The sequence below is a fragment of the Aquarana catesbeiana genome, linkage group LG11, assembly GCF_042186555.1.
Source record: "Aquarana catesbeiana isolate 2022-GZ linkage group LG11, ASM4218655v1, whole genome shotgun sequence".
Classification (NCBI taxonomy): Eukaryota; Metazoa; Chordata; class Amphibia; order Anura; family Ranidae; genus Aquarana; species Aquarana catesbeiana.
The window spans coordinates 247,164,087-247,236,175 of record NC_133334.1 but is presented as its reverse complement, the minus strand read 5'-3'; the positions used below and the strand labels follow the sequence as shown (position 1 = coordinate 247,236,175).

The 72,089-nt window shown below is 42.1% G+C and overlaps 1 long non-coding RNA gene across 1 annotated transcript; it reads right to left on the bottom strand.

Annotated features, from left to right (window-relative positions):
• Positions 1–19,347: 19,347 nt before the first annotated feature.
• Positions 19,348–61,441, bottom strand: LOC141111720 (uncharacterized). Its single transcript, XR_012236472.1, has 3 exons — positions 61,325–61,441; positions 28,721–28,807; positions 19,348–19,532 (listed from the first exon to the last, which is right to left on the bottom strand). It is a non-coding gene; the product is annotated as an uncharacterized lncRNA (long non-coding RNA).
• Between the last annotated feature and the right edge of the window lie 10,648 nt (positions 61,442–72,089).

The window sequence follows — 72,089 nt, the reverse complement described above, 5'->3', positions numbered from 1 at the left end:
GGATAAGCCAAACACCCCCCTGTTTGGTTCGCACCAGAACATGCGAACAGGCAAAAAATTTGTTTGAACACGTGAACACTGTTAAAATCTATGGGATACGAACATGAATAATCAAAAGTGCTAATTTTAAAGGCTTATATGCAGGGTATTGTCATAAAAAGTGCTTGGGGACCTGGGTCAATGCAAAAAAAAGTTTTAAAAACGGCTGTTTTTTTCAGGAGCAGTGATTTTAATAATGCTTAAAGTAAAACAATAAAAGTGTAATATCCCTTTAAATTTTGTACCTGGGGAGTGTCCATAGTATGCCTGTAAAGGGGCGCATGTTTCCCGTGTTTAGAACAGTCTGACAGCAAAATGACATTTCAAAGGAAAAAAAGTAATTTAAAACTACTCGCGGTTATTAATGATTATTGATAAAAACGGCATGGGAATTCCCCACAGGGGAACCCCGAACCAAAGTTTTTTTAAAAATGACGTGGGGGTCCCCCTAAATTCCATACCAGTCCCTTCAGGTCTGGTATGGATATTAAGGGGAACCCCGGCCAAAATAAAAAAAAATGGCATGGGGTCCCCCTCAAAATCTATACCAGACCCTTCAGGTCTGGTATGGATTTTAAGGGGAACCCCGCGCCAAAATTAAAAAAAAAAATGGCGTGGGGTCTCCCCAAAAATCCATACCAGACCCTTATCCGAGCACGCAACCTGGCAGGCCGCAGGAAAAGAGGGGGTATGAGAGAGCACCCCCCCTCCTGAACCGTACCAAGCCACATGCCCTCAACATTGGGAGGGTGCTTTGGGGTAGCCCCCCAAAACATCTTGTCCCCATGTTGATGGGGTCAAGGGCCTCATCCCCACAACCCTTGCCCGGTGGTTGGTGGGGTCTGCGGGCGGGGGGCTTATCGAAATCTGGAAGCCCCCTTTAACAAGAGGACCCCCAGATCCCAGCCCTCCCCCCTGTGTGAAATGGTAAGGGGGTACTCTACCATTTAGTGTATAAAGTGGGTGTAGCGCTATAGATTCAAAGTGATGTAAAGTAAATATTAATAATAATAAATAATATTACATGAACAATTTTAATAAATATATAGATAATAAGTGTCCATCGTGGATAAGTCAAAATAGTCCACAAATAATCACCACGTGAGTTTTATAATGAACACCAAAAGAGCTAAATAGTCCACCAAATAATGGAAATAGAAGATGAATGTTGGGTTTCTAGATGGTGGATGCTGTATAGGCTTTACAGTCTGGTAGCAACCATGCCAACCTTGGTGACCTTCTCCGGAAATGTAATAAAACGGATAAGGATGTGCAGATACCACCACCCATATAAATGGAGGCTTACCGGAAAGCTAGGACCCAAACCAGCATACGCTGTATGAGTCGGAAAAGCTTGAAAAGTTGCCCCCAGGCAGATGGTAGGGAGATCCCACCGGTATGTTGGAGTCCTAGGGATGCCTCACCGGGGAGTCTGAAAAGCTGCACAGTAAAGCACCCTATTCCCTGGTCAGCCCAGGCTGACTGCCCAAATAAGAAGAACCAGAAGAACCCAGAAGAACCAGAAGAAGAAGAAGATGGAGGAAGAAACAGAAGGAAGATAGAAGATAAAAGAAAGAAGATAGAAGAAAGAAGAAGCATTTAAAAAAGGAATTGTCGAAAAAACTGTCTCTTGTCATTTTTAACATTTTTGACACTTTTTTTGTGAAATGGTAGGGGTACTTTTTTACCCCCTTACTATTTCACACAGGGGGGAGGGCCAGGATCTGGGGGGTCCCCTTGTTAAAGGGGGCTTCCAGATTCCGATAAGCCCCCCGCCCGCAGACCCCCACAACCACCGGGCAAGGGTTGTGGGGATGAGGCCCTTGTCTCCATCAAAATGGGGACAAGGTGTTTTGGGGGGCTACCCCAAAGCACCCTCTCAATGTTGAGGGCATGTGGTCTGGTACGGTTCAGGGGGGGTGCTCTCTTGTCCCCCCCTTTTTTCCTGCGGCCTGCCAGGTTGCATGCTCGGATAAGGGTCTGGTATGGATTTTTGGCGAGACCCCACACCATTTTTTTTTTAAATTTTGGCGCGGGGTTCCCCTTAAAATCCATACCAGACCTGAAGGGTCTGGTACAGATTTTGAGGGGGACCCCATGCCATTTTTTATTTTTTTTTTATTTTGGCCGGGGTTCCCCTTAATATCCATACCAGACCTGAAGGGCCTGGTATGGAATTTAGGGGGACCCCCACGTCATTTTTTTTTGAAATTTTGGTTCGGGGTTCCTCTGTGGGGAATTCCCTTGCCGTTTTTATCAATGAACTTTTATGTGAATTGTCGGACCGGCAATTCATTAACCACTTCAGCCCCGGAAGGATTTACCCCCTTCCTGACCAGAGCACTTTTTACAAATTGGCACTGCGTCGCTTTAACTGCTAATTGCGCGGTCATGCAATGCTGTAACCAAACGAAATTTGCGTCCTTTTCTTCCCACAAATAGAGCTTTCTTTTGATGGTATTTGATCACCTCTGCCGTTTTTATTTTTTGCGCTATACACGGAAAAAGACCGAAAATTTTGAAAAAAAATGATATTTTCTACTTTTTGTTCTAAAAAAAATCCAATAAACTCAATTTTAGTCATACATTTAGGCCAAAATGTATTTGGCCACATGTCTTTGGTAAAAAAAATGTCAATAAGTGTATATTTATTGGTTTGCGCAAAAGTTATAGCGCCTACAATCTAGGGTACATTTTCTGGAATTTACACAGCCTTTAATTTATGACTGCCTATGTCGTTTCTTGAGGTGCTAAAATGGCAGGGCAGTACAAAACCCCCACAAATGACCCCATTTTGGAAAGTAGACACCCCAAGGAAATTGCTGATAGGCATGTTGAGCCCATTGAATATTCATTTTTTTTGTCCCAAGTGATTGAATAATGACAAAAAAAAAAAAAAAAATTACAAAAAGTTGTCACTAAATGATATATTGCTCACACAGGCCATGGGCATATGTGGAATTGCACCCCAAAATACATTCTGCTGCTTCTCCTGAGTATGGGGATACCACATGTGTGGGACTTTTTGGGAGCCTAGCCGCATACGGGGCCCCGAAAACCAATCACCGCCTTCAGGATTTCTAAGGGCGTACATTTTTGATTTTACTCCTCACTACCTATCACAGTTTTGAAGGCCATAAAATGCCCAGATGGCACAAACCCCCCCCAAATGACCCCATTTTGGAAAGTAGACACCCCAAGCTATTTGCTGAGAGGCATGTTGAGTCCATGGAATATTTTATATTTTGACACAAGTTGCGGGAAAGTGACAATTTATTTATTTATTTTTTTTTTTTTGCACAAAGTTGTCACTAAATGATATATTGCTCACACAGGTCATGGGCATATGTGGAATTGCACCCCAAAATACATTCTGCTGCTTCTCCTGAGTATGGGGATACCACATGTGTGGGACTTTTTAGGAGCCTAGCCGCGTACGGGACCCCGAAAACCAATCACCGCCTTCAGGATTTCTAAGGGTGTACATTTTTGATTTCACTCTTCACTGCCTATCACAGTTTCGGAGGTCATGGAATGCCCAGGTGGCACAAACCCCCCCCAAATGACCCCATTTTGGAAAGTAGACACCCCAAGCTATTTGCTGAGAGGCATGGTGAGTATTTTGCAGCTCTCATTTGTTTTTGAAAATGAAGAAAGACAAAAAAAAAAATTTTTTTTTTCTTTTTTTAATTTTCAAAACTTTGTGACAAAAAGTGAGGTCTGCAAAATACTCACTATACCGCTCAGCAAATAGCTTTGGGTGTCTACTTTCCAAAATGGGGTCATTTGGGGGGGGTTTGTGCCACCTGGGCATTCCATGGCCTCCGAGACTGTGATAGGCAGTGAAGAGTGAAATCAAAAATTTACGCCCTTAGAAAGCCTGAAGGCGGTGCTTGGTTTTCGGGGTCCCATACGCGGCTAGGCTCCCAAAAAGTCTCACACATGTGGTATCCCCGTACTCAGGAGAAGCAGCAGAATGTATTTTGGGGTGTAATTTCACATATTCCCATGGCATGTTTGAGCAATATATAATTTAGTGACAACTTTGTGCAAAAAAAAAAAAAAAAAAAAAAAAATTTGTCTCTTTCCCGCAACTTGTGTCACAATATAAAATATTCCATGGACTCGACATGCCTCTCAGCAAATAGCTTGGGGTGTCTACTTTCCAAAATGGGGTCATTTGGGGGGGGTTTGAACTGTCCTGGCATTTTATGCACAACATTTAGAAGCTTATGTCACACATCACCCACTCTTCTAACCACTTGAAGACAATGCCCTTTCTGACACTTTTTGATTACATGAAAAAATTATTTTTTTTTGCAAGAAAATTACTTTGAACCCCCACACATTATATATTTTTTTAAAGCAAATGCCCTACAGATTAAAATGGTGGGTGTTTAATTTTTTTTTTTCACACAGTATTTGCGCAGCGATTTTTCAAACGCATTTTTTGGTGAAAAAACACACTTTTTTACATTTTAATGCACTAAAACACACTATATTGCCCAAATGTTTGATGAAATAAAAAAGATGATCTTAGGCCGAGTACATGGATACCAAACATGACATGCTTTACAATTGCGCACAAACGTGCAGTGGCAACAAAATAAATACATTTTTAAAAGCCTTTAAAAGCCTTTACAGGTTACCACTTTAGATTTACAGAGGAGGTCTACTGCTAAAATTACTGCCCTCGATCTAACCGTCGCGGTGATACCTCACATGCATGGTGCAATTGCTGTTTACATTTGACGCCAGACCGACGCTTGCGTTCGCCTTAGCGCGAGAGCAGGGGGGACAGGGGTGCTTTTTTTTTTTTTTTTTTTTTTTTTTCTTTATTATTTTTTTGCTTTTTTATCTTATTTTAAAACTGTTCCTTTCATTTTTTTTTTTTTTATCATTTTTACTGTTATCTCAGGGAATGTAAATATCCCCTATGATAGCAATAGGTAGTGACAGGTACTCTTTTTTGAAAAAATTGGGGTCTATTAGACCCTAGATTTCTCCTCTGCCCTCAAAGCATCTGACCACACCAAGATCGGTGTGATAAAATGCTTCCCCAATTTCCCAATGGCGCTATTTACATCCGGCGAAATCTAAGTCATAAAATGCTCGTAGCTTCCGGTTTCTTAGGCCATAGAGATGTTTGGAGCCACTCTGGTCTCTGATCAGCTCTATGGTCAGCTGGCTGAATCACCGGCTGCATTCTCAGGTTCCCTGTTGAGACAGGAGAGCCAGAGAAAAACACGGAAGACGATGGGGGGGGGGCATTCTCTCCCACTGCTTGTAAAAGCAGTCTAGAGGCTAATTAGCCGCTAGGATTGCTTTTACATGAAAGCCGACCGCTGGCTGAAAAGAATGATACCAAGATGATACCTAAACCTGCAAGCATCATTTTGGTATAACCACTCAAAGTCGTGAATGCTGTACCTGAAGACAAAAATATGGCTAACAATAAAGCACAGTAAATGGTAAAGTATAAAAAATTGCATACCTGAAAAGCAAACATGATAAAACATAATAACAATAAAACATTGCAGAATAGAATACAGTAAAAAAGAGCAGAACAATAGAGAGAATAGAGAGAGAGAGAATAGAGAGAGAACAATAAAACGACAACTATTACTTTTTATTTTATATTTTTGTTTGTGTTTTTTTTTTTTTTTTTTACAGTTTTTTTGTAACTGTAACTTTTATAACTGTAACCGGTTCCAGGTTCGGGTCTCTCAAAATGCGATGGCATCTTGGGAGACCCTGTGAAAGTGTGTCCTAGTCTGTGCAATGCTGTACCCTACGCTAATACTCAGCTAGTGAATGGTAGCATTCAAAACATTCACCAATGCAAAGACCAGGATTGTCAGGACAGGAGGGACAATAATAGCGGGTGTCACGCCTATATCCGCGCTTACTGCAGACACGACATCTTTTTTGGGGGGGTTCGTTGGGTAGGGGTACTCGGGAGGACATAAAGAAAATGCCTCTCATGCAGCCGACTGCATTTGGTTGGGGATGTGAATGGGGGAAGTACGGGCGCTGCAGAAGCGGTGGGTTCCCAATTAGGATTGGCGAATGCAGCAGGAAGGGCATTATGGGCACGACGGGCCTGTGTTTGTCTTCTTTGTGGCAGCGGGACACTACTTGTGCTTGCCACCTCACCAGCTTGAACTGCACTTATGGGACTCGCCACGTCACCAAGTGTTACTGCAGTGCTGGTTTGACTACGACCGGGGTGTACTAGGCCGCTGGCGCTTGCCAGTTCACCAAAACGCTACCAAAAAAACTGTTAACGATCGCAGGGATCAGGCCTGACTCTGCGAACGCTGCAGTTATGCGTTTAGTGTTTTGTAAGTGACAGTGATCGATCGATACTGCACTTGGGTGGGCTGGGCTGGGCCGGGCGGAGGGGCAAAACGCAGGTGCTAGCAGGTATCTGGGCTGATCCCACTAACACTGCGTTTTTGGGAACCCTAAACTGCTGGGGATGCCAGTATAGATCTGATCGGATCAGATCAGATATTGATCAGTTCAGATACTATACCACTAAGGGAGGTGTACGGTGCGTGCGTGGGTGTTAGCGGTACTGGCACTAACCTGACGCTGCCTGGGGCTGGTGCTTGCCATTTCACCAAAACGCTACCAAAAAAACTGTTAGCGATCGCAGGGATCAGGCCTGACTCTGCGAACGCTGCAGTTATGCGTTTAGTGTTTTGTAAGTGACAGTGATCGATCGATACTGCACTTGGGTGGGCTGGGCTGGGCCGGGCGGAGGGGCAAAACGCAGGTGCTAGCAGGTATCTGGGCTGATCCCGCTAACACTGCGTTTTTGGGAATCCTAAACTGTTGGGGACGCTAGTATAGATCTGATCGGATCAGATATTGATGCGTTCAGATACTATACCACTAAGGGAGGTGTACGGTGCGTGCGTGGGTGTTAGCGCTACTGGCACTAACCTGACGCTGCCTGGGGCTGGTGCTTGCCATTTCACCAAAACGCTACCAAAAAAACTGTTAGCGATCACAGGGATCAGGCCTGACTCTGCGAACGCTGCAGTTATGCGTTTAGTGTTTTGTAAGTGACCGTGATCGATCGATACTGCACTTGGGTGGGCTGGGCCGAGCCGGGCGGAGGGGCAAAACGCAGGTGCTAGCAGGTATCTGGGCTGATCCCGCTAACACTGTGTTTTTGGGAACCCTAAACTGCTGGGGACGCTAGTATAGATCTGATCGGATCAGATATTGATCCGTACAGATACTATACCACTAAGGGAGGCGTATGCTGCGTGCGTGGGTGTTAGCGTTACTGGCGCTAATCTGACGCTGCCTGGGGCGACGCATATCACCGCCGGGCGATCAGGGGGCTAAATCTTTATTCGGCGGGTGCCCTGACACTATAAAAAATAAACAAACTAACCAGCGTCACCCGTAACGGTTATACAGTGATCAGTGGTGAAAGGGTTAACTAGGGGGCAATCAAGGGGTTAAAACATTTATTAGGTAGTATATGGGGGTCCCTGTCGCTATAAAACGCTGACGGCGAACCTAAATATTTACCTCACTAACTAGCGTCACCAGCGACACTAATACAGCGATCAGAAAAATGATCGCTTAGCGACACTGGTGACGGGGGGTGATCAAGGGGTTAAAACTTTATTAGGGGGGGTTAGGGGGGTACCCTAGACCTACAGGGGGCTAATACTCACTGTCCTAACACTGTAAATGTCACAAACTGACACCAATACAGTAATCAGAAAAAAAAAAAAAAAAAAAAACCTGCTGGTGTCAGTTTGTGACAGGGGGGGGGGGGGGGGGTGATTGGGGGGGGATCGGGGGGCGATCGGGGGGGGATCGGGGTGTTTTGTGTGCCTGGCATGTTCTACTGTGTGTGTGTGTGTTGTGCACTCACATTGCAGTCTTCTCTCCTCGGCCCGGAACGGAAAATACCGAGCCGAGGAGAGATGACATCATTTCCTCTGCCTCTGTGTACAATACAGAGGCAGGGAAATGATCCCATTGGCTGAGAGCGATCGCGAGGGGGGGGCCACGAATGGATGGCCTCCCCCTCACCTCCGATCGCCGGGGGAGATTTGCCGACCGCCGCTGGCACCGGGGGGGGGTCCGATCGGACCCCCCACCCGCGGGCAGGCAAGGACGTACATGTAAGTCCTTTTGCCTGCCCGTGCCATTCTGCCGACGTATATAGTCGTGCGGCGGTCGGCAAGTGGTTAATAGCTGCGAGTAGTTTTAAATTACTTTTTTCCTTTGAAATGTCATTTTGCTGTCAGACTGTTCTAAACACGGGAAACATGCACCCCTTTACAGGCATACTATAGACACCCCCCAGGTACGAAATTTAAAGGGATATTACACTTTTATTGTTTCACTTTAAGCATTATTAAAATCACTGCTCCTGCAAAAACGGCCTTTTTTAAAACTTTTTTTGCATTGATCCATGTCCCCTGGGGCAGGACCCAGGTCCCCAAACACTTTTTATGATAATAACTTGCATATAAGCCTTTAAAATTAGCACTTTTGATTTCTCCCATAGACTTTTAAAGGGTGTTTCGCGGCTTTCGAATTTGCCACGAACACCCCAAATTGTTCGCTGTTCAGCGAACTGGTGAACAGCCGATGTTCGGGTCGAACATGAGTTCGACTCGAACTCGAAGCTCGTCCCTACCCATGATATATCCTGGACTTCAGGTACAGAACATTGCATAGTGACTGGGAACCAAAGAGTATGTTGGCTCATATTAATGTGATGAGAAGAACATCCCTGAACATGTGAACAGTGGCACACACTTCTTACTAGCTGTTCAATACTACAAATGAAAGAATTCAGAGGATAGATGAAAAGCACTACACCCCCCCTCTCTCCCTGCCTGCTGCAGAGCCGCGCACACACACACACTACTAAAGTCTGTGCCCTCAACTCCCCCCTCACCAGCGACATTTCCTGAGTCCCGGCACATCCTTCTCACCTCAGGTTGTTGCATTGTTGGCACTGCAGGGTGGAAGCTGGGAGGCGGGGCACTCGGAGGCGGAGCAGGGAGGAAAAAGCTACCTCCTCCTCCTCTGCCTGGGACGGTCCTGGCAAATATTTTTCTCGGACAAAGGGCAGTGGTGGACTGGAAGCCTCGCGGTGGCAGCGGGCAGGTCTTGTGGAGTGATATTCAGCTGTCAGGGATGCAGTAGCTGGAACTATAGAAGTAGCATTGGAAAATGCGGCCGCTTGCCTGCTCACTCCGCGTTCAGTGTCTGCACTCACAGGAGTTATACAGCCAAATAAAAAACAGTCCCACTCGCATAGTCTCAGCGTTCCCATTGTCCATCAGCAGAGGTGCCAGAATGGAGATCCTGCCAGCAAAAAAGCCCTGGGGTGTGCCTGGGCATTAGGGTGTGCCCAGGCACGCCCGGCACACCCCGTGCGCATGCCTATGATGGAACCAGAATGCAACCAGTGAAGTACCAAGAGACAGTGTGTACACATAGTTGTTCCAGGTCTCTATTAGTTAGTGAATCTAGGTTAAAGATCACAGACCTAATGTATGTATCTACAAAACAAGTCAGCCATGACATTTGTTATATTTATATTCTGGCAAGAAAATTGCGTTAACTTTCTGACTTTAGAACAATTGCAATATGTCCAAGCATTAGCATAATTATAGCCATAGCAGCCCACGCAGTTGCTACAGTGCCATGAGTGGGAGGTGGGCCCCATTAGAAAGGCTATTGAGGCAAATTAAATATAGAAATTCTGTGTGCTTGTGAAGATAACACAGATCTGTACTGGATCATAAAGAGATGGAGAGGTTGCTAACCATGTTGGTGCTTAGAACTGGCTCCCTATGGTGGTGGAAAGGCTTGGAATGTACACCAAGGCCCCGAGATCTTATATGCTAAAAAAATAAGATGTTGCTGAAAAAACTGGGGAGTTACTGAGGGTAAAGCAGTTAGCCAAAAAAATGAAAGTTAATTCCCTGCACTGCTGCCAGTATCTCTTTTCTGGCAAATTACATTCACAGCACTGCTTCTTAGAAGTGTACTGACTATGCTGACATCTCTATTGCTGCTTGTCCCAGCTGACACTGCCAGGTTGCACAGAGAGATGTCACCAGGAGGATCTATAAAAAATTTACTGTGGGACCCCACCATCTTTAGTTATGTCTAGGGTAGAGATGGGAAGGTCTGATAAAAAAACGGAAAAATTGTGAGAAAAAAAAAAGAATTTATTATTTTTTTCAAAGCCGTTTTTCCTACAAAAAATAAATAAAAATAAGTGTGGAATATGTTCTTTTACAATGATAAGTAATATGTCTATGCCATGGTATTCAAACTATATAACATGACGACCTTAAAGGGTAACTTATAATAATGATATAATATAATAATATAATTTAGCTTATACAAATGTGACACATGTCATATTGTAATGTAATGTATTAAAAATTATCTTTCCTTGTCAATCTGCAGCGCTGTAATTTTCTGTAAATGCAATGCAATATGGCTGCCTGGATGTGTTCTGTACACAGATGGTGTACAGAACGCCCTGTGAAAATGTAATTTCTTGCTTGTGTGATTGACTTACTTATTTTCCCAGAAGATACCAGTCAGATTCTTGGCATTCCCTGCAACAAAAATTTCATTTTTGATGAGATACACCCAAACGGAAATCATGACTAAAGGGATAGAAACCATGCAGCTTTTCTCATTAGAGCCCTGCAGATGCAACAGCTGAGTGATAATTATAAAACCAATTCCCTACAGATTAACTCTGCACATGGATAACAGACAATCAAACAGCTATTCCTTCAGAAAAACAAAAGGTAGGAATCTGCAACAAAATTTTTTAAAATCCCTGCAATGTACATTGATCACCCAGAAGGGAATGCAGTGGAGTTACTCTTTAATGAAAAATTTCTGAGACTTTATGCAAAATCTTAAATTATTGCGAGTTCTCTCTGCTGAAGGCAAGCAAATCCTGAAATACAGTTCAAGTACCACTGTTCTTCTCCATGCAGTTCTGAAACAAGAGAAATATGCATTTCTGCAACTAAGGGGCACTGCGGGGGCTCCATCTTGTACTTTCTACAGTTGGGTGATTGTTGGAATACTGTAGATCAGGGATGTTAAACTCAATTTTATCGTGGGCCGCATCAGCATTATGATTGTCCTCAAAAGGACCGGTTGTATCTGTAAGATTAGATGTCCAGCGCATCCCCTCCCCTTACATTAGATGTCAAGAGCCACCCCACCATCAGAAGTTGAGTCCCCTACTCTCCCTAACATCACAGTGCACCCCCTTTCCTTATGCTGCTACTTGGAAGAAGCTGGATGCATTGCTTGAAAGCAGAAAGTAGGGGTCTGGAGGAGGACCAGAGGAGGGCTGGAGCTCTCCTGCAGCTGCAGAAGAGGTGTGAGGGCCACATGAAATGGCCTGGAGGGCTGGATTCGGCTCGTGGGCCTTGTGTTTGACACCTGTGCTGTAGATGATAGTTTCTTCCTTCCTTCCTTCCTTCCTTCCTTCCTTCCTTCCTTCCTTCCTTCCTTCCTTCCTTCCTTCCTTCCTTCCTTCCTGCCTTAATTGACAGGTAAGAAGGTACATATGTCCAACAAATTAGTTTATCTTTATAACCGTTAAATGATTCCTAATAATGTTCCCCACCATCACAGCATAATGTTTACCCATAGTCTGGTAAGTAAATAGAATTTTCTTTTCCTCCTCCCTGTAAAATGGTGAGACCAACATCTAGAGTTTTGAAACATTTCCACAGTGCAATTTCTGCTGGGAGCAAAGGTGATATTTGCAAATATTGTGAGAAGAAATATTCTTTTCCAAATGCTACAATGATGAAAAAACACATCCTTGCATGCCACAGGTGCCCTAAAGATATTAAAAAAATACTTTATAGAATTAAATGCTAAGGACCATAGTGAAAGTACAAGTAGCTTTTCCCTCCAGAGTTCTCATTGCATAAACACCCTTTCTGCTGCATCTGGATCATCACCTGTTTCTTCACCAGCAGCATCTTGAACTACTCAACAATGATTTTTTTTTTTTTTCCTGAAAATTTCCTTTTTTTTCCAGAAAAAAGCAGGCTTCAAAAGTTCCGGAAATATTACATCCCTAGTCTAGGGATATGCATCACTGACCTAATATGGCCATGTTTGTCATGAGCATCCCCTTCTCTTTATTGCACGCGGATGCAGGGCAGGGAATACCCTGGCCACGGGTGTTGGGTGCTGATTTGGTGGGAATGACAACTTGATTCTCTGTTTTAGAGAAATGTGAAAAACAACCAAATGTTATTTATTTTCTTAATTTTCCAAAAAATTGAGACAAAAAAATACAACTTCAATAAACTCACCATGCCTATTATTAAATACCTTTGGGTGTCTACTTTCCAAAAAGGGGGTCATTTGGGGGGTGTAGACTCTATAACTTTCACACAGACTAAATAATATACACTGATTTGGGTTATTTTTTACCAAACAAATTTAGCAGAATGTTTTGAACAGGGGAATTGGCGCTGTCCGGCTATATGTGTATAAATGGTGATTCGTACAAGTGGAAAAAATATGAACATACGTGTAAAAAATTATATAATAAAGCTATTATTAATATTGTGCGTATGACCAATGTGTTGCGAGAGCTGAGGTATATCAAAGGCAATCAATACACCTGGCAGATGTAATAAAGTGCAACGTGCTCCTAAAATATATATATGTGCCAATATCTCAATATATACCAAATATCTATATGTGTATAGGGGAATGTGCCCACAAGCTGAGAAAGGGCAAAAAACAAAAAATCCAATATACAAACAATTATGGCACATCAAAACAATATTAGCAATACAAACAAACAGTTTTAGCAATAAAAACTAAAACTAAAAATAAAAGCAAAAATAAATAAAAATCCCCAGCATGTGTGCATAAAAAAGTCCGAAATTTGAAAAAAATGTGTATAAAGAAAACAAAAAACCTATGAAAAGTAAGTGTCCAAAATCAAAATCCTAAAAATGTGTCCTTCTGGTGAAGAAAACGTGATCTCAGCATTAACTGATGTTGTCCTCGTCCTTCACTGCACTCCCACTCGTGCTTGCACTCACCGGACTGCCTAACCCCTGCAGGGGTAAAAGGCATATGTAGAAAATCCTGCGATGGCGAATCCAGGAAGCGATCCTCCGTCCGGGGATATTTTATCCTTCTCCTTTCTTTTCAGTCTGCAGCGTTGTAACCTTCTGTAAAATATAATGCAATATGGCCACCTGGAGGCACTCTGCACACAGATGGTGCACAGAACACCCCCCCAAAAACGCCACCTCCTGCCTGTGTGATTGGCTTTGAATTCCCAGAAGTCTGCACTAAGATAGTTTTTTAGGTTATTTGTTTTCTCAGCTTGTGGGAACATTCCCCTATACACATATAGATATTTGGTATATATTGAGATATTGGAACATATATATATTTTAGGAGCACGTTGCACTTTATTACATCTGCCAGGTGTATTGATTGCCTTTGATATACCTCAGCTCTCGCAACACATTGGTCATACACACAATATTAACAATAGCTTTATTATATAATTTTTTACACGTATATAATTTTTTACACGTATGTTCATATTTTTTTCACTTGCACGAATCACCATTTATACACATATAGCCGGACAGCGCCAATTCCCCTGTTCAAAACATTTTCCATTTTGGATTTCACCTAGGTGATTTTCATTTTTAGGGGGGCAGCAGTCCTTCCTTGTCTCTATTCTCCTAAGCGCGGAATTACCGTCATACTTAAATTTAGCAGAATATATTTTGTCCCAAATTTCTGAAGAAAGATTGTTTATTTGCAAAATTTTATAACAGAAATTAGTTTTTTTTTCCAAAGAGAAATTTGTTTTTTTTTCCCAAATTTTTGGTATTTTTTTGTTTAAATAAAAAATGTAGTGGTTATTAAATTTGAAAATCTATCTGTCATAAGAGAATGATAAAAATTTGTATTTGTGTACAGAGTTGTATGACTGAGTAATTAGCATTCAAAGTGTGACAGCGATGAAAAATTAAAGTTGACCTGGACAGGAGAGGGGTAAAAGTGTCTGGAATTGAAGTTATTAATATAAATATATATATATATATATATATATATATATATATATATATATATATATATATATATATATATATATATATATACTTTACATTGATATTTTAAAATCATTTAGGGGCGCAAGTCTAAAAGTAGATGCATAGCTTCTACCAAAAATCTCATATCATTTTCAACATGTTAATGTAATTTCAAAAGTCATTTTTAACATTTTTAAATCTATTGCTTTCATTGAAATAATGCCTGGTTATCCTCATCATACTGTAAACGATGTAATCAATGATTTAAATATTGGATGTTTACATTACAGAGGCTGAATGATTTAGAGAAGGGATACACCCCCTCCCTGTCTATAACTCATAGTGCCCCTTATGGATTGCTCTTATTAAATATAATTGAAGCATCCTGTATTAAATGTTTTATTGTGAAATAAAGATTTTTTTACAAGTAACAAAAATAATTTTAACGATCTGTTCACCAAAAAAATAATAATCAGAAGACAATATAAAGCAAAACCATTATAGCTTCATTTAAATATATTGTTTAAGATCATATCTTGTAAAAAGGGATTAAATGTGGAATTTTCCTCTAAAGCAATTTTCTGTTCCTTGTCAGGTCTCCACGATGTCTTAGAAAAAATCAGCGTGAGTAAAGGACAGATGTTGAACACCATATGTCTTGAACAGTCTAGTTAAAGTACTTAGAGATTACTCACAGATATTAACATATGCAGATTTAAAGGGCAACCCATTTATGGTTTGTATGTTGGCTGGTTGAACCTCCCTGCGGTTTCCAGCTATATGACACAGAGATGTGTGGATGAAAAGAATTACTCATAAATAGTCTATGAATAGGTTGGATCATATCTTATTGACTAGCAGTTTTGTGGAGTTTAAATAAATAGGCCTGTTTGAAAGGGGTTCAAATTAAAATTTTTATGGGACATATTTACTCAATGCTTTATTTCAATAACCAGGAAGTCACTGTCAGCTTCCTAAACTCTAGATGGTGGTGACGGGAACCCTAAGACCAATGAAGAACTGGCCCAGGTGGTGACAGCGCTGGATCCCTGGATTGGTGAGTATTGGAGATCCTCTTCGGAGTACAGAATATTGCACTTATGCTGCTGCTGCAGTGTATCTAAAGCCAAGATCTTTTAATTTTTTGGTTTTGGATAATGAATGGAGGGGTTAGAAACTAACATTTAATGCTTTCCATGTTCCCATTGGGAAGATTATCCCCTACAATTTGTCCTGAGGACCATAATCACCAGGAAAGCTGTGATTGTAATTCCAAACCTTAAAGTGAAACTAAACCCTCCTATAATTTTCAGGCAAGGAAGCTGCCATCTTGACCTCTGTTTGATCTGAAACTGCCATGATACTGCACATGTGATCGGCGGCTCTCCCTGTCAGGCGGGGGGTCTGCGCTGATAATCAGCACATTGATTATCAGCGCAGCCCCCATGGGAGGTGCCACAACAATGCCAATCATTGCCCATCAGCTGCCAGTCAGTGCCCATCATGAACGCCTGTCAGTGCCCCTAACAGTGCCAATCAGTGCCCACCACAGTGCCAATCAGTGCCCATCACAGTGCCAATCAGTTCCCATCACAGTGCCAATCAGTGCCCATCAGTAACACCTGTCAGTACCTCATCATCAGTGCTGCCCATCAGTGCCATCTATTAGTGTCCATCATTGCCACCTGTCGGTGCCAATCAGTGCCATCTATAAGTGCTCCTCAGTGTCGCCTGTCAGTGCCCTTCAGTTCCGCCTGTCAGTGCCTATAAGTGCCGCTTGTCAGTGCCCATCAGTGCCACCTATCAGTGCCCATCAGTGCCACCTATCAGTGCCCATCAGTGCTGCCTATCAGTGCTGCCTATCAGTGCCACATATCGGTGCCCATTAGTGCTGCATATCAGTGCCGCCTATCAGTGCGCATCAATTCTACATATCAGTGCCTCCTCATCAGTGCCCATCAGTTCCACTTTATCAGTGCCTCCTCATCAGTGCCCATCAGTGCCACTTTATCAGTGCCCATCAGTCTTGCCTCATCAGTGCCCGTCAGTGAAGGAGAAAACAAAATTTTATAACCGTAACGAAGAAAAACTTTTTTTTTTTCTTAAATGTTGGTCTTAGTTTGTTTAGCAAAAAATAAAAACCCCAGACGTGATCAAATACCACCAAAGGAAAGCTCTATTATAAAAATGTAGTTTGGGTACAGTGTTGCATGACTGCGCAATTCAATTGTCATTCAAAGTGCGACAGCGCTGAAAGATGAAAATTGTCCTGGGCAGGAAGGGGCGAAAATATCTGGTATTGAAGTGGTTAACTAACAATTGCACGATCGGGCGACACTGTACCCAAATAAAATTGATGTCCTTTTTTTCTCACAGAGTTTTCTTTTGGTGGTATTTGATCACCTCTGCGGTTTTTATTTTTTGCGTTATAAACAAAAACAGAGCGACAATTTTGAAAAAAAAAAAACAATTATTTTTTACTTTCTGCTCTAAAACATATCCAATAAATAAATGTAGAAAATCAAATTTCTTCATCAGTTTAGGCCAATATGTATTCTGCTACATATTTTTGGTAAAATAATCCCAAAAAGTGTATATTGATTGGTTTGTGCAAAAGTTATTTCGTCTACAAACTATGGGATATTTATTTGGAATTTTGTATTTATTTAATTTTTACTAGTAATGGCGGCGATCAGCGATTTTTAGCAGTGATCAGTGCTAAAAATATGCACTTCCTGATGATGACTTTGTGATAGGCCGAAACATCGAAGGTTACACCGCGTCATCGTGTCTCTTCCGCCCATATGAAACTACCCGGGAATCGAGCAGAATGCCGCAAACGACGGCTTTCCTTATCAGGGTCGATTACCCTTAACCCTTTTTTTTTTTTAAATTAAAAAAAATTTTTTTTTGCGTGTTCTGCAAACTGTTTTTACATTCCTACCTTGCTTCTTTGCCATTTGCTTACTAGCGAGTTTTTTACTGCAGCTGGAGTTTGATGATCAGTTCTTTTATCCAAAGGCGCTAAGGTTTATATTTCTCTGTTATGCCGCGTACACACGATCGCACATTCCGACAACAAAATCCATTTTTTTTTTCTGACGGATGTTGGCTTAAACTTGTCTTGCATACAAATGGTCACACAAATCTTGTTGGAAATTCCGAACGTCAAGAACGCGGTGATGTACAACACATACAACGAGCCGAGAAAAATGAAGTTCAATAGCTAGTGTGGCTCTTCTACCTGATTCCGAGCATGCGTGGAACTTTGTGCATCGGAATTGTGTGCACACTATCGGAATTTACGACAACAGATTTTGTTGTCGGAAAATTTGAGATCCAGACCTTAAATTTTGTTTGTCAGAAATTCCGACGGAAAATGTCCAATGGAGCCTACACACGGTCGGAATTTCCGACAACAAGCTCCCTTTGAACATTTCCCGTTGGAAAATCCGACTGTGTGTACGCAGCATTACTGTACTAATGACACTGGCAAGGAAGGGGTTAACCCCAGGGGCGATCAAAGGGTTAAGTGTGTTCCCTGGAAGTGTTTTCTAACTGTGTGGGGGATGGACTGACTGGGATAACACAGGGATCCGTGTTCCTGCTTAGCAGAAAGACAAGATCTCTATGTCGTCCCCTGTTAGAACAGCAATCTGCCTTGTTTACATAGGCAGATCCCAGTTCTGCCTCTGTGGGGAACGATCGCGGGTGGCCGGTGGACACATGGGCTAGTGCACAAAATGACATACAGGTACGTTGATTTGCGCAGCCATGCCACCTTGCCGCTGTAAATCTGCAGTTAAAGAGACATCTCTCCAATTCTCTATTGTATCTAAACCTAAAAATAATAAAAATTATGATGATTATCATTATTATTAATAATAATGATAGTAATAATAATAATGATAAGGTCTGGCTTTTTGCCCTATAAACCAGGGGTCTCCAAACTGTCAAAACAAAGGGCCGGTTTACTGACCTTTAAACTGTGGGAGAGCCAGACTGTGGCCAGTGGGAATAGAAATTGCTCTGGAATCAGTGGGAGTAAACAATGAGGCTTGGTGGTCAGTGGGAGTAATAAAATGACATCCTTGGTGGTCAGTGGGAGTAATAAAATGACATCCTTGGTGGTCAGTGGGAGAATCAGTTTCCCAACCCTGGTGTCAGTGGGAGGAATAGCACCCCATTGTTGGTGTTAGTGGGAGCAATAGTGCCTCCTATCAGTGGAAGGAATAGTGCCCTCAAGAGCCAGATAAAGGCAAGCAAAGAGCCACATCTGGCCCGTGGGACGCAGTTTGGCGACCCCCACTATAAACCACAATATTTTTGGGTCAATTTTATATGTTTGCTTACATTTACAACTGATTTTTCAAATCTGTTATTTTTGCTATTTTTATCAAATTTTTTTTTTACAGCTGCAGTAAGTATTTACCCTCTTGGTGCTGGCCACACGGAAATATGCGGCCTCTCGGCGGGTGGGCCATGGCACAGAGCGGCCGCATATTTGCATGCATTCGTGTAAATACAGCTGTGCCTGGCAGTTACCGGCGGCTAACAGAAAGATCCCGTTCGCCGCTTGCGATCGGGAGCTTTCTGATCATGTGACTGCCACGACAGCCAATTATGGCGGTCACATGATCATAAACCCCAACCCGCCTCCCGGCATCCTAAACCCCTTAAAGGACCCAGGAGGCGCAGGCTCCAAGGGGTTAAAGAGGCAATATAGCCTTATTGAAAGGTTCAACATGGATGCCTGCACACAACCGAAGAGATGGGAAGGAATCATTTCACTGATTCAGCTGTGTATAGGAATTTCAGTTTGCGCTATTGATGTCTGTAAACAGCAGGCTTTTTTACACCAAAGCAGGTAAACATGGAAAAATAAACAAATAATAAGTGAAAAGGTGCCGAGAGATCTGCTTGCTGGTTCAAAATTTAAAATATTCATATTCAATATTTAATACTTACCAGGCTGTAAAAATGTAAACATTTTATTTTTAGCACTGACCATAACAAATAAATAAATACAATATATAGATCATAAATGAATAAATAAAATATATAGATCATAATAAATAAATAAAATATATAGATTTGAATAAATAAATAAAATATATACGAAAACTACTATACATTTCCCTTAAAATATTGAGATTTATTTTAACTGACAAAAAAAAACACTGCTATTAAACAATCTTGACTGTCTGCCTAAAGAGGGCACTTATTGTTTGCTGCCTGCATATTAATTGTTGCACGGATTTTCAACAATGTATGGTCTTTTACTATGTAAATGATTTTGTTTTCCACTCCAGCAGCATGGTTTAATATCCATTTCAGGTCACTGTTTTGATAACCCCAATAAGAAAGTTTCTGAAAAAGAAAAAAAAAGAATAAAATCAGAGTCTGGTTCAAGCAAGTATAATAGAAACTAACATTCTGTTTCATTATTCTTTTAAATAAAAAAAAGAGAAGAAAGAATGGATTATACTAAGGACATAACATGCCCCCAAATTAATCCATCATTCTGACATATTATAATGAGAGGCAAATGGCAGAAATGATCCATTTTCATTATGGTTTGGAGTCTAGTTTTTTTCATGATCCAGGGCAGATAGTTAGTAAAACAGCATGTGTCTTTATATATATATATATATATATATATATATATATATATATATATATATATATATATATATATATATATATATATATTTATATATTTTATTTTTTTTATAGAGAATGGAAGCACAACAATGTACAGGGATCAGGTATAATTCTCTTTTATTCTGTAGAAATACAGAAATAACAATCCTGTTCTTCGTGGATGTGATCTGAAATGTTACAGTGGCACCCAGTGGCCGTTGGATTCTTCTGTCTAGCACAAATACATCGAATAAAGGTGTGTGAAAGAAGACATGTCTGCTAACACAGGCTGCTTCTACTGTGCCCAATATTCATACAACATGGTTGGAGACATAATAATTCCAATATCAAATATGGATCAGTAGTTTTCAGCAATGGAAACTCGTACTGGTATCTTTTAATGCAGCTCTTCTGAAGAATGGATGCAGTTTCTCCTGGCAAAGGATAAGGTAAGTGAGATACCTAAAAAGGTTACTCATGTACATTTATGCCGCGTACACACAAGCGGAATACGACAGAAAAAAGTCCGACAGGAGCTTTTCATCGTCTATTCCGATCACGTGTGTGCCTCATCGGACTTTTTTTTTAAAAAATTCTGATGGACCTAGAAATAGAACATGTTCTAAATATTTCCGACGGAACCCATTCCTATCGGGAAAACCGCTCGTCTGTATGCTGTTCCGACAGACCAAAAACGACGCATGTGAGTACGAGACGGAAGCTACTGGCTATTGAACTTCCTTTTTCTAGTCCCGTCGTACGTGCTGTAGTCACCGCGTTCTGGACGGTCGGACTTTGGTCGGACTTTGGTTTGACTGTGTGTAGGCAAGAACGCTTGAATGGAATTCCGTCGGAGTTCCGTCGGAGAAACCTTCGGAGTTTATTCAGCCGGCAAAACCGGTCGTGTGTACGCAGCATTAGGGTTGTCACTTTTTCTTCGAGCCAAACCCAAACACTTCAGCGGCGCAAAGCAATTTATTTTTTTAATATACACTATAGGATTTTAAAAGACCTGGGACACCTTTGGGCACTCCATAGAGAATGGTAATATGACACATATAATGCCCCCTTATCCTAATGTCGGGCCCTGTTCTGAACCACATTCCTGTCTGAATAATGTGTCCGGGTTTCAGGTAGGGTTGCCACCTCATCCCTTTAAACCTGAACACATATTAATTACACAGGTTCTGAGACTAATTTAATGCAGATAAGGCACCATGTGAGTTTAATTAACACCTTAATCAGCCACAGAACCTGTGTAATTAACCACTTCAGCCCCGGAAAATTTGGCTGCTGAATGACCGGGCCATTTTTTGCGATTCGGCACTGCTTCACTTTAACTGACAATCGCGCGGTCGTGCGACGCTGCACCCAAACAAAATTGACGTCCTTTTTTTCCCACAAATAGAGCTTTCTTCTGGTGGTATTTGATCGCCTCTACGTTTTGTATTTTTTGCGCTATAAACAAAAAAAGAGCGTCAATTTTAAAAAAAACACAATATTTTGTACTTTTTGCTATAATAAGTATCCCCAATTTTTTTAAAAAAAGCAAATTTTTTCTCAGTTTAGGCCGATATGTATTCTTCTACATATTTTTGGTAAAAAATCGATATAAGTGTATATTGATTGGTTTGCGCAAAAGTTATAGTGTCTACAAAATAGATTTATAGCATTTTTATTTTATTTTTTAATTTTTTTTACTAGTAATGGTGGCGATCTGCGATTTTTATCGGGACTGCGATATTATGGCAGACACATCGGGCACTTTTGACACATTTTTGGAACCATTGGCATTTATACAGCGATCAGCGCTATAAAAATGCACTGATTACTGTAAAAATGTCACTGGCAGGGAAGGGGTTAATACTAGTGGGCGATCAAGGGGTTAACTGTGTTCCCTATGTGTGTGTTTCTAACTGTAGGGGGGAGGGGACTGACCTAGAGGAAGTGATAGATCGTGATTCCTAGCTATTAGGAACACACGATCTGTCACTCCTCACAAAACAGAGCAGGGATTTGTGTGTTTACACACACACGTCCCTGTTCTGCCTCCCGTGCCCGCGATCGCTCATGGCCGGGGGTCATCGTCGCCCATGAGCATCGGCATCCCCAGCAGTGCAGCGAGCGCGCACCTGCTATCCCGATCCCGCAAACTGAAGTATAGCTACAGCGATCCGCGGATCGTGCCGACCTGCCGCAGTATAACGACGGCGGCTGATCGGTAATTTAATCAGCGTTTAATATGTGCCTGGGTTTAAAGGGATGAGGTGGCAACCCTAGTTTCAGGTGGACTGAAACCAAGACACGTGATTCAAAACCCCCGGACTGTCCGGGTGAATCCCGGGCAGGTGGCAACCCTATGTATATTACATGTATAAACTGAAGTTTGGGAGCAGTTGGGCATTGAACGGTTGAACTCTCCTCTTTGTTATCCTATGTGTACATGCACACTCAGTTGTTTATAGTAGTTTAGAGGCAGTTGAGGTTACAGGCATTTTTCTGAAAGCAGAAAAATCGCCTTCAGGTCCGTAGTTTACCGGCATTTCAAATGCTTGTGACCGTGATAAACCACGTTATGCACGTTTGCGTTTATAAGCGTTTTTTAAAGGGGAAACAATTCTGAGTTTTTAACATCTAAAAATGTTGAAAAAGCACAAATTTCACCAAATGCTGTTGCTGCATCAATGGATGAGTCCAGTAGTGATGAACTCTGGTCCTCTCACACAGTTTTCTACGTCTTCGGAGCCTCAGCAACAGCAACATCAGGAGCATTTCCGCACACTTGGATGGGATCCGTAGTGAAAACACAAAAAATAAGACAGCTATCTACAAGCACACTGCTCTCTCTTCTCTAGTAACAATTTACTTGTTTTTCATGCATTATGGGCATTTCGGAGGGTCTCCTGAGGTTATCTTTAAAAAAGGCTGCTAACCTCAAATGCTCATAATTGCTGCTGAAATCACATAAACTTTGTATGTAAAAGCTGTAAAAAGGACGTTTTTCACCATCGGTTTCAAGCTGTCAGTTTCCAGCGTTCAGAAAAGGTTTTCAATTGCCCTGTGTACATGAGCCCTAAAAGTGGTTGTTAACCTCAGACATGACATATGAACAAAGCATATTCCTCTATAGTCATGGGTGTCCGCAGAACTTTTTTCGGGGGGGGGGGGGGGGCATCATTTTAGAGTCACCCATGCACAATGTCATTATCACATTATCATGGTTAGAGACTGAAGACGTAGTACAGTCCCTAGGATGAGTAATGGATAATGGCCAACAGGCCCTCTTAGCAGACCCAGCGAAACTACAGCAGTGATTCCTCCGGCTGGACAATTGATCACTCTGGTTTCCCCGGGGGCGACTCTGGTCAATAGTGTAGCACATCTGTACCCTGGTAGTGGCTCAGTCTTTCTCTCTCTGGTGGTGCTGGACAGCGTGGCTCTCTGGTGGCGCTGGGCAGCGTGGCTCTCTCTCTGGTGGTGCTGGACAGCGTGGCTCTCTGGTGGCGCTGGGCAGCGTGGCTCTCTCTCTGGTGGTGCTGGACAGCGTGGCTCTCTCGTGGTGCTGGGCAGCGTGGCTCTCTCTCTGGTGGTGCTAGACAGCGTGGCTCTCTGGTGGCTCTGGGCAGCGTGGCTCTCTCTGGTGGCGCTGGGAAGTGTGGCTCTCCCTCTGGTGGTGCTGGGAAGCGTGGCTCTCTCTCTGGTGGCGCTGAGAAGCGTGGCTCTCCCTCTGGTGGCGCTGGGAAGCATGGCTCTCTCTCTGGCTTCCGCCCACACACTCCTCATTCTTTGTCCTGTAGCACTCACTCCCTCAGCTTTTTTCCAGGCTGCAGTCTTTCAATCTCTCTATTGATCAAGCTGTAGCCTCATCCCTGTGGAAAATGGGGCCGCCAATCTTTGGGACTACATGTCCCATGATGCTCTCCTCTCCTAGTCTCCTTTGATTGGCCCTCAGTTATGGCCAATAGGAAAGGAATGGAGTGGGCAGGAAGCTGGGCGGGGAACCTGGTGAGAGCCGCCGTCTCTAGAAAGGGGCGGCGAGCGGGGGAAACCTCTGATAGCCCTCAGCTCGCCTTTCTCCTGTCACAGCCCTGGCGAGTTCTCTGCTGGACTGAGCAGGAAAAAGAGCCTGAAGTCACACTACACTGATGATAGGGCTTGACAGCACTTTAATGGTGTCACCCCACTGGTGGGTGGCACCCGGGTGCGGGCTGCCCGCACCCCAATAGCGGCGCAACTGTGCTGAATTTAAGATCCGATCCCTGATTCCGAGGGGGGGGGCACTTGGCCCCCCATGCCCCTACCTGTGGACGCCCATGTCTATAGTGTGTACTTGTCTCTATTAGGAGCACTAAGTGTAATTTCTGTCTGCTGCCTCATTCCTCTGCTATCACTTCTGACAAATTTTCCTGACACCAAGAGCTAAAAGGTGACAGGGGAGGGAGCTCCAGCACACAGTCTGTAATTTACAGCTTCAGCTCTATTTCGGTGTGCTGTATGAAGGGGGGTGTGTCCCTTCCCTCCAATCAGCTCTCACAGCTCCCCTCACTGTAGTGTGCAATTTCACCCCTTAGCCCCTGTTTTCTGACAGCTCAGACAAGCTTTACATATTCTGGACTTTGAACAGATGTAGAGAGGAGAAGACCGCAGATAAACAGGTACAACCTATGCAGAATGATTTTTTTCATCTCTGTATAACACCTGAGGCCAGTCACCTTACTGGGTATATTTAAGAGTTTACAACCACTTTAAGCACAGGAGCTACTTTAGGGGTTAGAGGGTCTGGTTTAACGATTAATGTCAAGGTTATGCTTTTAGGGGGTTAAATGTTGAAGGGAAATAAGGGGCTCACTTAAGGGGTCAGTAGATGTAGATACAGTAGATATAGATGTAAATGTCATTCAGTAGATGCCAAATCTAAGTGGATGGTATTTACTTTTTGCTAAAGCATTGTATATCATAAATAATTGCAGTGTTTTTTTTTTCATATAATATTTTTTATGTATACTTTTTCGCATTTCAGTGCTGCTGATTTCCTCCAGTGTCTTTTAGTTACTTCTTGTCCACACGTTTTCGGTTCATAGCAGGAAATGCCCTAACAAGGGCCTTCATGGCAGAATCAACAGGTACTCTTTAAATGAAAGCTACTGATTTAAAAATATTGAGGACCACATTTGAAATGGAATTAACATGTTAAACGTTATATATAAAATCTAAATGAGATTTTAGAGACTTGGTTTCAATATACTGTAAGGTGAGGGTTAAAGTGTTTGTTACCCCAACACTTCATATACATGATATGTACCTGCTGTACCATGTACTTGTATGAGAAAGTATCCTGTTCTCTTTGTATTACTTCCTTTATGTGAAATCCCTGGTGTTCCCGCCAGCCCCCTTACTTTCCTATTAAAAAAAACTGACCACACTAAGCAGGAGAGCACATCGTGGTCAGTTCTCTAGCTATGCTGGGAACTCAGTGTGCTCTCCTCCAATGATCAGACTCATCCTGACACTGGCAAGCTCAGTGTGCTACTGTTTCTCCTCCCCCTAGCTCTTATGCAGCTGAGGGAATGTGATATAAAAAAGGAAAAAAGTCCTTTATAAAGTTTTTTTTTTTTTTTTTTTTATATATTTATACACAAATGTTTTGCCCTTCATTTCTATTTTAAACTGAATGGGTTGTTTTACAAGGTGATCATTTACAATCACTTTTAGTGTTAGGGTCAAATTAAAGAGGAACTGCAGTCTGCTCACATAATTTGTAATAAAAACATCTCTGCCATTCTGAAGCTTCCCTTCAACCACGTTGCATATTATTTTATATACAGTATTTCACAAAAGTGAGTACACCCCTCACATTTTTGTAAATATTTTATTATATCTTTTCATGTGACAACACTGAAGAAATGACACTTTGCTACAATGTAAAGTAGTGAGTGTACAGCTTGTATAACAGTGTAAATTTGCTGTCCCCTCAAAATAACTCAACACACAGCCATTAATGTCTAAGAAAAGTGAGTACACCCCTAAGAGAAAATGTCCAAATTTGGACCAAAGTGACAATATTTTGTGTGGCCACCATTATTTTCCAGCACTGCCTTAACCCTCTTGGGCATGGAGTTCACCAGAGCTTCACAGGTTGCCACTGGAGTCCTCTTCTACTCCTCCATGAGGACATCGCAGAGCTGGTGGATGTTAGAGACCTTGCGCTCCTCCACCTTCTATTTGAGGATGTCCCACAGATGCTCAATAGGGTTTAGGTCTGGAGACATGCTTGGCCAGTCCATCACCTTTACCCTCAGCTTTTTTAGCAAGGCAGTGGTCATCTTGGAGGTGTGTTTGGGGTCGTTATCATGTTGGAATACTGCCCTGTGGCCCAGTCTCTGAAGGGAGGGGATCATGCTCTACTTCAGTATATCACAGATGTACATGTAGCATAGCTCCCAACTGTCCCTGATTTCGAGGGACTGTCCCTGATTTGGAGCAATGTCCCTCCCCCCCCTCATGTGTCCCTCATTTTGGTCTGATTCATATAATTGTATATAAAATGCACTTATTATCTTTCAAAAAGTGTTTCCCAGTGCTAAACCTTTCATCCAAATTCTAAATTGCTGTATCTGTAAATTTTTAAAGCCAATATAAAGAAAAAAAAAGCTCTTGTGAATTGAGATAACTTTTTTTTGGTTAATTCTCCTTTAAAGGGGTGTGGCAGGGGGGCGTGTTCTATGCCTACATACGTTTGCTAGTAGGTGTCCCTCATTCCCATCTCAAAATGTTGGGAGGTATGCATGCAGGCATTAATGATTTCCTCAATGAATTGTAGCCCCCCAGTGGCGGTAGCACTCATGCAGCCCCAGACCATGACACTCCCACCACCATGCTTGACTGTAGGCAAGACACACTTGTTTTTGTACTCCTCACCTGGTTGCCACCACACACGCTTGACACCATATGAACCAAATAAGTTTGGTCTCATCAGACCACAGGACATGGTTCTGGGAATCCATGTCCTTAGTCTGCTTGTCGTCAGCAAACTGTTTGCGGGCTTTCTTGTGCATCATCTTTAGAAGAGGCTTCCTTCTGGGATGACAGCCATGCAGACCAATTTGATGCAGGGTGCGGCGTATGGTCTGAGCACTGACAGGCTGACCCCCCCACCCCTACAACCCTTACAGCAATGCTGGCAGCACTCATACATCTATTTCCCAAAGACAACCTCTGGATATGACGCTGAGCACGTGCACTCAACTTCTTTGGTCGACCATGGCGAGGCCTGTTCTGAGTGGAACCTGTGCTGTTAAACCGCTGTATAGTCTTGGAAATCGTGCTGCAGGTCAGTTTCGGGGTCTTGGCAATCTTCTTATAGCCTAGGCCATCTTTATGTAGAGCAGTAATTCTTTTTTTCAGATCCTCAGAGAGTTCTTTGCCATGAGGTGCCATGTTGAACTTCCAGTGACCAATATGAGAGAGTGAGAGTGATAACACCAAATTTAACACACCTGCTCCCCATTAACACATGAGACCTTGTAACACTAACGAGTCACATGACATTGGGGAGGGAAAATAGCTAATTGGGCCCAATTTGGACATTTTCACTTAGGGGTGTACTTACTTTTGTTGCCAGCGGTTTAGACATTAATGGCTGTGTGTTGAGTTATTTTGAGGGGCAGCAAATTTTACACTGTTATACAAGCTGTACACTCACTACTTTACATTGTAGCAAAGTATCATTTCTTCAGTGTTGTCACATGAAAAGATATAATAAAATATTTACAAAAATATGAGGGGTGTACTCACTTTTGTGAGATACTGTATACTGTGATGCTATACTTGCCAAATATGCTGCAGAAATCTCCCTCCACTAAGTCTAATTGCATCCATTTTAACCGTGGGCAGTTGAAGCTGCTGCCTGTTCACTTCCTGGATGACACACAGAGGCACACCTCCAGCTCTGCAGCCCTGCAGCTTTCATTGGCCCTCTTATGACTCATCACCCCTCCCTTCCTGGCAAACTCTCACGAGAGTGAGAGCGAGAGCTGTGCATGATGTAAAAAGCCTAGGCTAATAACCAGACAAGAAATAGGAAGTGAGCTGTATAAGGTATTTACTGGCGGAAACATCTTTTTTTTTCTATCCAAAGTTAAAACAAGGGCAGAAGATTTAAAGGGTGGAAATAAGAAAAAATAACTGAAGGTCCGCTATAAGCACTAAGTGTTTCAGTTTAATCTAAATGTAATATTTTAGGCAGTGGAGAGTGGGGAACTGAGAACTAAAGTGTTATTATAATGGGAACCAGCCTATATGCTCAGGTAGATGGAGGGTTAAGTAACTGAGTTCTGCAACACTTTTTAGGTTGGAAACATCAAGAAAATTTTAAAAGGAATCTTTAATGGTGTGGGTCAATTGTATTTTATTATACAACCTTGGTTTTACTAACAGACATCTAATATACAAAAAAGTTCCATGGGTCATCTAAATAGACAGTACAACAGAACAGCTTGCTTTGCAGCTCCCTTTGTCAAAATTAAACTTCAGATTATACCATTTAATAAGTGAATAGTTACTACCCTAATGACCCTGATAAGATAAAGAACAGGCTTCTTCCAACACAGCTGAAAAGTAATCATGCTAATGATGTGAAAAGGAGGCTAGAGCCCCACCTGCTGTTTGAATTGAAAACTATTGCACTACAGCTTTTCATATTTCTTAATTAAAAATAAAAACAGGATTGTATGCATTTTAAAACTAAACTCCAAGGCGGATATCCAAAATTCTCCTTAATGCAGCTTTCTACTTATGAATACATAAATAAAGCCGTAGTAAACCTCTGCAGAAAAAAAACTAAAAACTTTCCCCTATAAGACAAATGCATAAAATGCTGGTATGCATCACATACTATCACATTATGTGAGACTTACCTTAAAACGAAGCCCATCCAGTGGCGGTGTCACCGCTGACAGGGCTTCCATATTCCCCCGGTCTTCCTTCCGGTTTGGGGCCTCTGGCTACATGAGTAAGAAAAAAAGAGAGAAAAGCGCCTCTGAGTGCAGGTATTTATTTCTGACAACAACAGGTTATCCACACTTACAGCTTAGTAAGGAGAAAACCGGCTACAAACGGAGAACGGCTCCAGGATTGGTCCCGGCGTCCATGGCGTGGATGAGCAGAAGAGATGGCCTCGATCCCCCGCAGGAGAAAGCAGACCGCTGCGCTGGATGTAAGTCCCGTAATCCAAGACGAGGGCGTGTGACGTCACCAGAGTGAAGAGAACCACAACGCGTTTCAGAGCATGCGTGAAGTGGCATGAGTGGCCAGAGCCGCGATGATGTCACTCCAGTGCATGCACGCAGGAACCCTTGGCTATGGCGGATAGACACTATGCCGGACCTTCAGAGAGCATGAGCCAGTGACGTCACCGGCTGCATGCAATGTGAATATCTCCTAAACTGTGCAAATTTAAGAGATATGCACTGTACTTACAGGTAAGCCTTATTATAGGCTCACCTGTACAAGTTATTATAGGCTCACTATAGGTACAAGTTGAAAATGTGGCTTTACTACCACTTTAAGCTTTTTGCAAACAATTTTTTGATGCCTAGATTCCAACACCAAGTTTAGCATCACTGGCAGGTGGTCAACTGTGTCGAAGGCAGCAGAGAGGTCTAAGAGTATGAGTATGGAGTAATGACCATTGGTTTTAGCAGTTAGTAGATCATTGGTGAGTTTTAGTAGGGCAGTTTCAGTGGAATGTTGTGGATGGAAGCCGGACTGTAGGGGGTCGAGAAGGTTGACTCATTCGGTCATGGACAAGGCGTTCGATGAGCTTGGAGGCAAATGGGAGCAGGGAGATGGGTCTTAAGTTATTCAAACAGGTGAGATCTAGTGAGATCTAGTGAGGGTTTTTTAAGTATGGGGGTAACCAGTGCATGTTTGAGCAGGAAAGGAAAGGTGCTGGAGGAAAGGATAGGATAGAGTGGGAAGCAGTAATTGTGAGGGGCCAAGGTGCAGGGGACAGATGGTGAGGTGGGCAATGGAAAGGAGTTTATCAATTTCATTGGTGGTAACTGGGCAGAAGGAGGAGAGTATTGAGTGTAGTGTTGGACCTGATGTGTTGGGTAGAGGAGGAAGTTGAATGCTGGATATCTCCTTGCGAATTGTGTCGATTTTGCTTTTGAAATGGTTGGCAATCTGTTGAGCGGTAAGCAAGTTGGTGGGTGAGGGCAGTGGGGGGGTCAAGTAAGGAATTAAGGGTAGAAAAGAGTTGACAAGGTTTGGATGAGAGAGTTTTGATGAGAGTGTTATAGTAGGTTTGTTTAGCAGTGTGGAGGCAGGAGTTGTATTTGAGAAAGGCTGATTTGTAGAGGGTAAAGTCTTGCAAGGATTTAGATTTACGACATGCTCGCTCAAGAGCACGGCTGCATCTCTTAAGACTTCTGGTGTCGTCTAGGGAGGATGACAGCGTGTTGATGTAGATGGAAGTGGTTAGGTCTGGGCAGGACAGGGGTTCTTATAGCTTCTTATATTATAATTTTAAAGTATCCATGTTTTTAAAACGTACACTCACCAACCACTTTATTGGTTATACCTGTTCAATTGCTTGGTAACAGAAATTGCTAATCAGCCAATCACATGGCAGCAACTCAATGCATTTAGGCATAAACATGGTAAAGACGATTTGCAGAAGTTCAAATCGAGCATCAGAATGGGGAAGAAAGGGGATTTAAGTGACTTTGAACGTGGCATGGTTGTTGGTGGCAGATGGGCTGGTCTGAGTATTTCAGAAACTGCTGATCTACTTTTCTTTTCATGCACAACCAGCTCTAAGATTTACAGAGAATGGTCCGAAAAAGAGAAAATATCCAGTGAGCGGCAGTTGTGTGGAGCAAAATGCCTTGTTAAAGGCAGAATGGGCAGACTGGTTTGAGATGATAGAAAGGCAACAGTAATTCAAATAACTACTTGTTACAACCAAGGTATGCAGAATACCATCTCTGAACGCACAACACATGGAACCTTGGAGCAGATGGTCTACAGCCGCAGAAGACAACACCGAGTGCCACACCCATCAGTTAAGAACAGGAAACTGAGGCTCAAAATTTGCACAGGCTAACCAAAATGGACAATAGAAGATTGGAAACCGTTGCCTGGTCTGACGTGTCTTGATTTCAGCTGTGACATTCAGATGGTAGGGTCAGAATTTGGCTTAAACAACATAAAAACATGGATCCATCCTGCCTTGTATCAAAGGTTCAGGCTGGTGGTGGAATGGTGTGGGGGATATTTGCTTGCCACACTTTGGGCCCCTTAGTACCAATTGGGCATCATTTAAATGCCATGGCCTACCTGAGTATTGTTGCTGACCAAGTCCATCCCCTTACGACTACAGTGTACCCATCTTCTGATGGCTCCTTCCAGCAGGATAATGCACCATCTCACAAAGCTCAAATCATCTCACCACTGGTTTCTTGAACATGACAACGAGGTCACTGTACTCCAATGTCCTCCACAGTCACCAGATCTCAATCCAATAGAGCACCTTTTGGATGTGGTGGAACTGGAGATTCGCACCCTGGATGTGCAGCCAAAAATCTGCAGCAACTGCGTGATGCTATTATGTCAATATGGACCAAAATCTCTGAGCAATGTTTCCAACACCTTGTTAAATTTATACCACAAATAATTAATGCAGTTCTGAAGGCAAAAGGTGGTCCAACCCGGTACTAGCAAGGTGTACCTAATAAAGTGGCCAGAGTATATGGCCATTGGGAGGGGCTCCAACTCTTCCATTGGGTTTTTTAATCATGGAGAATGCAAGGTAAGAAATAACAATCCAAGAGAGACTGAAGCAACCAATGTAGGCCAGTTGATGCTTTGGACATCTTTCTTGAGTTGTTGAAGACGGAATCAGTGCAGAACAGAATATAAATAGTACAAGACACCAACATCCAAGCCAGTGGGTCCAATAGATTTATCCAGTACAACAAATCGTATTGCAAAATGAAGTGCTTTTTTTATTTAACTAATTGTTTGCTTTGTTTGCTATTTTTTTTTTTTTTTTTTGCAAGACTTTGTGAGAACTGGTATTCAGTAATGATTCTGAAAGTCATTATTGAACGCCAAAGTAATTTAGAGCACACACTAAGGATGAGCAGGCATATTTGCTAAGGGCTAAATGTCAGATTCATCTGTCTTTAGCTGCGTCGCTAAAGCTAAGTGGTTATGCTATCGCATAATACCAGCACTGACCTGAAACAAGTAATTCAGATCTGGAATCCTAATGTCACTGACTACATGCTAGTTAGTGACTCTAAAAAATATTGAAGCCAGTAGATCAGCATGACAGAAGGCGGTAACTGTAGCAGCTTGCTTAGCTTTCTCATGGCAGGTTTCCTTTAACACTTTGCATTTTGAAGATATTACACAGTGTAACCTAGCAAGCCCTTGAATATTGAGTAGGTATTATGCCACCAGGGTTTAAATTATGTGAGTCATATCCTTGGTACAATTGATTGTGCAGTGATAGTAAAATTTGCTTGCTTAAATGTATCTGTAATCCGTCAATTTGAAACCTGAGGACAGCAATGAACAGAAGGCACAGCCCCCTTGTTAAGTCCTAGTCATTAGACACTTACGCTGCGTACACACGATCGGACATTCCGACAACAAAACCGTCAATTTTTTTCCGAAGGATGTTGGCTCAAACTTGTCTTGCATACACACGGTCACACAAATGTTGTCGGAAATTCCAACGGGAGAACGCGGTGACGTACAAGACGTACGCCGAGCCGAGAAAAAGGAAGTTCAATAGCCAGTGCGGCTCTTCTGCTTGATTCCGAGCATGCGTGAACTTTCCGACAAGTGAAGTTGGCGGAAAATTTGAGAACCTGCTCTCAAACATTTGTGGTCGGAAATTCCGACAGCAAATGTTCGATGGAGCATACACACGGTCGGACTTTCCGACAACAAGCTCACATCGAACATTTCACGTTGGAAAGTCCGACCGTGTGTACGCAGCTTTAGGGGTTGGTTTACTAAAGGAAAATAGGCTATTCACTTTGCAAAGGAAGTTGTACTTTCCAAGGGAATATGCCTCAGAGCTTAGTGAATGTGGTAGTTTCACCAAGTTTCACCTTGCAAAGAATACCCAATCACACACGTGGTTGGATGATGAAAGTCAGCAGAGCATCATCTTATTCACTAACATCTGGGGCAAATTTTCTTGCAAAGTGAACAGCATGCTTCCTTTTAGTAAATCAACTAAGAAAGCACCAAGTGCTGCCTTATCAAATGTTAAAGTTCTCCTGAGGTTCCTTGTGCTGGGAAATTTGGAAAAGGGAATTCTGAGCCATCTTGTAACCTTCTATTTATATTTGAATCACAATTACAAATTATTAATTATTTAAAAAAATATTTCATCAGAGCAATGCTTTCCTCTGTTATATTTATAAGGTAGTTCCTTGATTGTCATCCTGCCCCCCCCCCCCGGCTTCAATACTAACCAAAAAAAAGTGTGGTTGGTAATATTGAAAATCCTGAACTGCATGCTTGTTCTGGGTCACTGGCTCAAAAGGACCTTATAAGAGCCCTTTCACATTACTAGCACAGCCGCGTTAGTGGTAAAGCACCGGTAGTTTTAGCGACAATTTACTGTAGTTTTAGTGGCGCCTTTCGGCCGCTAGCGGGGTGCTTTTAACCCCCGCTAGCGGACAAAGAAAGAGTTAATAGGGCTCGCGTAGCGCCGCTGCCGAAGCTCTTTGCAGGCGCTTTGGCAGCGGTGCCCATTAGTTTCAATGGGCACCCCAAAGATGCTGCTTACAGGACTTTTTTTAACGTCCTGCCAGCGCAGCGCCCCAGTGTGAAAGCACTCATACTTTCACAATGGGGTGGCAGGGGAAGCGTTTTTCAGGCACTTTACAAACGCTATTTTTAGCCCTTTAGCGCCTGAAAAATGCCTCAGTGTGAAAGGGGTCTTATGGCAAATGGAATTTCTTTGATGACAACTTCCCTTGAAAGTGGAACTTAACCCTCATATACTTTTCAGCCAAGGAAGCTGCCATCTTAGCCACTGTTTGATCTGCAACTGCCATGGTCCTGCACATGTGATCAGTTATGACACTATTTGATGGTTTGACAGTTGGGTAAGAGCACAAGGTAATGTGCAAATCCTGGCATGCCGGGAATGTAACTGTTTTTTGAAACCATAAATCTGTGGATTTAGTTCTGCTTTAAAATAGATTTGTGTCCTTGGTTAAAGTGGAACTAAACCCATCAATTTAACTGTTTCAAAAAAACAGTTACATTCCCAGCATGCCGGGAATGCTAACTGTCACGTTTGCTTGTGTTTTAACCAAACTGTCAAACCATGAAATGGCTGATGTCATAACATCACATATGCAGCACCATGGCAGATGCAGATCAAACAGAGGCTAATACCCGGTACACACGATCAGAAAATCGTACGAAAAATATAGTTTTCAAAGCGATCATACGATAATCGGATCGTTAGCACAGAGCTTTCGAGAGCCAATCAGGACAGTACATCCGATATTATTTGATCGGACATGCACGAAAATATTTTTCGTATGATGCCAGATCATATGAATTTCGTTTAATCAGCACAGCTGTCATTTGAAAACGCAATACAAATGCATTACAAAACCTGACATCACTTCCGAATTTTTATTCTGTTGTACGGGAATTTTCGTGACTTTAGTAAACTCATCAGATTCGATCTGAGATTTGCATGCAAAAAAAAACGGACCATCATTCGTCCGATAATCTCATCGTTTATACCGGGCTTAACATGGCAGCTTTCTTGGCTGAAAATGAAAGGAGGGTTTAGCTTCACCTTAAGACTGGGTTCACATATGTGCGGCCGTGGTTCCCAGCAAGGTGTCCGATGTATTCCTGTTCACTGGTTCAGGTGCGAATCAGGTCCTAATTTTTACTTGAATTCACACCTGAACCGGACCCAAACATGCACAGGACCCTTTTGGAATGCAGACCACGGCAGCCCCAGACATGTGTAAACCAGCTCCATTGAGAGCCGGTCTCACTCGCATATCTTGTGAATTGGATGTGGGTTCACATATGTGAACCCAGCCCAAGTAAACATTTCCTGAGAAAAATTTGGAGGCTACCATAGTTGACTTCCTTCAGTAAATTCTAGCCACCTGGCTATTATATTGACCTACTGGCTTCAAAACTTCAAGCCAGGGACCGTAATCGGGCATGCATATCCGGAAAAGTCAAAGTCCTTTTTTCGGTATATTCGTCATAAAGCAAAGTGCAGGAAAATTAAACTATGGTCATGTAGCACCCTGGAGTTTAGGCAGGGTTGCTCCCCACAATTTTACTTGCCAAGAATAATTTTTCTGGTTGATTGTTAAAGATCTATTGATTTCTCCCTAAGTTTGGCCCTGTTGCACTTTTCTCTTCTACCACCAGGTGGCAGGGTACTTGGTGGTACTAGATATGAGAAGGACATCACAAAATCAGGTAATGGGTATATGGGGTATCTCAGCCAATGGGCAGGGGTTTTCTTGGATCCCTTGGCCTGCTGGGAGAGCCTATATATGCGGGGGAGGTCAGGTGATCTGTGTTCTGTGCCACCTGGACGGCTGTCTGGGTGGATGTGTGTTGTATTGCCCGGGCTGCTAGGCCGGAGATTGGGCCCATCTCGGGCACATCTGGCTGCTAGGCTGTCTGAGGGCCTATCCAGGAGCAAGAGAGCAGCACAGGGTTGGGACTTGCAGTCCAACCAAAAGTGATGGTTCTGCCAGCCGGAGAACCTGTCTTGGTTGGAGGTAGAAGGGAAGCTGTCATACGTAAGGGACTATCCGCCTAATTACCAGGGACCACAGTGAGTAACTGAAGCAAGTACCGGAGCAGTATTCTCACCAGACAAGCAGGCCAGTGGGGTGAAGCTTGAGAGGTATCTTGAGTGCCAAGCTAGGGACCCAGCAGAGAAGCGGGGGGTGACGCTTGAGGCCGATACCACCGTGAAGATTGGAGGAGCTCAAGGGATTCAGTGGCAGTGAATCAGTTGATCTAGTGAGAGACTGGGAGCTCAGTGGGCTGAAGAATTACAAGGAGCGATTGTAGTGAAAGTAAAAGAATATATATTTTGTGTTGGGAACTGTTAAAGACTGTTGCCATAGGAGACAGCATTCCTGCACATGCAGATGTGGCGTCTTGCTGGGTGCCTTTCCCTGCATGGCTGTCCTCCTATAGAAGTCTCGGAGTCTGCCAATCAATCTTGCAACTACCCAAGGGTGTCCTGGCCCTAACCCTCTCTCCCCCAAAAAGTTTGTTAAGAGAAATAAACTTTCTTTTGCATTCAAGAAGTGTCTGGCGCCCCGGGGGGCGCTCCGTCAGACAGACCGACATACAGCGACAAACGGGCAGGGTTACTGCAGCATCCAGCTCCAAGTGGCACGATCACTTCTCCCAAGCCCCACAGCCACAATGTCCCGCAAAAGGAACCAGGTGAAGGAGCCAAGATGGCTAGAATCCTTCTCCTTCCAGCCCCGCCGTCCACAGCAAGGATCCCAAGATGGCGCCGCCGGAAGATCAGCAAGGCAATCACTACGTTACTGGGACCGGCCCGAAGCCTCCTCACAGGTCCCACTCCCTGAAATGATGTCCCATCTACCACCTGATGCATTGCAGGCACTACAGAGCCCAGCAAAATCAAGGATGCGGATGGATATCCCTGACCAGGCCTCAGATGCAGTAAGTACAGGCCTGCATAATAACTCTGCCATATCCTCACTCCAGTCCTCTATAGCACAGTTCCCCACCACAGGCCAACCGGTGCTGGACACCACTATGAAGGACATGCTCCTGTCCTTACAATCATCCCTCATGTCTAACTTATCATCCCTAATCAACCAGTTCTCACTGGAAATGAAACACATGGATAACAGGGTACAGTTTATGGAACACAAAATGGAGGAATGCACTGACACTGTAAATTACCTAGTAGATGCTTATACTACACAAAAAGAAGAATCCACATGGATCAAAGCTAAACTCGCGGACCTCGAGAAACGCTCCAGACGCAATAACATCAAAATAAGGGCCATTCCAGAATCCATCCAACCTAGAGAACTACAAAACTTCGCCAGCACCATGTTCTCCAGTATGCTTCCTGAGCTATCCCCAATTGAGCTCACTATAGATCGCATACATAGACTGCCCAAACCCCTCCACCTAGAAGTGGATGTGCCCAGAGATGTACTTCTGCGAATCCACTTTTACCAAGCAAAAGAACAAATCCTCTTGAAAGCAAGGGAGATGTCCCTACTTCCAGCACCGTACTCAGACATCCAACTATATGCTGACCTATCACAATATACTCTCCAAATGCGGAGGCAATTGAAAACCATCACCAAAGCCATGAATAACCATAAAATCACGTACAAATGGCGTCACCCAGCCACAATTCTGGTCACCCATAACGGCGTACCCCACTCCATTTCAACTCTAGAAGGTGGTATGAAACTTCTTCATACATGGGGAATTATACCAGAACCCCCCAGCAAACTACCGGACCCCACTGAGAAACCAAACCCTTTCTCCTTTGGGATGGATCGAGGGAAATTTAAGGACAAACGTCACTGATTACTCAGCCCAGCTACTATACTGAGCAACTTCTAAAGTCCGGTCTGAAAATGTGACTTTATCCTTGCTCGCTGAACTTTACCCCCAAAGTTGGCCAATTGCTCACCCGAGCTACCTGTTTCTGAATAACCTGTTTGTCCACCACAAGGTGCGCTTGAACTCGTTTTGTTATTTAATTACACCCTTTTGTTCTTTTCTTTTGTTTTTCTTTACCTTTTTATGGTCATCAAGCCTAGGTAATTGGAACTCTAAGGTACACACAGAAAACTTATCTACTCCTATTCTCGACTGAACGAACAGACATCAACTACAGCCTTCTCCTCCAGCATCAATCGGATCCCTAAGGAACAATCCAACGCCCAACAACTAAGTTTTTGATCTCCCTGACACACCACACAACCACCTAGCATTGGACTAACTATCCTTTCCCTCAACGCGAAAGGGTTAAATCACACAGCAAAGCGGACCTCCTTATGGAAAACAGCACTTGCCCAGAACTGCGATGTGCTTTGCGTACAGGAGACACATTTTGCTCTTGATACCTCCCCCAAATGTCAACACAGTCAGTTCCCACACGTATTCCAGACCTCATTTCCCGAAAAAACAACGAGGAGTCTTGATCGCCATTAGGGACACTGTGAACTTTCAGCTTCATCAATGTGTCACAGACCCGGAAGGAAGATACATTTTTCTATCTTGCACGATCAACAATATCCCAAACCCCTTAATTTCTCTTTACGCTCCCAATCACGGTCAAATGACCTTTTTTAGGAAGACACTGCGTTGAGCAGGAAAATTCCAACAAGGTCATTTACTGATATGTGGCGACTTCAACCTAGTCCCAAACAACAAAATGGACTCCACCGCAGAACTCAAATGCCATGTTTCTCCTTTAGAAAGTTTTATTTCAACTAATGATTTATATGATGTGTGGAGGTGTTGTCACGCGAACGAGAGGGACTTTACCTTCCTTTCGGCGTGTCACAACACCTACTCGAGAATAGATCTCTTTCTAGCTGACAAATGGCTACTACAGAGAATATCAAAATCTGTTATCCATTCCACCACCTGGTCAGATCACGCTCCAATTAGTATTACTATTGAGGACAACACGCCCCAACCCAATTCCTATATTTGGAGAGTAAGTAACCACCTTCTTAATGCACCATACTATTCAACACCTATTCAAACACAACTAGAAGAATTCTTCAAGCTTAACCAAGCGTCGGTATCTGATCCGCTGGTGGTATGGAACGCTCACAAGGCTGTAAAACGAGGTGTTTTCTTTCAAATGGGTGCTAGAGCTAAGAAACAAAGGACTCAGAAACTAGATAAACTGACCGATGACATATCCAAGACTGAATCCCTAAACAAAATAAACCCATCTCCTGTCTTAAAATCCAAACTCTTCACTCTCAGACACAAATTGAGATCCCACCTTCTTGAAAAATATGAAAAATCATACAAAATACTTAAATCCACATCATATACCACAAATAACAAAGCAGGTAAGGCAATGTCCTTATGAGTCAAGGGGTACAGAAACAAAACAAAAATCCCTTTCATTCTCCACCCCCACTCCAAAAAAAAACTTCTTAAACCACACTCCATAGCAAACGCCTTTAGCACATATTACGAAGATCTGTATAATCTTAAAAATGACCACCAACCAACCTTCCCCAGAAATGATAGAAACCTTCCTAAATAATATACAGCTTCCATCTATAAACCAACAACAACTCTCTAAACTAAATGATCCATTCACGACTGATGAAATTCTAAAAGTGATTAACAACCTCCCTAACTTCAAATCTCCTGGCCCAGATGGCTTCACGGGGGAATACTATAAACTTTTCCAACATATTCTAGTTCCCATCCTATGCCATGCCTTCAACTCAAATGTGCAATCCGCCTCCTTTCCCACTGAAATGCTTAGTGCCATGGTAGTTACTTTGCCTAAACCTGGCAAGGAACCTACCACCCCAAAAAACTTTAGGCCCATATCATTGCTTAATTTGGATGTAAAGATCTATGCTAAAATCATTGCCAACAGACTCGAAGATATACTCCCCTCTCTAATACACTAAGACCAATCCGGCTTCACCAAAGGTCGTCAAGCTTCAGACGCCACTAGATGAATGATTAACATAATCCACCATGTAGAATCCTCTAAAATGCCTTCCCTACTCCTTTCCCTTGATGCCGAAAAGGCATTTGATAGGGTCCACTGGGGTTTCCTATCTGCAGTGCTGAACAAGTTCGGCCTAACGGGACAAATACACAATGCAATAATGGCCCTATACTCTAACCCTTCTGCTCGGGTGTTCTCTGCAGATACCCTATCTATACCTTTCCAAATATCGAACGGTACACGACAAGGTTGCCCATTATCGCCACTAATATTCAACCTCATCATGGAGACCATGGCCGAGCACATTAGATCTAACAACAAAATATCTGGAATCTCCCTAGCAGCCATAGAACACAAAATCAGTCTGTTCGCAGACGATGTGATTCTAATGATCACTGACCCTGAACGATCCTTGCCTGAGGTACAAAAAACGCTCGCCTGGTTCAGTGACGTCTCATACTACAAAATCAACAAAACTAAATCTTATATACTAAATTTGGGTATAAACAACCCTACTAGCAAATCGATTAAAAAAACAATTCCCATACATATGGGCAGATAACAGCATATCGTACCTGGGAATACAATTGACCAAATCAACTAAATCATTATATACTATGAACTACCTCCCACTTAGAACCAAACTTCAAAACGATCTTACCAGGCTAGCGTCAATTGAATTCTCATGGCTGGGATGCTTGGTGGCATTCAAAATGTTTCATCCACCCCAATTTCCCTATTTATTTCGCACAATACCCATCCCCATAGCCCCCATTATTTCAAATCCTTACAAAAACTCTTATCAAACTTTATTTGGCAGGGTAAAAAATCAAGATGTGGACATTCTCAACTAATTAAACACCGACTAGCGGGAGGAACAGGATATGTAGATTTCTTAGACTATTACATAGCTTCTATCCTCACCCAAGCTAGAGAATGGTTCCTAACCTCCACACCCCACACTGTGGGGCAAAATAGAATCATCTGCAATCCCCGGTGGTAATATATCTTCTTGGTTATTTGCTATTATGCTAGGAGCAAAGATCCATCCCCATGTCTCGCCGACGATATTGGCGACTATCAAAGCTTGGTTCAGACTCCAACAAACACTTTTAACTCACACTATACCCTCCAATGTTCACATCCCTATAGAATCTCTACATCATCTAATACTATTAACTTCCTACTTAAGATGGAAAGAAAAAGGCATTATCCACCTGTCTGATTTGATCGACACAGATAAACCTAAATCATTCTCTTAACTACAAAAAGAATTCCACCTCCCGTCCTCTGACATATTCCTATACATTCGCACCCATCACTGCCTCACATCGCTCATAACCTGGAAATGTACTCTTCCCCAAGAAGCATGGATCTACTTTAGATCTCCTATAACGCACCGTAAGGGCATATCGTTATTTTACTACCTGCTTCACCTCAAGACCACATTCACCGCATCGTCACTGATAATCAGATGGGAAAGAGATCTAGGACAATCATTCACAATAGACAAATGGGAAAAAGCTTGCAAATATATTTATAAGGCTACCTGTTGTTCCACCCTTTGGGAACTAGCATATAAACTAACATATCGTTGGTATATGACCCCTGATAGAATTTCTAAATTTAGTAAAGACCTTGACGACACCTGCTGGAGAAATTGCGGAATTAAAGGAGATTTGCTACATATATTTTGGGATTGCCCCAAGCTCACACAATATTGGAGCTCAATTTTTCAACTACTTTCAGAAATTACACACCTGACCATCAGAAGTAGGCCATCTCTGGCTTTACTCTCATTAGACATAGAACAATACCCCTACATGATAAGGAATATAATTACACACGTTCTTCTGGCAGCTAGACTTAGTATATCTAGGAAATGGAAAGACCCAGACCCCCCCACACTAAAAGATGTAGTCCACACTACACATGTTCACTTCAAACACGAAATAACCCTAGCGTTACGCCACGACAAAATGAAAATTATCTACATGTGGCAACCGTGGACTGATTGGACTAGTTCTCCGGCATTTGACAACATTTTTAACCTTAAATCTGACGAAAATACTTTATCTGACGATCATAACTCTTAAGTGTATAACCCACCTATTCGACTCGGTAGAACTCACTTTAAATTCAATCTATGATATGTTTCTCTCAATGGTTACAGACTTAGACAGATGAAGTCAGAAATTAACTTATAGGGGAGGGGAGGACAGTTCTTCACGGTCACAGTCTAGCACCCTTGCGGGGTGTTCGGGTAGAACTGTCGTCCTACAACCCTCTTCCAGGCTAAGATCACAGTCGGTTAACTAGCACTGTTCCTTATAATTGTAGAATTGTAAAACCAATCAAATTACCACATATTTCCTTGTGTATACCGCAACACTATTTCTTTACTTATTTTCTACTAGGTAAGAAGTACCATAGTCTCATATTGTACCAAATCTCATAACAATGACTAAATTTCCTGTAAAACAATGTTATAAATGTTTCTTTTACTCTGTATTACATAAATACTTTTCAATAAAAATCTATTGAGAAAAAAAAAAAAGAAACGTCTGGCGCCCAATAACTTTAACTACTCTGCACCCACCATGCCTTGCTTCAGTCATAAAAACATTCTTTTAAATATATTTGTTAACAGTCAAAAAGATATAATTCCACTTTGCCTGCACCAAATGTCTTTGGAAATCAAAATATTATTTTGAAAAGTAGTGGTAATATCATTACTGTGCAGCATATAATTTTTGCAGAGCCTTGGGTGGGACCAAGCAGGTCTTCCCCCTAGAATGCCTGTACAAAACTATAGGTGGTAGGGGGAGGATACAAGACCAGTCACCTTGCACAAGAAGTGAGAGCAGCAGTGACTAGTCATTTTTATGGGAAGCTCCTGCACAGTCAAAGTGCAGGATTTATTGTATGCTGAATTCGAGACAGATCTGAAGGAAATATGCAAATACACAAAGTTTCAATTAGGAACACACATGCTTTTTGTATTTAGTTGGCTTAGCTGGAAGTCAAAGGCTTAGCATAAGACCCAGGCAACTAACATTTGCATGTTAATCTCCAAAAAGGTTCCTTTTAATTCAGGTGTGCCTTGCTTCTATCCCTTCAGACCTAATAGAAATGCTCAAACTGAACATGACCCTTGCTGGATATAATTCCACTGACTGCTAAAGAATCACTTTTGAAGTGAATATAACCATTCCCACTTGGAGACACATGATAGAAATACGCTTGGCTCATGGGAGACAACTTTCTGTGGGATATTGAATGGAAATAGGATTCTGCACTTACTTTGCTGTCTAATAGTCAATGATAAAAAGTACAGAACTGACAAGCGGGGAATTAAGTTATCGGACATGCCGCTGCTATTTGCATGACACAGTGTATTTCCATAATAATGAAACTGAGCAATCAAGTGCTTAATGAATGTAAAATTTCTGTTGATTTTCTTTTTTCCGCCGTAATTTAGTTCTATATGGAATGTTCAAAATAATAAAATGAAGCCTGAGTTATTTTTTGTTAGAATAGATTAACTTTCCACCCTGGGAGGATCATTGGGTCAGAGCGACGAATTACAAATGCAAATAGGAAAATGTCATAAAAGTCTGCTTTATATGAGCTGGATTCTCACATGTAATTTTTAAGGGGGGATAATCTTTAGCTCACTCTGCTATTATATCTATCTGGAACTGACATGTAATTGCAGTCAATGAAAGATGCCTGCACATACTTTTCTTGATTTCCCGAGTGCACGTGAAGCTTGAAGCTGGAGCTCTTAACATGCAAATTGACATTTTTGGTTTTGGAGTTGGAGATCTGATACATTTCTGGGGGCATGCTGGAGCTTAAACTTGGTTCCTGTAAGATGGCTCCTACAAACTGAGTGCCATAGGCCTGCCAATTCATCTCTTGCATAAGGTTTTTTTTTCTTTTTTCCCCCGTACATATGATCGGATTTTCCGACAACAAATGTTGGATATGAGCTTGTTGGCTGAAAGTCCGACCATGTGTACGCTCCATCGAACATTTGTTGTTGGACTTTCCGCCAACAAATGTTGGCTAGCAGGTTCTCAAATTTTCAGCCAACAAAACTTTGTTGTCGGAATTTCTGATCATGTGTACACAAGTCCGACGCACAAAAGTTCACGCATGCTCGGAATCAAGCAGAAGGAGCCGCACTGGCTATTGAACTTCCTTTTTCTCAGCTCGTATGTCTTGTATGTCACCACGTTCCCACGTTCGTAATTGTTGGCCAACATTTGTGTGACCGTGTGTATGCAAGACAAGTTGGAGCCAACAACCTTCTAACAAAATTCCACGGTTTTGTTGTCGGAAAGTCCGATCGTGTGTACGGGGCATTATGTTTTTGATATTTTTGTACACCGTGTGACAGTCTTTGTACCTGTAGCAAGGTCATAGTTTGTATGGCCGCTATATTTTTTTTCTTTTTTTTGTATGCAAAACTGTATAAAACCATGATTGGTTTCTAATAAAAATGATCCTATTAAAAAAAAAAAAAAAATATGGAGATTTCCCAACAATTTGTATTATCTTTATGAGCAACATTAAATGCTTCAGATTGGCAAAGACGTTCATTCATTATGGAACCAAGAACACAAATCCCTGCCCCATTCCTGCTTTTGCTAGAATACTATTCCACCTGCTGAGGCTGAGGCCTCCACCATATTTTGACCCTCTCCATGCCAGAAGCCTCCACATGACATTCCGGGGACATTGACCTTTATATTCCAAGGAAGAAATGTCCAAACATATGAGTAGAATTGCTGAACTTTACTGATGGAATCCAGGAAATGGCATAACAGTTACATCACATCAACATACATTCCAGAGTCACTGAACATTACATAGCAATCACATTTAGTGGACAATCCACAGTAGTCATATATGAATGCATATGCAATACCTTAGCAGCCATCTCCTTCTAACCGTTTCTCCTTCACCCAGGGTCATTAGTACTCACAGGACTGGTTCTCTGTAGTTACCTTTTCCTTAGGTACACCTCTCTCAGGACCCTCCAGGGAAGCAGCCTCTTTTAGGGAACTCTTGGCCTGGCCTAAAAGGCCTTTTGCAATCCGCCCTGGCCCCCAACTTCATAAGTGACAAAAAGTCTACAGCCATCTCTTTCTGAGTACAGGTCTACTCCTCCCAGCCTCCTTCCCTATCCAGGGCCTCCATTTTTACTATTACTATTTTTTTTAGATCGCATTAACCATGTAGTATTATGTACTTGATTACTTATTTAATTTTATTTTTATATGCAGTACAATCATTTAATCACTTATTTACATATGCAGTATAGAATGTACTATGCATTCAGCTGTGTCCTGTTAGTTGACGGAGTATTTAAGCGCCGTCTTTCCCTCTCCCCTACACTTGAGAAAGGAGCGCGCATGCACCTCACGGACTTTGTGCATGCTCTGAAACGCGTTGTGTTTCCCCTACTTGCTGACATCACACGCTGTCTCCACGAGCGGACCGTCACTTTCCTCTGCAAGACACAGCCGGGTTCCCCTCCGGGTCCTTGCGGCTACTGCTACATGGAATTGTGAACTCCTGGAAACATGCTTGTGACTATGGCCACATCACCCTGCCTATGATTAACCCGTGTAGATTATTATTGAATAAAACACTTTAACTGAGAGGCACTCTTCTATCTTTGTTTTTCCTTGATGACTCTGAGTCAGCTTCATTCCAGAGAAGAGCAGCCCTTTGTGACAGTGAACAAACCTTCATCTTTTCAGCCTACACATCAAGTATTAATTATTGCTGATTGGACACCTCCCAAATATCAAGTATTATGGACTTTTCTTCTTTGTTGATTGGACATTTTCTATACATCTATTAACCATTGTGGATTTATCCCGCTGCTATTATCGCTTTTGTTATCATTTATTACACATCAGTTTGCTGAGCGCCAGCATCTTTTGTTTTTATATCCATGTGCTGGTTACATCTGTGCTGGTGTGGGATGTTTGCCCAATGCCCCATGCCCCGAGTGTGTGTGTGCTCCTCCCATCTTGGCTTATAACTGGGCACTAACTCACCCATGAACTTACAGCAGGAGGGCTCTACTTAGAAGGGGCTTAGCACTTGAAGACACTATCTGCTGTAACCAGACAGTATTCTGGTACAGAGCCACCTAGTGGCAGAGTAGCTAACTGCACCTGCCTACACAGTGATTATGATAAATCCACTATAAATTCAGCTCTGCAGATGACCCAAATCTTTCCAACCCACTGCTATAAAAATAAAACCCTTTCAAAAGTATAGAGAGAAACACTATTAAGAAAATCTATAGCCCAGATTTAAGATACATTAAAGTTATGCACATTTTCCTATGACTCTTCCAAAAACCCACTTACAATAAAGGTCCGAATGATTGTCCACATCCTGAGTACCAATTTAGTGTCTTCTGAATCTGCTAAGAGCTCACTTCAAATGTCATTGGAGATAACAAGACAATAATCTCAATGTAAACAATTGTTGCAGGACGCCTTCCCTATAAGATGTTAGCATTTCCATTGTCTTGCGTTTACACAGAAATCTATTTTCGGCTTATTATCTATGAGGGGGTTTAAATGTTAAAGGCGTAATTATCATGAGCGGATTGGTAGAAGTTATCATTATTCATATGGGAGAAGGTTTTCTTCAATCACCATTGTTAGAAATGTCAGACCGATTCTGTCACAATTATTAAAAGCTGTCAGGCTGCATTGGGGTCATTGTGATTAAGAGCAAATCCAAATGAAATGGAAATCATTCATCTGGAATGGTTCAGCTTGTTTTCAGAATATTGGATGTCGGAATGTTCAGTGCAATTGGGTATTAATGACAGATAAAGATTCTTTTCCTGCATGGTCATAGTTAGCAGTCCTGTACAAACATAATGACTCTGAGCTTCAATATCGGGCATGTTAACCATAGGTCTTGTACATCATATCATTCAAAAGGGTAATAAAAATTATTATAATGTATAAAAAAAAAAAAAAAAAATACACAGAAATGGTAAATTAACTTGGATAGATAGTGAGATAACAAAAGGAGAGGTGTATAGACTGGGAGGAAGATAACAATCATAGAGGAGAGGTGGTCACAAAACAGTTGGACAGTGATTTAGAAAACCGAGGTCCACATTTTGTCCATTATCTTTTGTGTCAAATAAAATTATCATTCCTAGTTGAAAAAGTTTTCCTTTCCTGAGTAGTTTTGAAGTTTTTTTTAAGAACCAAAACATTCAAGTCTTCCACAGTATGGTCTGGCTGTGAAAAATGATTTCCCACAGGTGTGCATCTTCTTTATACTCTTAATGGTGTATTTTTGCAAATTCACTCTTTTTTGTAAATTCTGTCTTGTTTCCCCAATGTAAGATTATTTGTTGCATGTTTTGCATTGAATAAGATACACAACATTACTGGAGGCACAGCTTTAGGATCCTGTTATACTGAAGGTCCCTTTTGTGTGTGTGCGTGTGTGTGCCACTATTTAATGGATTAATTTGGCTGCACAATTTGCAGCTTCGACTTTGACTCTGGGCATCAATATCGGCCTGTTAAGCATAGGTCTTGTACATCATATCATTCAAAACTTATAAAAAAAACAAAACACAAACGACATACACAGTAATGGTAATAAAGTTTGGATAGTTAGTGAGATAAGAACAAAAGAGGTCTATAGACTGGGAGGAGGACAACAGCCACAGAAGTGAGGTGGTCATAAAACAGTTGGATAGTAATTTAGAAATCCGAGGTCCACATTTTGTCCATTATCTTTTGTGTCAAATAGAATTATCTTTCCTAGTTGAAAAAGTTTTCCTTTCCTGAATAGTTTTGAAGTTCTTTTTAAGAACAAAAACATTCATGTCTTCCATACTGTGGTCTGGTTGTGAAAAATAATGTCCCACAGGTGTGCAGAAATTATCTTCTTTATACTCTATAATGGTGTGTCTGTGCAAATTCATTCTTGTTTGTAAATGTCGTCCTGTTTCCCCAACGTAAAATTACTTTTTGCATTGGATAAGATACACAACATTACTGGACGTACAGCTGTTGGATCTTGTGATACTGAAGGTCCCCTTTTGTGTGTGTGACAATTGTAATAGACTAATTTGGCTGCCCAGTTTACAGCTTTTTTGTTGCAAGGCTTGGTTCCTTATTTGTGACTTCATAATCAGAATACATTTTCCTGCTGATTAGTTTATGCCTAAGGTTGGGTGCTTACCTGAAAGCCAGGGGTGGGTGTTGGAATATTTCATTCAGCGTTATAACCACTATTAGGCCCTTTCACATTGATGAGCTTTTCATGTGTTGCTATTGAATGGAAGGCTCCCTTTTGGTGCGCTTTTGAAAAACTGCACCAAAGATGCAGCGGCACACCTGCATTGTGAACAGTTACATAGGATTTAATGGGAAATAGTTTTTATGTGCTTTTGTCACTCTGGAAAAGTGCAGCAAAAGTTCACCAGTGTAAAAGGGGTCTTATGATGTGTTGCAAATTCTTTGATTACCTTTCAAAGTTGAGTCGTTTAGCCCTTTTTCCACATCCTATGCACTAAAACATAGGAACTGGGGTGCAGAAAAATGGCAGCAGGTGCTCTGCACTGTTGAGTCAAAATGTGAAATATTTAGCTGTAGCAGAAGACAGTTTGTTCACCGAAGGGCTGGAGAGTGGAACCATAATGAGTGTCTGAAGGCAACAGTGAAGCACAGTGAAGGTTCCTGGCAAATTTGGGGCTGCATTTCTCCAAATGTAGTTGGGGATTTGGTCAGGATCAATGGTGTCCTCAATGCTGAGAAATACAGGCAGATACTTATCCAACATGTCATACCATCAGGGAGGCGTGAGAAATGTATTCTGCAACAAGACAAAGACCCCAAACATACAGCCAATGTCATTAGGAACTATCTTCAGTGTAAAAAAGAACAAGATGACCTGGAAGTGATGGTTTGGACCCCACAGAGCCCTGATCTCAACCTTATAAAGTCTGTCTGGGGTTACATGAAGCAACAGAAGAATTTGAGGCAGCCAACATTCACAGAAGATCTGTAGTTAGTTCTACAAGATGTTTGAAACAACCTACCAGCCGAGTTTCTTCAAAAACTGTGTGCAAGTCTACCTAGAAGAACTGATGCTGTTTTGAAGAGTGGTCACAACAAATATTGATTTGATTTGGATTTCTCATCTGTTCATTTACTTTCCATTTTTTTAATTGATAAAAATAAACTCTATTTTTGAAAGCATTCTTAATATACAGCATTTTTTCACACTAAAACTAAAACACTAAAACTTTTGCACAGTAATATATATATATATATATATATACAGTATCTCACAAAAGTGAGTACATCCCTCACATTTATGTAAATATTTTATTATATCTTTTCATGTGACAACACTGAAGAAATGACACTTTGCTACAATGTAAAGTAGTGAGTGTACAGCTTGTATAACAGTGTAAATTTGCTGTCCCCTCAAAACTCAACACAGAACCACTAATGTCTAAACTGCTGGCAACAAACATGAGTACAAAATGGGCCCAATGAGCCATTTTCCCTCCCCGGTGTCATGTGACTCGTTAGTGTTGCAAGGTCTCAGGTGTGAATGAGGAGCAGGTGTGTTAAATTTGATGTTATCGCTCTCACTCTCTCATACTGGTCACTGGAAGTTCAACATGGCACCTCATGGCAAAGAACTCTCTGAGGATCGGAAAAAAAGAATTGTTGCTCTACATAAAGATGGCCTAGGCTATACAAAGATTGCCAAGACCCTGAAACAGAGTTGCAGCACGGTGGCCAAGACCATACATCAGTTTAACAGGACATGTTCCACTCAGAACAGGCCTTGCCATGGTCGACCAAAGAAGTTCAGTGCACGCGCTCAGCATCATATCCAGAGGTTGTCTTTGGGAAATAGATGTATGAGTGCTGCCAGCATTGCTGCAGAGGTTGAAGGGGCCTGTCAGTGCTCAGACCATACGCCGCACACTACATTAAATTGGTCTGCATGGCTGTCATCCTAGAAGGAAGCCTCTTCTAAAGATGTTGCACAAGAAAGCCCACAAACAGTTTGCTGAAGACAAGCAGACTAAGGACATGGATTACTGGAACCATGTCCTGTGGTCTGATGAGACCAACATAAACTTATTTGGTTCAGATGGTGTCAAGCATGTGTGGCAGCAACCAGGTGAGGAGTACAAAGACAAGTGTGTCTTGCATGGTGGTGGGGGTGTCATAGTCTGAGGCTGCATGAGTGCTGCCAGCACTGTGGAGCTACAGTTCATTGAGGGAACCAAGAATGCCAACATGTACTGTGACATACTGACGCAGAGCATGATCCCTTCCCTTCGGAGACTGGGTTGCAGGGCAGTATTCCAACATGATAATGACCCCAAACACACCTCCAAGGCGACCACTGCCTTGCTAAAGAAGGTAAAGGTGATTAACTGGCCAAGCATGTCTCCAGACCTAAACCCTATTGAACATCTGTGGGGCATCTTCAAATGGAAGGTGGAGGAGCACAAGGTCTCAAAGATCCACCAGCTCCGTGATGTCGTCACGGAGGAGTGGAAGAGGACTCCAGTGGCAACCTGTAAAGCTCTGGTGGACTCCATGCTCAAGAGGGTTAAGGCAGTGCTGGAAAATAATGGTGGCCTCACAAAATGTTGACACTTTGGGCTTGATTTGGACATTTTCATTTAGGGGTGTACTCACTTTTGTTGGCAGCAGTTTAGACATCAATGGCTGTGTGTTGAGTTATTTTGAGGGGACAGCAAATTTACACTGTTATACAAGCTGTACACTCACTACTTTACATTGTAGCAAAGTGTCATTTCTGGAGTGTTGTCACATGAAAAGATATAATAAAATATTTACAAAAAGGTGAGGGGTATACTCACTTTTGTGAGATACTGTATATATGTGACCTTTTTACAGGTGTACAATGATGTGACAGGTCTATTTAACCCCCTTCTTTTGCCCATTGAAACATGGGCCCACAATAAGTGGGTTGAATGACACTGGACATTATTAAGCCCAAAAGAGGAACATAATCGCATAATTGGATAGTTGAATTTTGTTCACCTCTAAATTTTCCAGTATTGATAGTCCTTTTCAAATAAGCTGTGATTTTTTTTTTCTTCTTTCCAAATGTCTAAATGATATTTTATTGCATTTGAGTCACCATCTGTTCTCAAGTTACTCACCTTGCTTTACATTTTGGAACTGGGCACCTGCCAACAACCTCCCCGATACAAAACTGGTAAGTGCTATTAAGATCTCACCAGTTCACCAGACAGGAGCTTGTGTCTACCCTTTAATTGAAAATGATAGACAGTTATGGCTCTTAAGCACCTTTCTGCTACCCTTAATGAACACAAGTCAAGCATAAATAAACACGAAAAAAAAAAAAAAACATAGCACAAAAGAGAAAAGATATCATTTGTGCCTAAATTTGTAAAGCTTCAGTCTCTTTTGAAAAACTCCTAACTGACAATTGGGCAGGTCAGAACAGTTACATTGTTAATTTCAGCTTGGTTTCCAAGCACGTAGAGAATGATTTTCACATAATCAAAGTTTGATATTTCTGGAGAGATCAAAAGCGACTGTGAAGTGGTGAGCAGGTGCGGTAGACATCTTAAAGGATCTGAAAATGCAATTAACCAGCAAATGAGCCTTGGAAAACCTAGTCTTCCTGAACAGATGAGCACAATAAAAGTGACTGAGAAATTAGATGGCCGGAGCACTCAAATAACGGCAGTGAGCAGACAGGCAGCTGCCCTGTATCTTGACCTTTTGGAATACAGAACAAATCGGATACAGAGAGGGTAGTAGATATAATTATGTAAATATTCAGGCCTCTTAGACATGATTAAAGAGTTTACTGATTGTTTTTACGCAGGCTCTGCTGAGCAGAACACAACAGTTCTGTCTCTCCTCTCTTGAAGAACATTGCTTGTTAAAGTTGAATTTTGCCACTTATAGAGTAATAACTAGACTCTATGAAAACAGAACAGCAACACGTGGCCATTATAATATTTTCAGGTGTGAATGACAGACAAAGTTAAAGCAGAATTTTACCCAAAAGGGGAAGTGCTGCTTCTCTGCTGCCAACCCCCCCCCCCCCTTTAGGTTTTGGCACTTCACTTTTTTGGAGGGGGAGCGGGTACCTGGTTTTGAGCATGTGTGCATTTGTTATGATCATGGCCTGCCTATGATCCCAAGCATCTCCTTCTTCTTTAAGTGTTTCTAAGGCCCATTTCACATGGGCACTAGGGAGCTAGTGCTAGAAAGCCGAACACCCCCTGGTTCGGTTAACAGCAGAACATGCAAACAGGCAAAAAATTTGTTCAAACATGTGAACACCGTTAAAGTCTATGGGACACGAACATGAATAATCAAAAGTACTAATTTTAAAGGCTTATATGCATGGTATTGTCATAAAAAGTGTTTGGGGACCTGGGTCCTGCCCCAGGGGACATGTTGGAGGAAATATGGTAGTCAATTTGCATGACTCAGCGACAGACTAGAAAAAAGGTTTGTAGGATTGAGTTTCATTTAGGCCTGGGGATCGAGTAGCATTTAACCACTCTATCCAAAGAGTTTCCTTTTGAAGGATAAATTTAAAAAAGAGACAGAGGATGTATCAAAACGGTGATAGAAATGAATGAATGAATGACTTGTATAGCGCTGCAAATGCGAACTGTATCGCCTCAAGGCGCTTGGTCCATCCTGTGGGTCCAGCTTGTTAGAAGAGGTAGGTCTTGAGTTTCTTCCTGAAGGCCAATACGGATGTTGGTCGGTAGAGTGTTCCATAGCCGTGGTCCTTGGACTACGAATCTTCGTTCTCCCTTTGATTCGTAGCGGGATTTAGGAACGTGGAGTAGGTTTTGGAAATCTGGCCATTTTCCCCACATAAAAAGCCCCACATTTGCACATCATAAGGTAGACCAAGCCTTGTGTGTAACAGGTTGCGGAGAATTTTGGACAAAAGGTCTCACCATTAGGGAGCAAAATTTTTTGGTTTTGGTAATATCCATGAGCAGAATGCACATCTACCACAACGTAATGTCCCCAAAGGTAGTTGAGATGTATGTTCCTGGTGTTCAGTGAAAATTTAGTGGTTGATTTGACTGTGGGTCTTTCAGATGGAACCTTTCAGCTCTCACATTTTGAATGACAATTACTCAGTCATACAACACTGTACCCACTGAAATTTTTGTCCTTTTTTTCACACAAATAGAGCTTTTTTTGGTGGTATTTAATCACCGTTGGGTTTTTTTATTTTTTGTACTATAAAAGAAAAAAGACTGAAAATTCTGTAAAAAAATGAATTTTTCTTTGTTTCTGTTATAAAATTTAGCAAATTAGTAATCTTTCTTCATAAATTTTGGCCAAAATTTATACTGCTACATATCTTTGGTAAAAATAAGTACAAATCGGTCTATATTATTTGGTCTTTGTGAAAGTTATAGAGTCCACAAGCTATTGTGCCAATATCTGAAAATTGATCACACCTGAAGTACTGACGGCCTATCTAATTTCTTGAGACCCTAACATGCCAGAAAAGTACAAATACCCCCCAAATGACCCCTTTTTGGAAATAAGACATTCCAAGGTATTTAGAAAGATGCATGGTTAGTTTTTTGAAGTTGTCATTTTTTCCCACAATTCTTTGAAAAATCAAGATTTTTTTTCTTTTTTTTTTTCACAAAATTGTCATATTAGCAGATTATTTCTCACACACAGCATATGCATACCACAAATTACACCCCCAAACACATTCTGCTATTACTCCCAAGTATGACGATACCACATGTGTGAGACTTTTACACAGCGTGGCCACATTCAGAGGCCCAACATGCAGGGAGCACCTTCTGGTGTTCTGGAGCACCCCGGCCAACTCTGACATTTCTCTCCTACATGTAAAAATCATCATTTATTTGCTAGAAAATTACATAGAACCCAAAACATTATATATGTTTCTTAGCAACAACCCTAGAGAATACAGTGGCGGTCGTTACAACTTTTTATCTCTCACTGTATTTGCGCAGCAATTTTTCAAACGCTTTTTTTGGGAAAAAAAAACAGTATTGTGCTTAAAAAAAAAACAAGACCGTAAAGTTAGCCCAATGTTTTTGCATAATGTGAAAGATGAAGTTACGCCGAGTAAATATATACCTAACATGTCACCCTTCAAAATTGCACACGCTCGTGGAATGGCGCCAAACTTCGCTACTTAAAAATCCCCATAGGTGATGCTATAAAATTTTTTACTGGTTACATGTTTTGAGTTACAGAGGAGGTCTAGGGCCAAAATTATTGCTCTCACTCTAACGTTCACAGCAATACCTCACATGTGTGGTTTGAACACCGTTTTCATATGTGGGCAGGACTTACGTATGCGTTCATTTCTGCATGCGAGCACACGGGGACAGGCGCGCTTTATATTTTTTTTTTTTTTATTGTTCATTTAACTTTATTTATTTTAGTTGGATGCTTTTTTCCAAAAAAATAAATTTTTTGATCACTTTTATTCCTATTACAAGGAATGTAAACATCCCTTGTAATAGGAATATGGCATGACAGGTCCTCTTTACAGTGAGATATGGGGGCAATAAGACCCCACATCTCACTTCTAGGCTGGGAAGCCTGAAATAAAAAAAATAAAAACGATCCCGCCTTCGATCGTAGCGGTGAGTCGGTAGAAGCAGCGGAGGGCGGCGGGAGGGGGGGACGTCCCCTCTTGCCTCCCGTAAGAACGATCAAGCAATGGAACAGCCACTATGATCATTCTTATGGTGTAGGGAATCACCGGCTGAAATAGCTGATATCTGAATGATGATTGTAGCTGTAGGCATCATTCAGATATCCCCACACAAAGTCAAGGACGTCATATGACCGCGGGCGGGAAGTGGTTAAAACGCATTTTTTTTAAACACAAAGTTGTCCATTTATACAATATTTATATAACATGTACATACCAAAAATAACACCCCAAAATAGATTCTCCTACTCCTACGGAGTAAGGCGATACCACATGTGTGAGACTTCCACAGCCTGGCCACATACAGAGGCTGAGTACAGCCAAGTATGGCTGAGCATGGCAGAGTATGGCCGAGCATGGCCGAGTATGGCTGAACATGGCTGAGCATGGCTGGGTATGGCTGAGTATGGTAGGGTATTGCAGGGTATCGCCGAGTATGACTGGGTATGGCTGGGTATGGCAGAGTATGGCTGGGTATCACCGAGTATTGCAGAGTATGGCTGGGTATTGCAGAGTATGGCTGGGTATGGCAGAGTATGGCTGGGTATGGCAGAGTATGGCTGGGTATGGCAGAGTATGGCTGGGTATGGCTGGATATTGCAGAGTATGGCTGGGTATTGCAGAGTATGGCTAACATGTGTCTGCTCATATCTGCCTCTCCATAGAGGAGACTGGAGGATCCGATCAGGTCCGCCAGAAAAACTGACAGGCAGATCTGATTGGACAGCCCGTGTGAAAGGGGCCTAAAGGCACTTTTTGCATTGGGAGGAAGCTGCACCACTCAGAAGGTTTTTTTACCTCTATGGATAGAATCCATGAAGGTAAAAAAACCCTCCTGCCATTACAACTATTTTAAAAATAGCTTTCTTGCTTTCTGTAGCTGACAATTTTCAGGAAAAAAAAAATCAATACCGCACCTTTTTAAAAACCCAGCACTTTGGTGCAGGCAGATTATTAAATAAGTAGAATCATTTTCAATGATGGAGAATATGCCAGCACCTTTCGAGTCGGAGTTGATGGACCTCTAAAGTGCCATTAGAGCTTTGCCAGCTTTGGGCTACATCTACAGTCTGGTAAAAAAGCTGAATTTTGTTTTTTTTGAGGGAGGAGGGGTATTTTCAGAGCATTTTCTGTTTCAAAAGACTTGCTGTGAAAAAGTAGCAACCATATTTAAACCCTCCATGATGCAGGTTTTGCAACTTTGACATGTGTTAGTAAAACTGTCATTGCAACTATTTAGTGTATCCAGGTGAATTATACCCTGTTTTTTTTTCAGGACAAATTGGGTTTTCATTTGGTGACAAATGATAATGATAATGAACGAAAAAAGTAAAATTATGGCCACTTATCGCTCACATAGGTATTTATTGACACTGCCTTTTGTCCAATAGTAATCCCCCTGAGGAAGACACGTGATCCCTGTGTAGACATACGTAGGGGAGGGGCAAGGACGGTGGAGGCACTCGTGGCTCTATGAGGAGCAAGGAGTTGTGGGATTATAGCGGTTGCGTGGCTGTCTTTGAAAATTGCCTTTGTTTATTGTGCAATATAGCCTGGTATGCTGGAAGCACCGGGTACATGTGAGTAACCATTTGTATGATCTTTAATAAAGGAGTTGTTTTAAATGGGATAAGCACTATTGGAGCCTATTTTTTTTGCCAATTGTTTTTGGGACACTGAGCTGAGGATCGATATAGGGGTCTGGAGATCCATCTTTATGTTTGAGCCCAGGTAAGGATAAGTCCACAGGGGGGGAGCAAGAGAGGGGTGACACAATTTGCTTTTTGTGTTGATTTTTGGAGCACCTTTGTATGGATGAAGTGAATTAAGAAGCACTTTTATATATAAGTTATTGATGAATTCACATTGATGTACTACATAATTTGAACAATTGTTCACATGGACTGTACACTTTATTAAAATTTTTTTATATATTTTGTATTTTAATATTTTTACAAATATTGTTTATATAATCATTTTATCTCACTTATTGGTTATTTGAGATATATGCTTTACAGATCACATTTGAATGAAGGGTTAAGCGCTACACTAATAGAGATTGTATAAATGATAATGGATGCCTCCTGTTTTTTTTTTTTTTTCGTATTAAAATAAATGTAAACAATCACTTCAAAAAACAACCCTTTCAGTTTAAAATACTAACAAGCTCCAACCAAGCAATAAAAAGTTGTGCTAGGTATAAGTTAATAAATCACATAAGAGACACAATAAAAGTGCATTAAACATATGCTGAACTTATCCTAAATTAACATATCTGTGCAAATAAAGTCCAGTTAAAATGTTCAAACACTGTGCAAAAAAAAAAAAAAAAAAAAAATATATATATATATATATATATATATACATAATATATAATATTGTATTTGTATAGTGGGGACGGAAAGTATTCAGACCCCCTTAAAATTTTCACTCTTTGTTATATTTCAGCCATTTGCTAAAATCATTTAAGTTCATTTTTTTCCCTCATTAATGTACACACAGCACCCCATATTGACAGAAAAACACAGACTTATTGACATTTTTGCAGATTTATTAAAAAAGAAAAACTGAAATATCACATGGTCCTAAGTGTTCAGACCCTTTGCTGTGACACTCATATATTTAACTCAGGTGCTGTCCATTTCTTCTGATCATCCTTAAAATGGTTCTACACCTTCATTTGAGTCCAGCTGTGTTTGATTATACTGATTGGTCTTGATTAGGAAAGCCACACACCTGTCTATATAAGACCTTACAGCTCACAGTGCATGTCAGAGCAAATGAGAATCATGAGGTCAAAGGAACTACCTGAAGAGCTCAGAGACAGAATTGTGGCAAGGCACAGATCTGGCCAAGGTTACAAAAAAATTTCTGCTGCACTTAAGGTTCCTAAGAGCACAGTGGCCTCCATAATCCTTAAATGGAAGACGTTTGGGACGACCAGAACCCTTCCTAGAGCTGGCCGTCCGGCCAAACTGAGCTATCGGGGGAGAAGAGCCTTGGGGAGGGAGATAAAGAAGAACCCAAAGATCGGGAGATGGGAGAAAGTTGTAGAAAGTCAACCATCACTGCAGCCCTCCACCAGTCGGGGCTTTATGGCAGAGTGGCCCGACGGAAGCCTCTCCTCAGTGCAAGACACATGAAAGCCCACATGGAGTTTGCTAAAAAAACAACTGAAGGACTCCAAGATGGTGGGAAATAAGATTCTCTGGTCTGATGAGACCAAGATAGAACTTTTTGGCCTTAATTCTAAGCGGTATTTGTGGAGAAAAAAAGGCACTGCTCACCACATGTCCAATACAGTCCCAACAGTGAAGCATGGTGGTGGCAGCATCATGCTGTGGGGGTGTTTTTCAGCTGCAGGGAGAGGACGACTGGTTGCAATCGAGGGAGAGATGAATACGGCCAAGTACAGGGATATCCTGGACGAAAACCTTCTCCAGAGTGCTCAGGACCTCAGACTGGGCCGAAGGTTTACCTTCCAACAAGACAATGACCCTAAGCACACAGCTAAAATAACGAAGGAGTGGCTTCACAACAACTCCGTGACTGTTCTTGAATGGCTCAGCCAGAGCCCTGACTTAAACCCAATTGGGCATCTCTTGAGAGACCTAAAAATGGCTGTCCACCAACGTTACCATCCAACCTGACAGAACTGGAGAGGATCTGCAAGGAGGAATGGCAGAGGATCCCCAAATCCAGGTGTGAAAATTTGTTGCATCTTTCCCAAAAAGACTCATGGCTGTATTAGATCAAAAGGGTGCTTCTACTAAACACTGAGCAAAGGGTCTGAATACTTAGGACCATGTGACATTTCAGTTTTCTTTTTTAATAAATCTGCAAAAATGTCAACAATTCTGTGTTTTTCTATCAATATGGGGTGCTGTGTGTACATTAATGAGGAAAAAAATGAACTGAAATGATTTTAGCAAATGGCTGAAATATAACAAAGAGTGAACATTTTAAGGGGGTCTGAATACTTTCCTTTTCCACTGTATATATGCAAAAAGGTAAATGTGCAAAAAGGTGCTCAGATTTTCTAAACTTCAATAGTTTCTCTTTCTTTGCCGTGAAGGAATGATGGTAACATGCACCACGGAAGAAAGAGTGCTCCCAAAAGGAATCACCACAAGCGATTAATTAAATGAACTCCTTACCAACTGCTCTGCTCCCATAAGGAAGCCATCAGATGCCTTGCTGCCCAACCACTGAAAAACAACCCCACACCATAATCCCGCCTCCACCAAATGATTTGGACCAGTGCACAAAGCAAGGTCCATAAAGACATTGATGAGTGAGTTTTGGGTGAAGGAATTTGACTGGGTTGCACAGAGTCCTGACCTCAACTCGATAGAACACCTTTGGGATGAATTAGAGTGGAGACTGTGAGCCAGGCCTTCTCGTCCACATCAGTGCCTGACCCCACAAATGCGCTTCTGGAAGAATGGTCAAACATTCCCATAGACACACTCCTAGACCTTGTGGACAGCCTTCCCAGAAGAGTTGAAACTGTTATAGTTGCAAAGGGTGGGCTAACTCAATATTGTACCCTACGGATGAAGACTGGGATGCCATTATAGTTCATGTGGGTGTAAAGACAGGTGTCCCAATACTTTTGGTAATATAGTGTATGTAGCCCTACAGGATTTAGACCCACTTCTGTGAGTCTGTATATACAGTTGTGTTCAAAAGTTTGCATATCCCAGCAGAAATTGTGAAATTTGGGCATTTATATTGAAAATTTGACTAATCATGCCGAAAAACTTTTATTCAAGGATAGTGATCACATGAAGCCATTTATTATCACATAGTTTTTTGGCTCCTTTTAAAATCATGATGATAACAGAATTCACCCAAATGGCCCTAATCAAAATTTACATACCCTGGAATGTTTGGCCTTGGTATAGACACAGAAGGTGGCACACACAGGTTAAAATTGCTATTAAAGTTTAATTTCCCACATTTGTGGTTTTTAAATCACAATTAGCGTCTGTGTATAAATAGTTAATTAATTTGTTAGCTCTCACATGGATGCACTAAGCAGGCTAGATACTAAGCCATGGGGAGCAGAAAAGAACAGTCAAAAGACCTGCGTAACAAGGTAATATACCTTTACAAAGATGGAAGAGGATATAAAAAGATATCCAAATATCACACCAGCACTCATTTGAGTTATATTGTTTAAATTTAAAGTGCTGAGCTACTAGCCAGGTCTTAGGAGTTACTCGCCATCAGTTGCCCCACCCCACCCCTAACCTGCCCTGCCCCTAATACCGCCCCTAAACACACCTTCATAAATATCTCCTGAAATGACACTGTTAAATGTTTTATGCAGAATTAAGTTACAGAAATAAATATCAGCAGCAGCTTTATCAGTGTCCATCAATGCAGCTTATCAGTGCTCATCAGTGCCCATGAATGCAGCTTATCAGTGCCCATCAGTGCGGCCCCATCAGTGCTCATCAATGCAGCCTCACCAGTGCCCATCATTGCAGCCTCACCAGTTCTCATCAATGCAGCCTGATCAGTGCCCATCAATGCAGCCTCACCCGTACCCATGAATGCAGTCTCACCAGTGCCCATCAATGCAGCCTCACCTATGCCCATCAGCCCAGCCTCATCAGACAGGAAAATGTGGTTGGTTAGCAGGCTGGTCAGTAAGTTTAGAAAGGAATTTCTCCTTTTTTTCACCTCCCCCAGTACACCTCTATCTCCAGCACCTCCCCCAGTACACCTCTACCTCCAACACCTCTACCTCCAATGCCTCCCCCAGTACACCTCTACTTCCAACGCCTCCCCCAGTACACCTCTACCTCCAACACCTCCCCAAGTACACCTCTACCTCCACTGCCTCCCCCAGTCCTCCAATGCATCCCCCTCCCCCTAGCACACCTCTACCTCTAATTCCTCTTCCCAGCATATCTCAACCTCCCCCTCAGCACACCTGTGCTTTTAACCACCCCCAGCACACCTTGTCTTCCAACCTCCCCTCTTCAGCATACCTATGCCTCTAATCCCCCCCCCCCAAATCCAGCACATCTATGCTTTCAATTTTCGCCCCAATTCATCATACCTATGCCTTCAGTTCCACCCCCCTCCCTCCAATCCATCATACCTATGCCTCCAATTCCACCCCCCTCCCCATCATACCTATGCCTCCAAATCCATCCCCCCTCCCCCCAATCTATCAAACCTATGCCTCCAATTTCACCCTCCCCTCCCCCCAATCCATTATACCTATGCTTCCAATTCAAACCCCTTCCACCTAATCCATTATATCTATACCTCCAATTCCACCCCTCCCCCCAATACATCATACGGTGTGATAGATTGGGGAGGGGGTGGAATTGGAGGCATAGGTATAATAGATTGGGGGGGGGATTGGAGGCACATGTATAGTAGAGTGGGGGGAGTGGAATTGGAGGCATAGGTATGATACATTGGGGTGGAATTGGAGGCACATGTAAGGTAGAGTGGGGGGAGTGGAATTGGAGGCATAGGTATGATACATTGGGATGGAATTGGAGGCACATGTAAGGTAGAGTGGGGGGAGTGGAATTGGAGGCATAGGTATGATAGATTGGGGACAGTGGTGGATTTGGAGGCATAAGTATGATAGAGTGGGGGGTGGAATTGGAGGCATAGGTATGATAGATTGGAGAGGGGGGTGGAATTGGAGGCACATGTATGATAGAGTGGGGGAGGGTAGTGGAATTGGAGGCATAGGTATGATAGATTGGGGGAAGGGGGGATGGATTTTGAGGCATGGGTTTGATTGAGTGGGGGGTGGGTAGAATTGGAGGAATACTGTAGGGATGATTCAGACCTATGCCTCCAATTAACCCCTTTCCCCCAATCCAGCACATCTATGCTCTCAATCCCCCCCTTCCTCCCAGCACATCTTGTTCAATCCCTCATTATACCAATGCCTCCAGCACATGTGCTATTTACAATTACAGCACACTGTCATAGTTACCATTCTCCTGCTGCAGCCATGGGGGTCAAACATCGGTGCACACTGAGGGCGGACCGAGAGTGTTTGAGACACTTAGGACTGCCTTGCAGAGACATGCACCACCCCACTTCTTAGATGTGCGGCAGGAGGGAGGTGGTCCCAGACAGCAGTTTAATTCCTATTGAAAGCCCGCACTGTGAGCCTGTGCGAGGCGGGGATGTGCGGCAAGAGGGAAATGGAGAGGGGCGTTTCCAGGCAGCTGTTTGACTCGTATTGAAATGGCCGAACTGCCAGCCAGTGTGTGCCAGGGAGGGGGGGGGGGGCGGCCCTGGCTATACATTCCCAGGACAGCACAGCCCTGTCCATACTTGAAATCCTCATTTTTCCACTCGCCAAATGCGAGCAGGCGAGATTAAATTTTGAGGGCTGTTGTAGGGAATATAATACCAACAAAGGAGTATTTTTTGGTCACTTTCCCAGTATGTAGCTGACCTGGTATAACATTTATTGAGTTTTACAGCTTTTTTCCATTGGTCCTCCGTGAGGGAGGAGGAAATATTGTTTTCCCATTTTTGAAGAGTAAGGAGTTTTGTGAAAGTGTTTTTTGTTGTAACAGGTTGTAAAACAAAGATATCCCTTTTGTACTCACACAAAAATATGGATTTAAATGCATCAACACAGGGTGATACTGTGGATACACTGGTATCAAACGGTGTGCCAACATCCCAGTAATTGTTAGAAGAAATTGGAATGAAGATATGGACTTTGTAGCCACGCGCGTAAATGAGTAAAAAATTGACGTTTTTAATTGGATAAGGTTAAAACTGTTATATACAGACAGAGATTAAAAAACATATATTTGAGTGACCTCACAGACTCTAATATCATGTCTAATAGATAAATACCACATAGGAAATGTGCAAAGATAGTAACATGTAATAACAATATACATGCAGTGGTTATTAGATACGTGAAGTGGTTGAGACGCAGTGAGAGGTCTCTCAGAAAGGTCGCTCTACATATTACGCGCGTTGATGAGCTTCTTCAGGAGCTTGCATATCAAATAGATGTACTATATAAAAGAACATCATATAAATACATCATAGTAGCCAACATAAAACAAAACAAAATGCAGACAATAAAAGTAAAAGTCACTTTGGAAGGGTCCAGAAGGGTGTGCTGCCTAGAAATTGTGACCACCAGGGAGCAAGAAGCAAAAACCCCCTATGGGGACACAAACAGGTAGACATATTCTTAAAATAAGGGTCAAAAATAAGGCCACCGATTTATTCCGCTAAACAACAGTGGGTAACACGCTGTTACATGCGGCTAGTGCTCATCCACCAGCTCTATCATACCATATGCTCAATATATCAGATTGCAGCGGGACTGCATGCATCTACAGTAGCAGAATTTCAAAAACAGGCTAAAATGTTACAAGCACGTTTGTTATCTAGAGGATATAGTAGGTCTCTTCTACGACAAGCCTATAATAAGTCAGCATGCCAAACGTGTAATGAACTTCTATTTAGATCAAAAGTCCAAACCAACAGTCAAGTTTGTCACGAGATTCTCATCCCACCATATTGAACTTAGAAATATTATGGCTACTCATTGGTACCTCCTTTGGGAGGATCCTGTCTTAAACAAATACATTGGCCAACACCCTGAAATAACTTTCAGTGAAGCCAAATTGTTCCGTGACAAACTTATCTCTAGTCATTATACTGGTGGTAAAGATCGCCCCCCTAAACAACCCCAAGGTGTTTCAAGATGTGGGAGATGTACATTTTGCCTCTGGGTGTCACCAGGTCAGAAGTTTACACTCCCCAATGGTGAAATCTTTTACCCTAAATTCTCTGCAAGCTGGGACACACAGGGTTTAGTTTACCTTATGATCTGTAAATGTGGGGCTTTCTATGTGGGGAAGATAGCCAGACAACTGAGACAGAGGATTAATGATCATATGTACGATTTGGGTAACAGTAAGATGTTTACTCCAGTCAGTCGACATTTAGACCTTTATCAAGTTTGACACATCCTCAGTCTCATTCTTTGTTCTTTGTTGAATTGCGCTCAGTGCATAAACAGTAAGATATAAAATTTAAAGTAATAATTAAAATACGTGAGAAGAGTCCTGCAGCTGGACACTATAACCCCGATATGAGGGCACAAGAGTGGATATAGATAAAGTAGTGCAGCGCTGGACAAATATCACATGAGTGAGATGTGTTAAATGAGTGAAAAATTCCAACTAAAGTGAGTAACAATCATTAAAGTTATAGCAACTGATATAAATATTAATTAATCAATAAAGTGCTCAAAGATAGCATATTAAAGTGTGAACAGTGAACAGCAATCAATGTACTGGGTGAAAAATAAAGAATAAAAAATAAAAATTAAAAATTAAAAATAAAGTCCATAAACAATGGTGTTCAGATGTATATTCTGGATCACTGTTCCACCGCTGGTGCTGCCCACCACCTTGTGATAGAGAAATGGAGGCTTACCAGACAGCCTGTGACCGCCCTTATTCGGGGGGGGGGGTCAAAACAGGCTCAGTAGAAGTGTGTAGACCACAGGGGATATCTCACAGGGAGCTCTGTAGACGTTCCTCCAGCCTCCTTCCTGAACGGTTAATCGGCAACACCAAGGAATGATATGAAGGATGCGATCCCAGGGGTGCTTCTTATGAACTTCCAATGGGTTCCAGTAGGAGCAGATCATAGGTGCCTGCTGTTGTTTTTGTAGAAACTGACCCACGGATTCCACTCACTATCTGGGTACTGAGGGGGAGGGTCTTCCTTCTATAGTCACATGACTATTCCCAGTGTTGTGATTGGAGAACAAGTGCTGGGAAGATGTTTCTACTTCCCTTTATCTGTAGAGAGCGGATCAATCTGGGGATTCTGGAGAGTTCCGGAGATCACAATACCTGGGGAGAGAACTGTGAGGTGACTGTCCTCAACCCCCCATTTTTAATTCTTGCTCCCTGGTGGTCACAATTTCTGGGCTGCACACCCTTCTGGACCCTTCCAAAGCAACTATTACTTTTATTGTCTTGTTTTATTGTTTTGTTTTGTTTAATGTTGGATACTATGATGTATTTTTATGATGTTCTTTTATACATCTATTAGATATGCAAGCTCCTGAAGAAGCGCATCAACGCGCGTAACATGTAGAGCAACCTTTCCGAGAGACCTCTCAGTGCGACTCAACCACTTCACGTATCTAATAACCACTGAATGTATATTGTTATTACATGTTACTACGTTTGCATATTTCCTATGTGGTATTTATCTATTAGAGGTGATATTAGAGTCTGTGAGGTCACTCAAATATATGTTTTTTAATCTCTGTCTGTACATAACAGTTTTAACCTTATCCAATTAAAAACGTCTAATTTTTACTGAATTACGCGTGTGCCTACAAAGTCCTTTTGTAGTCACAATGGGGTCATTCCAATAGGCCCAAGCTTTATGTGGTACCCTAATAGAGTTTAAAGGTAAGCGTTGTGGAATAGAGCTATTCTGGTGAACGTGTAGTGTTCTGTAGTCAGTAGGGAATATTTCTGTGACAGTATGTTGAATGGAATATCCTTCCCGCTGTGTAAAATATTGGTTATCAATTGACTCCCTTTTTGTTCCCACTGAGCTTTTGCAATGTTCGGAATTTGTAATTTAATAGACAAAAGTCGGCTAGGGATATCAGTTAGATTTCCTGCTGGATTATCAGAATAACAGAATGCTTTCCACGTGTTAACCAATGGTTGTACAATAAGGTGTGTGAACTTGGTAAAAGTGTCTGCGAAAGAATTGGCTGAGCGTGTGGAGCTTAGGGAGTTAGAGTGCGCCCATTTTTTTCCATAAAGCCCAATGGGCAACCCTGTCTCATTTCATTTGTTATGTGAAAGCTATCCGAAAACATGCTCTCTGTGAATACTTTCGCAGATGGGTTAGTATATAAAGCTGTTATAGCTGAGTTAATTGATCCCAATATGCCAAATTTATCTAACACGTATGTAGCAGGCATGCTGTAATGTTGTCCTTTTGGCCACAAGATGGAGACGTTGACTTGTCCTTCCAGAAAACTCAGAGACACAGAGCACACTGGAAAAAAGGGGAGTTTCAGGAAGTGTTGAGGTTATTGAAGAGAGAGAGAGAGGTTTTCCACACAGCACTACAGAGAGAGTGCTGACAGGAGACTGAGGAGAGGGAAGGCTGAGGTGATTGAAAGAGAGAGACAGACTTCCACACAGAACTACAGAGAGAGTGTGGTCAGCAGAAGAAGCGAGAGTGGAGGAGAGGGGACAGGACTGTGTGGTGAAACTCCATCTGAAAGAGAGAGCCACACTGTCAAGCGGCACCTGCTAGCCTCACTTTTCCTGAGACTACTGTGAGAGTGCTGACATGAGACTGAGGGGAGTCAGGAACAGTGACAACTACACGGTTCGCCACCGTTCAGCCCAGGCACCCTGCTCAGCAACTCAGTGCCGCCTGGCAGAGACAATCCACAATGCTTCAGGGATCTCAATATCCAACCAGGAGTTCAGTCAGCCACTGTCCGATCACCTTGCCAGTTTAGCTACCAGCCATCTTGATCATCCAACCGGATGTGATCCGTTGCCTTACAACATTGCCAGGAGCCTGAACCAGCATTGGAAATCTCCACTGTGTCATCGGACAGAGGATTGGTGAGCAGGTATAAACCCAAACAGGGAGCTGCCACCCTTAGCCGCTACCTAACAGAATATCCTAGATGATTACCGTCTCCATTTTGCTTGATTAAATCTACTCTCTTTACAAAGGGCCCCAACGTTTGCTAGCAGAAGATACTGCACTGTTACGGAACTGTGTTTTCTGTACCTGTTAACCCATTTCTTCATATTCTTTTTTTTTGTGTTGTTACTTTCAATAGTAAATGTGGCCCAGACGGAGCTGAGAAGTTGACAAACCTTCTCTCCTCCCTCTCAGCGCCCGTGCAATGGACATGTAGATTTTTGTGCTTTGTTTTCTATATTTACAGTTGCTAAATATTAGATGTTGTCATTTATATTGTATTGATACTCTGCAGCAAGGTTTAACAGTGCTGTAAGTTTCCACATTTCTTTCCGTGATAATATACTCAATATATTTATCACTATCAGGTGTGTCTGTCTGTTTTTGGTAACAATCCACAGCCAGGATATCAGTATTTTCTATATGTATTATTAAAAGTGTTTGTAGTGATTTTATATCTAACCAGTTGTGCCAGAGGGGCTGAGGTCATTCTTGGAGTTGAGGCGCAGAACAGAGGACCCAAAAGTCACTAAGTGGCTCCTTCGGGGGTGGCGCTACACGTGCTGTGGGTATCCCCAATGTATCCTGTCAAATGCCTTCTCTGCATCCAAAGATAGGAGCAGAGATGACACTTTGGAGGACACCGTGATATGCAGAAGGTTGAGAATTCTACGTGTGGCATCTGGTGCCTGCCGGCCCGGTATGAAACTTAACTTGATCTTGTCTCACTACTGTAGGCATAAATTGGGCCAATCTATTTGCGATGATTTTGGCATATACAGTATCTCACAAAAGTGAGTACACCCCACACATTTTTGGAAATATTTTATTATATCTTTTCATGTGACAACACTGAAGAAATGACACTTTGCTACAATGTAAAGTAGTGAGTGTACAGCTTGTATAACAGTTTAAATTTGCTGTCCCCTCAAAATAACTCAACACACAGCCATTCATGTCTAAACCGCTGGCAACAAAAGTGAGTACACCCCTAAGTGAAAATGTCCAAATTGGGCCCAATTAGCCATTTTTCCTCCCTGGTGTCATGTGACTCGTTAGTGTTATAAGGTCTCAGGTGTGAATGGGGAGCAGGTGTGTTACATTTGGTGTTATCGCTCTCACTCTCATACTGGTCACTGGAAGTTCAACATGACACCTCATGGCAAATAACTCTCTGAGGATCTGAAAAAAAGAATTGTTGCTCTACATAAAGATGGCCTAGGCTATAAGAAGATTGCCAAGACCCTGAAACTGAGCTGCAGCACAGTGGCCAAGACCATACAGAGGTTTAACAGGACAGGTTCAACTCAGAACAGGCCTTGCCATGGTGAACCAAAGAAGTTGAGTGCACATGCTCTGCGTCATATCCAGAGGTTGTCTTTGGGAAATAGACATATGAGTGGTGCCAGCATTGCTGCAGAGGTTGAAGGTGTGGGGGTCAGCCTGTCAGTGCTCAGACCATACGCCGCACACTGCATCAAATTGGTCTGCATGATTCTCATCCAAGAAGGAAGCCTCTTCTAAAGATGAGCACAAGAAAGCCCGCAAACAGTTTACTGAAGACAAGCAGACTAAGGACATGGATTACTGGAACCATGTCCTGTGGTCTGATGAGACTAAGATAAACTTATTTGGTTCAGATGGGTCAAGAATGTGGGGGGGCAACCAGGTGAGGAGTACAAAGACAAGTGTGTCTTGCCTATAGTCAAGCATGGTGATGGGAGTGTCATGGTCTTTGGCTGCATGAGTGCTGCTGGCACTGGGGAGCTACAGTTCATTGAGGGAACCATGAATGCCAACATGTACTTGTTGCGTACTGACGCAGAGCATGATCCCCTCTCTTCAAGGTCTGGGCCACAGGGCAGTATTCCAACATTATAATGACCCTAAACACACCTCCAAGACGACCACTGCCTCGCTAAAGAAGCTAAGGGTAAAGGTGTTGGACTGGCCAAGCATGTCTCCAGACCTAAACCCTATTGAGCATCTGTAGGGCATCCTCAAATATAAGGTGGAGAAGCGCAAGGTCTCTAACATCCACCAGCTCCGTGACATCGCCATGGAGGAGCGGAAGAGGACTCCAGTGGCAACCTGTGAAGCTCTGGTGAACTCCATGGCCTAGAGGGTTAAGGCAGTGCTGGAAAATAATAGTGGCCACACAAAATATTGACACTTTGGGCCCAATTTGGACATTTAGGGGTGTACTCAATTTTGTTGCCACCGGTTTAGACATCAATGGCTGTGTGTTGAGTTATTTTGAGGGGGCAGCAAATTGACATTGTTATACAAGCTGTACACTCACTAATTTACATTTACATTGTAGCAAAGTGTCATTTCTTTAGTGTTATCACATGAAAATATATAATAAAATATTTACAAAAATGTGAGGGGTGTACTCACTATTGTGAGATACTGTACTTTTAAATCTACATTTAGCAGTGAAATGAGTCTGACATTTTGTGGGGAATCCAGTGTTTTACCTGGTTTGGGAAGTGTTACAATTGTGGCGGCCAACATTTCTGGTGGAAATAAAGTTTTGGAAACAGCAGCTTTGTATATTTTCAGTAAATGAGGGCTCAACACATTTTGATATGTCTGGTAATATTTAGATGAAAATCCATCTGGTCCTGGGGAATTATTTTTTAGTATGGACAAAATTGTTTTCTGAATTTCTGATTCAGATATCGATGTGTTAAGAGATTGTTCCTCATTTCATTTGGGTAAGGATTTAGAGTTTAAGAATTGTTGAATGTTGTGTTTCTGCATCATCTTTTAAATTACTGTATATAGGCTACTGTAATAGTCACAGAAGGCATTAGCGATTTCCTTGGGGTTTACTAGTTTAGCTCCTGTAATTGGGTGGTAAATAAAGGGTATTTTTTGTTTAATAGATCTCTCTTTAACTTGGTTAGCTAACAGTTTCCCAGCTTTGTTGCCATGGCAGTAAATCTGAGCTTTCCATTTACATAAGTTATTGTTGTGGTGAGATATGAGAAGTTATCTGAGTTCGCGTCGGGCACGATCTAGCTGAGAGCTGACCGTAAAGTCTGGATTTTTTATTTGCATATTGATTCCAACTTTTGAATCTTAGATAATAAATCAGAAAGCTGCTGGTTCTGCCTCTTCTTGAGAACATTACTTAGCTTCATAAAAGCGCCTCTTATGTATGCTTTGTGGCTGTTCCACACAGTGAAGGGGTCCAACATAGATGGGGCATTAATGTGAAACAATTCTTGTAGTGTTTCAGCAATTTTGGATTTATATTCCGCATGACCAAAGAGAAAGACATCATTTTTCTATTTGCCCTAGTTTCCGCATGGATCCCCCCCGCCGTGATTGAAACTGGGGCATGGTCAGACCATGTAATATTGTGTATGGTAGATACACTGATGTTTTGTAGTAAAAATTTGTTGACCAGAAAGAGATTGATTTTCGAGTATGTGTGATGCAAACTCGAGAAATAAGAGTAGTCTCTCTCCGTCGAATGTTGTCATTGTCACACATCATAAAGGTTCTCTGATGACACAAAGTGCGAAACAGTGGCCCTCCCATGTCGATTACGTGATACTATCTAGTTGTTTTAAGGATGGCGTTAAAGAATGGTATTTCCCTGTCGCACTTTCTGTGCCAGTTTCCATATTTTTTTTAAACATGCCATTTGTTTTACATTAGGTAGTTAGTATACATTTACAACAGTATATACTACATTATTAACTTTGCATACTAGTATAATATATCTACCCACTGCGTCAATTTCGGTGTGGATAGCTTTGAAGGACACAGTGTCTTTAACAGTAATAGCAACACAACATTTTTTCTTAGGAGCATTGGTGCAGATTATTTTGAAAAAGCGTGGGTGCTGAAATGTTGGTGTTTTTTGTAGGGAGAAATGGGTCTCTTGGAGACATAGTAGGTCACATTGTAAGAGTTGTGCTTCCTTCCAGAGCATACTACTCTGAGGGGGGCTGTTCAGTCCTCGAACATTGAATGAGCACATTTTGAAACCCATTGTGTCAATTGTTCGGTAAAGTTATCAAAGTCTCCTGTTGGATGGATTTATAAGGTTGCAGAAGAAGTGAAGTGGACAGAAAATCACAGATAGTCTGTAGAAGGGTAGAAGTTTGTGATGGTAATATATGTCTAGAGTATGTGGTATTGTAGTGAGTTAGCGTCACAAACTTTAGTAGAAGAAATTCACTTCCAATAAAGAAAGTGAGATAAACCAGAGAAAAAATACAACTCTGAACTTCTGGTGTATCAACAGTAAAAAAAAATATTATTATAACTGAATCTGAGGGGATTTTATCCCACAATATCAAACATGGGAAAACAGAGAAAGGTTGCGTTCTATAAGCTTACCGGAGCTGTGTTTGAGTAGTTGGATATTTTATATCCTGAGCCTCCTGACGTTCAATGTGAAACCTCAGGTAGGAGAATGTGGACCTATGTCTTCTTCTACAGAGCTGATGTTAGATGAGTTTTCATTCTTTGTAATCTGGAGTTTAGCTGGGTAGGCCCACCTGTATATGATCTGATGATTTCTCAGTGGCTTGGTGATAGTGGCCATGTTTCTTCATCTTTGCATTGGGTATGCAGGTTAGAGCAGTATCAAGGTTCCTTGTACGCATTACGAATTTATCCTTGGTTTGAAAAAATGTATTCGGACAATTGTGTCCCTTGTTAAGTGTTCTGGCAGATGTCTCAGCTTGGGTGGTCTATGAATTCTATCGATAGACAATTCAGCCATAGAAATATCATGGAGTACTTCTGCAGTATGTTTTGAAAGTGAGCATGTGTAGATCAATCGTTGTAACCGTTTCTGGTATCCCACAGATCTTTATATTATTTCTTCTCGATTGATCCTCGAGATCAGCCAGCTTGGCTTTGATCGATTGTAGTTCATCTTTTCTGTCATTGTGGGCATCGATAACCTCATTCAACGTATCAGAAAACTCTCCCATTATATTTTAATTATGGGTTACTCTGCCATTAACCTCTTTGATTTCAGGCTTGAAATGGTTTGCGAGGGACATTATATCAGCATGAATTGTGCTGCGCAGCAAGACAAACATGTCTTTCAAAGTTGTGTCTATCACAGACTGATTTTTAGTTGGGAACTCTAAGATGGAGCCCTGCAGATCCCTAGTGTCCTTAAGGGTGGAGTCCAATTCGTCTCTCACTCCTTCATTGTTAGTTTGCTGCAGGTTCTGCTGCTTAGCTTTCACTGAGCTGGATGAGGAGGAGGAAGATTGAGACCAGTCACTGTGCCCCTGGTTAGATATGGGTTTATACGCAGGGGAGTTGTGTGAGCAGTCTTTCTGCCCTGATTGCCTGCCATGTGTCTTGTCTGTATGCTGACTGGCACCATCTTGGAAATGCAAGCAGCGGGGCTGCTGGAAAAAGTCTGTCATTCTGGCCAGTTTCCAAGCTTCTTTTCTTTTCCTTGACATGTTACCCGAGGTTGCCCGAAGGTGTCCAGAAACCGCTGTGGATAGAGGCTCAGGAAGACTGTAGATAGCTGCTGACTGCCGCTGTGGAACAGAGGTCTTTCACTCTGCGGCCATATTTCTCGGCTGCCAGGCAAAGCCCCCTCACAGTATATTTTTGACAGGTGGTTCATTGCTGTCTGTTTCTTTTGCCATTTCCAACACTTTATGCTTTGTCCATAAAATGAATATAAACCATATCTAGATATCCATAGCTCCCAATTGTCCCTGGTTTTAAGGGACTGTCCCTGATTTGGAGCAAAGTCCCTCTGTCCCTCGGTCACTCTTTCCTCCCCATTTGTCCCTCATTTTGGTCTGATCTATATAGTTGCATATAAAATGCACTATTTATCTTACAAAAAGTGTTTCCCAGTGCTAAACCTTTTATCCAATTTCTAAATTGCCCCATTTGTAAATTTGGTAAAAAAAAGCACTTGTGGGTTTAACAAATAAATTGCTTTGTATAATTCTCCTTTAAGAGGGCGTGGCAGGGTGTGTGTCATATGCCTACATACCTTTGCA